General features: G+C 41.2%; 1 protein-coding gene and 2 pseudogenes across 1 annotated transcript; all 3 read left to right on the plus strand.

Moving 5' to 3' along the window:
• The first annotated feature begins 46990 nt into the window (after positions 1-46990).
• On the plus strand, positions 46991-47998 carry LOC147435800 (uncharacterized). Its single transcript, XM_086487788.1, has 3 exons — positions 46991-47243; positions 47326-47442; positions 47601-47998. The coding sequence occupies exons 1-3, from the start codon at positions 46991-46993 to the stop codon at positions 47996-47998; spliced, it is 768 nt and encodes a 255-aa protein (XP_086343914.1).
• A 20678-nt stretch (positions 47999-68676) lies between these two features.
• Positions 68677-69159, plus strand: LOC147435801 (uncharacterized; annotated as a pseudogene).
• Positions 69160-71367: 2208 nt separating this feature from the next.
• On the plus strand, positions 71368-71754 carry LOC147435802 (tubulin beta-3 chain pseudogene; annotated as a pseudogene).
• The last annotated feature ends 335 nt before the right edge of the window (positions 71755-72089 follow it).

Raw genomic sequence — 72089 nt, forward strand, 5'->3', positions numbered from 1 at the left:
TAGCTAGTCACTGGACTAGTTGAGCCAAAAAAATAAAAAATATAAGTGTATTATGGCCCATTTGTCTGTAAATATTTCATTGTATATAGGGCCTAAATAAAAGGATTTTTTCAAAATTATTTTGGTATTTATTTAAATATTTCTACCTATGGTGTGTTATTTATGCTATGTACATTGACTCACCATTACCATATTTTTTCTTACCATTTTGCATACTCTTATTCCATATAAAAATAATTTCATGCAAGATTCTCTTATTTTTGGTGTAACTCCATCCCAACAAAAATCCAGAAAAACTAGTTCTATTTATGTGTATATTTTTTCACTATTGTGATTTTTTCCTTCCTACATCTATTCTCTATTACTCTCATAAATTAGACCAGCAAAAATATTCATCTGTTTATGGTAGACTTATAATGAGAGAGATTTATTTTGACCTCTTTGTATTTTTTCCACCTATATTATTTATATTTGACATGTACATATTTTTTTAGACCCTTCAATATTTGATTTTGTTAGTTGTATTATTCACTTATATCATTATATCAACAATATTTTCAATTATAGACCTACCAAATAAGGTCAAGGATATGTGGAATGCATGCATGCACCATGGGGAGCTCACTCTTGGAGGTATTCAAAAGAATCATCCAAAGAAGGACCTCACAAGGACCTTGTGCAGTGGAAAAAAAGTTGGTTTTGCTGAATTTTTAAAGATCACATGCTCCCCGAATTTGGAAAGGTGATACAAACAAAAGTTTTAGCTCGTGAGCTGAAATTTCACCTCAAATTTTTTCATATTTTTTTGAGCTACGAGCTGTGAGCTATGATTTTATTGGTGGACCCCAGTTTGCCCATGCTATGCAGCCACACTCCCTGTTTCACTTTATCATTTTCCTCTTTCACACACAGTCCTCCCTCTCCTTCCCACTCCCAAACCTGCAACTCCCATGTCCTAATTCACCCTTTTCACCATTGCCACATCTCTCACACCTCCATAGCCTTCATCCTCCATTTCTACACCCTATGTGTCCCCCTTTCTCTCTACATATATGTCCATATTACCATACTCTCTTAAGCTTTGTAAAGAACTTCAAAAAAATTAGCAAAAATCCAAGGATAACCTCTGCAAATGAAGTCTTTTATCATGAATTTTTCAAGGTTTGAAAATAACATAGCTTCATCGACACGCGCTGCTTCCCCGTGCTGACTGCTTCTTCTACCGGTGCTGTAAATAGGTGAATGTCAACTTCTCCAAGCTTCAACCTCTCTTTACAAGCTCATCCCTTCTCTAACTTTTCTCATCATATATCTCACCATTTGGTGAATGATTTTGTAAATATTTTTTAGTGATAATTACTAACTACTAACCAGTAACCTTATTGTAAAATGCACCCTCTACTAGAGTAGGCACTCCCAAATTATTCACTCAATCCTATCTCCTTTCATCCTCAATAATTATCTTCCCTTGAGCCCACATCCATGTGACTCAAAGGACAAGACAGACCCACCCTCATTAAAAATAAAAATAAAAATATGCATAATCTTTTATTTCTTCAAATAAACTTGATTAGATCTAATCCTAATCGGGGGTTCTAAAACCTATAAATAGAGCCCTTCTTTTCCTTGTAAATCCTTACATGATCACACTACACCACACCATTCTGAACACGTAACACACCACTCTTCAAGCCTAGTTGTGTAGAGTGTGTGCATCGTGAGTGCTCTATTCCATCATTACACATAGGTGCATGGAGAAGCTTGAAGTTAGTTATGCCATCTAGAGGAGTGGAGTGATACTATACTCTTCACCACACTTGTAGCCTACTCTTGTGCATAAATAAGATTTATAGTTTTGGGTGCAATTGTATGCTGCAACTACGACTCTTCTCTCCAAATTGACTTGATAAGTGGCTCATCAGGTGGTTGAAGGTATATTGTCCTTGAAGTTTGTTGTACCATTTCATGCTTGATGGTTTGAGGGCTTGTTGAATTGTTTTCCTAAAAGGTAAACTGTAAGAGGGTGCTCGGTGAGAGGGCTCCCATGACCCTAAGACAATTTGTGTATTGGCAACAAGGTCAAGTTTTGTGTTGTCCCTCTATTTCTCATCAAGATTTGTGTGCATCTAGTCTTTAAGGATAAGACTGAGTTGCTCAAGTTGATTTGTGCTCTTTACCTCTCTCTGGCGTGGTGAATGTTTGTGTTTGGTGTGTGTGGCTATCTTGCGTTCCCCTCTCTTTGTGCGTTTGAGTACAAGGAGATATCACATGCATCCTAGTTCGCATCTACAACTAGGTGGTGCCCCTTTCCTTGTTTGGTTTCTCGATGTGGGTTGTTGTTGTCTCTGATTTTGCTTGCCCCATTCCCAATTGAGCAGCACCGGAGCCTCGAAGGGTGTTTAAAGGCCGCTCTTCTTGTTGCCCGCCCCGGACCGCCTCAAATTGGTGCCCCCACTGCGGAACGGCTTGTGTATGTTTTGTGTAGGCTCAACCTTTAGCATAATCAAGTAGCTTGCATGAATCACAAGAATTTGTATGATCCCTTCATTCCCATTGCAAGGCAAAAGGTACATATAATTGTTAGTACTAAGTTCCAATTTCAACGTGTAATTTGTAGAATTTTAGGTCCTCTTAGGTTGGCAGAGATAAACGCATCAGTAAATCCTTTTATTTTGCCTCTCATTAGGTAGGACCTTAGTTTACACGTCTATATTTTTGTTTTGTTTTAAGCATAAGATCATGCATAGACAATGGATAATGGCCCAAGAATAGAGGTTTTCCCCTTTCATTTCACTCCACACATTAGAATAAACATTGCAATTAGTAGAAAAATCCATTTTCAACAACGTATGGTGTTCATGTTTGGTGCCCAAAGAGTAGGAGAAATTCTCGCATCACCAAACCCTGTCATCCTGCCTCTTATTGATTATCATAGGTCATTTGATGTGAATATTTTTATTTTGTTGTAGAATAGATTGCAATTTAGAAAATATTATTTTGTAAATCTTTTAAAGAAAGAAATAACAAAAACGCGTCACTTTGAAATAAATTCAATGGAGAGCCAACGTCAAATGTCTGGTTATCCTCTTTTCTTTGGAAAGCCTGGAGAGGATGCAGAATTATTTTTAGCAAATTTCAAGATGTCTTGTCGTATCAAGAGGATAATAACTGATCAAGAACGCGTAGAGATGTTTGAAGTGGTCCTTAGGAAAGATGCTAGCACTTGGTTTGACTCGTTTCCTAAGGAAGTTAAAGGGAATTATACGGAAGTTGTGAATTATTTCAAGAGATACTTCTTTGATCCCCAAAACACTCAAAAAGTATGGCAAGACATTGTTTTTTATAAGCAAAAAGACTTAGATGACTACTACTTGTACAAGCAAGAGTTTCTACGTCTTTGGGCTCTATGGATACGAAATGTTGCTAGCCCTGGTGATGGTGCAGAATTTCTAAAGAAGGAGAGGTTCATAGCCGGACTCTTTCCTGACCTTAAGGTAAAAGTTGAGGCGGGTGCACCTGCTACCTTTGATGCAGCTGAAACTAGGGCTGCTGAGAAATATAGGAAACTCAAGTGCTTAAGGGGGGAGGTTCCAATAGAAGGTCTTAGACCCAAAGGTAAGTCACAAGCATCAACATCTAAGGAGCTTCCTGGGGTAACGGTGGAAGTGATTGAGAAGTTAAATGAATCTTTAAGCAACTTGTCATTTCACCTTGCACAAGCTGTAGGTCCAAAGGGACAAGCAAAGAAGTCTGAAGAGCGAGATTCACGACCTAGGAGAGTCTTGCAATGTTGGAATTGTGGTGAGTCAGGACATGGGATGTATAATTGTCCTTGGCCCCGTGGGGAGCCAGGGAGACCTAACTTGAATTACCCAGTGATGAATGCAGGTGAAGGAACTAGTCAGCAACCACGGCTTCTACAAAGGCCAAATGCAGCAAGACCACCTCCACAAGGAGTGGAAGGAGTTCCACCTTTTCCAGACGCAAATGTGCATGTGGTAGAGGTTAAAAATTCAAAAGAGGTTGACATGGAAGCAAATGGCATTAAGCGTGGCCGTGGAAAAGGGAAGGAGAAAGAAGGTGTCACATCACAAAGTGATCATGGATGAGAAAAGAAGGCAAAGGACACCAAGGAAACTAAGAGGACTCGACGTCGTATCAATATCCAAGACTTCCCTCTTGGACATGATATGGCTCCATACAACCTATTGGAAGACATGAGAGGTAAGGGTCCTGATATCTCATGGCCTCGGTTTCTTGCATTATGCCCACAAGTTAGAAGGGATTTAACAAAGGCAGTTAGCACTAGGAGAAAGGTAAAAGAGAGTGTGGCTGTTTTAAAAATTGCACATGCTGAAATGAATGAGGATATTACACTTGTGCTAGATTGTTACATCAAAGGAAGATTGTATAGGAAAGGTCTAGTGGATGGGGGTGCACAATTTGCATCATGACAGAGGGACTCATGCAAAAACTAGGCATGCACATCCATGAGACACCTGAAATTAAAGTCAAAATGACAAACAATAGCAAGTCTAGGTGCGTAGGCAGTTGTAAAAATGTCTCTGTGGAGGACTTTTGCAGTAAGAAGGCGGTGGATTTTTATGTTATGTCGACCAAGGGAAATGGTTAGCCATTTATCCTAGGGAGACCATGGCTAATGAAAATGCGAGCTTTGCAGGAGTGGGAGAGTGGAAAGCTAATTTGCAGAAATGACAATCATAAGAAGGTTGTCTTTGACATGAAGGAGCAACGCCAAGAGGAGCTCCATGAAGAATCATCTCAAAGTGAGACGGAGGAAGGCTGGACGGATAGCACTTCGAAAGGAGAAAGTAGCGGCAGCATTACTGAAGAGGAGTCTTCCATCAAAGTCATGGGGGTAAGGTTTAAGCCAAACAACCAAGAGACCTCTTGCCTAGGTTTGGAAGAGCTAGGTTCCCAAGGAAACCAAAAAGTGTAAGATGAAAGAATGCTAGAAGGTATGTTATCTACAACAGTTACAAAGGATGAAAAAGAGGAGCTCAAAGGTGTGTTAAGGAAATTTCCTAGGCTTTTCGCTAAAGACTACACCGATGTGCGTGGAGTAGATGCTGTTCAACACAAAATTGAGTTGAAGCCAGAGGCCACACCTAAGGCTCAAAAGCTACGAAGGCTAGGAGTCATTAAGGAGCAGGCTTTACTCAAGGAGGTAAGAAAGCTTCTAGCAGCAGGTTTCATTTATCCAGTGGAGAATTCAGAGTGGGTCTCTCCCGTTGTTGTGACTCCTAAGAAAAATGGCAAGTGGAGGGTGTGTGTGGATTACCGTCCACTCAATGAGGAAACAAAAAGAGATCACTTTCCCCTCCCATTTCAAGATGAGATACTAAATGAGGTAACTGGTCATCAGAAGTACACTGTGTGTGATGGCTACTCGGGTTACTTTCAAATAGGTATTGAATTGGAAGATCACGTAAAAACAACCTTCATCACTCCTTGGGGTTGTTATGCTTTTAGAGTTATGCCATTTGGTCTGACAAATGGTCCTTCAACATTCCAACGTTTCATGAATATGGTGTTTCAAGCATTCTTTGGAAAGTCAATTAGGGTGTTCATTGATGATTTTTGCATTTATAGCTCAAAATCATTGCATCTACAAAGGGTAGAAGAAGGTTTAAAGAAGCTCTACGACATGGGAGGTCAACTCAACCCCGACAAGTGTCACATAGGTGAGGATGAAGTGATCTTGCTTGGTCACAAGGTTTCCTATAAAAGCATTGAGGTGGATCCTTCAAAGGCAAAGGCTCTTATTGAGCTCCCATCACCCAAGAATCTCAAAGAGGTCGTCTCATTCATTCAAAAGGTGAAGTATATGTCACGCTTTATTCACTTAGCTTCGGAGTTGCTTCATCCTTTGCAAAAGTTGACACAACAAGTAGAATTTGTATGGTCTTATGAGCTTGAAGAGTAATTTTGTAACATTAAAGTCATTTTGTCAGAGCTACCAATACTCATGCCTCCTTGTTGGGAGTACACATTCTTTGTTAGCTCTAGTGTTGGGAAGGAAACAATTGGTGCAGTTTTATTACAACAAGATCGCCATAGTACCCGAATGCGGCCCATCTACTTTGCTAGTAGGGTCATGAATGCTTTGGAGAGAGGCTACACGCAGGCAGAACTCATGATGCTTTCTCTCATGTTTGCGGTGAGAAAGTTTAGATCCTACTTGCTACCAAAACCTTTTGTAATTCTCACTGCAGAAATTGTTTTTCCTTGGGTGTCATCTCAAATGAATCTTAGCACTAGGATCTCAAAGTGGATTATGGAATTGCAAGAGTTCCAATACTCTTTCAAGGTAGAAGATAGTGTGCGTGCACAATTGGCAGGGATCCTTACTTATAGGGTACATGAGAAGGAGATTAAGGTGCCTGAAGTAAAGACCCTACCATTGCCACCACCTAAAAGTATTCCTAATGCTTTTACCTTGTTCTTTGATGGAGCTTTTCGACGAGCCACAGGAAAAGCAGGGGGAGGGCTAGTATTGCTCAACCCAAGTGGAGAAGTGGTCATGAAAGAGAAGGTCAATCTACCAGGTTCAACTAGCAACAATGAAGCAGAATACGACACACTACTTCATGGTTTAAAGATATGCATTGGCCAAGGTATACAACGTCTCATGGTAAAAGGGGATGCACTTCTTATTGTGAAGCAAATTTTAGGCATTTGGGCATGCAAGAATGAAAGCTTAAGGACAAAAGTTCATGCCATTCATAGATTGTTTAATCAATTTGAAGAAGTGCAACTATATCATATTCCTAGGAAACAGAATGAAGATGCCGATTTACTTGCACAACAAGCAGTTACATGTGTTGAGAAAGAAGTGCAGGTCATCATGGTGGCAGCAGCTGTCAAGCAACCGAGATACCAGGGATTGGAGTCATTGACTCCCATTATTAGCTACATTTTGGAGGGTGAGTTTCAACAAGACTTCACGAAGGCTCAAAAGAGGAGACTCATGAAAAATGCAAGCGCGTATCTCTTTCTAGAAGGATCCCTTTATCAAAGAGTGAAGGATCAAGTGTGCAGAAGAGTACCAACTATTGAGGAAATCCCAGCCATTTTAAAATGTTTGCATGATGAGGAAGGTGTGGTGGTCATTTTGCACAGGAACTCACTGCAAAAAAGATTTTTCTTGCCAGATATGTTTGGCCAAGCTTGCACATTGATGTTCAACATTGGTGTAAAAGCTATCACAACTTTCAGATTAATGGAAACAAGCGTCTGTTACATGGTCCACGTCAGTTAGTCCTTGCAAATGGTCCATTTGAAAAATGGGGCATTGATGCTATGGGTCCATTGCCTAGGACTAAAAATGGGAAATCGTATATCTTGGTGGCCATAGACTACATGACGAGATGGGTAGAAGCACAAAGTGTGGAGAAGGTAAATGAGAGGACAGTGAGCAAATTTGTCTACACTCACATTTGTTGTAGATTTGGCACACCTTTGGAGATTGTTTCTGATAATGGTCCAGGGTTTAGAAAGGGCTTGCTCACAGAAGTCTATGAAGAACTTCACATTCTACATCATCATAGTACACCCTACTATCCCCAATCCAATGGTCTGGTAGAAAAAGCTAATGGTGTCATTGCAGACATCATTAGAAAGATGGTGAGAAACAAGACAAAGTTGTGGGATGACTTGTTGGATGGTGCCTTGTGGGCGTAACGAACCACATATAGGGAAGCCACGGAGTTCACACCATTTCACTTGGTCTATGGTCAAGAGGCTTTACAACCAATTGAGCTCAACATTCCAACAATGCGACTTCATGGCAAAGCAGCACAAGATGATCAAGAAGCATGGATGGATCGACTTCTTACCCTAGCTGAGCTTGAGTGGAAAAGAGAAGCAGCATACGAGTGCTACAAGAGGAAAGCCACACAGACGAAGGAAAAGCTTGACAAGAAACTGAAGGACAAAGGCATCAATGAAGGAGATCTTGTGCTAAGGTATGACAATCGACTCGATAATCGTTTTGATGCCAAATTTGAAACTAGATGGCAGGGGCCATACATAGTCAAAAAGGCTTTCAACTCAAGTTATTATCAGCTTACGAACTTGAATGGGAAAGAGCACTCCATGAAGGTAAACGGGTATCGCTTGAAGCCTTATTTGAGTCGCGTTCTACCAAAGGATCTACCAAAGATCTGTCAAAAGGCAGCTATCTCATGTAGGTATTGTTCCGTGAAGCATGAGTGTAACTCAAACCAAAATTCTGAGGGGCCAAACAATGAAGACCTCGTCAAGGACTCTGAAGCACTCTCGTTGGAAAAGATGCTCTATGATGGTACATGAATATACCATCATCTTGGGGGAGGGCTAATGATAGTTGTTTTTCGGCTTTCCATCATTGCCATAGTAAGCTACCTCACCCCATCAAATCACTCAAACATTTTGGTTATCCCTACCATTTCAATGTATATAGGTGTGTGTGAGTTAGGGGACTTTTTCCATATCTTCTTAAAAACCCTTAATTAGCTAGTCACTGGGTTAGTTGAGCCAAAAAAATAAAAAATATAAGTATATTATGGCCCATTTGTGTATAAATATTTTATTGTATATAGGGCCTAAATAAAAGGATTTTTCATAATTATTTTGGTATTTATTTATATATTTCTACCTATGGTGTGTTATTTATGCTATGTACATTGACTCACCATTACCATATTTTTTCTTACCATTTTGCATACTCTTTATTCCATATAAAAATAATTTTATGCAAGCTTCTCTTATTTTTGGTGTAACTCCATCCCAACAAAAATCCAAAAAAACTAGTTCTATTTATGTGTATATTTTTTTACTATTGTGATTTTTTCCTTCCTACATCTATTCTCTATTACTCTCATAAATTAGACCAACAAAAATATTCATCTGTTTATGGTAGACTTATAATGAGAGAGATTTATTTTGACCCCTTTATATTTTTTCCACCTATATTATTTATGTTTGACATGTACATATTTTTTTAGACCCCTCAATATTTGATTTTCTTAGTTGTATTATTCACTTATATCATGATCTCAAAAATATCTTCAATTATAGACCTACCAAATAAGGCCAAGGGTATGTGGAATGCATGCATGCACCATGGGGAGCTCACTCTTGGAGGTATTCAAAAGAATCATCCAAAGAAGGACCTCACAAGGACGTTGTGTAGTGGAAAAAAAAGTCGGTTTTGCTGAATTTTTAAAGATCACATGCTCCCTGAATTTGGAAAGGTGACACAAACAAAAGTTTTAGCTCGTGAGATGAAATTTCATCTCAAATTTTTTCATATTTTTTTGAGCTACGAGCTGTGAGCTATGATTTTATTGGTGGACCCCAGTTTGCCCATGCTATGCAGCCACACTCCCTCTTCCACTTTATCATTTTCCTCTTTCACACACAGTCCTCCCTCTCCTTCCCACTCCCAAACGTGCAACTCCCATGTCCTAATTCACCCTTTTCACCATTGCCACATCTCTCACACCTCCATAGCCTTCATCCTCCATTTCTACACCCTATGTGTCCCCCTTTCTCTCTACATATATGTCCATATTACCATACTCTCTTAAGCTTTGTAAAGAACTTCAAAAAAATCAGAAAAAATCCAAGGATAACCTCTGCAAATGAAGGCTTTTATCATGAATTTTTCAAGGTTTGAAGATAACATAGCTTTGTCGACACGCGCTGCTTCGCCGTGCTGACTGCTTCTTCTACCGGTGCTGTAAATAGGTGAATGTCAACTTCTCCAAGCTTCAACCTCTCTTTACAAGCTCATCCCTTCTCTAACTTTTCTCATCATATATCTCACCATTTGGTGAATGATTTTGTAAATATTTTTTAGTGATAATTACTAACTACTAACCACTAACCTTATTGTAAAATGCACCCTCTACTAGAGTAGGCACTCCCAAATTATTCACTCAATCCTCTCTCCTTTCATCCTCAATAATTATCTTCCCTTGAGCCCACATCCATGTGACTCAAAGGAAAAGAGAGACCCACCCTCATTAAAAATAAAAATAAAAATATACATAATCTTTTATTCCTTCAAATAAACTTGATTAGGCGTAATCCTAATCGGGGGTTCTAAAACCTATAAATAGAGCCCTTCTCTCCCTTGTAAATCATCACATGATCACACTACACCACACCATTCTCAACACGTAACACAACACTCTTCAAGACTAGTTGTGTAGAGTGTGTGCATCGTGAGTGCTCTATTCCATCATTACGCGTAGGTGCATGCAGAAGCTTGAAGTTAGTTATGCCATCTAGAGGAGTGGAGTTATACTATACTCTTCACCACACTTGTAGCCTACTCTTGTGCATAAATAAGATTTATAGTTTTGGGTGCAATTGTATGCTGCAACTATGACTCTTCTCTCCAAATTGACTTGATAAGTGGCTCATCAGGTGGTTGAAGGTATATTGTCCTTGAAGTTTGTTGTGCCATTTCATGCTTGATGGTTTGAGGGCTTGTTGAATTGTTTTCCTAAAAGGTAAATTGTAAGAGGGTGCTCGGTGAGAGGGCTCCCGTGACCCTAAGACAATTTGTGTATTGGCAACAAGGTCAAGTTTTGTGTTGTCCCTCTATTTCTCATCAAGCTTTGTGTGCATTTAGTCTTTAAGGCTAAGACTTAGTTGCTCAAGTTGATTTGTGCTCTTTACCTCCCTCTGGCGTGGTGAATATTTGTGTTTGGTGTGTATGGATATCTTGCGTTCCCCTCTCTTTGTGCGTTTGAGTACAAGGACATATCACGTTGTCCTAGTTCGCATCTACAACTAGGTGGTTCCCCTTTTCTTGTTTGGTTTCTCGCTGTGGGTTGTTTTTGTCTCTGATTTTGCTTGCCCTAGCCCCAATTGAGCAGCACGGGAGCCTCGAAGCGTGTTTAGAGGCCTCTCTTCTTGTTGCCCGCTCCGGACCGCCTCAAATTGGTGCCCCCACCAAGGAATGGCTTGTGTATGTTTTGTGTAGGCTCAACCTTTAGCATAATCAAGTAGGTTGTATGAATCACAAGAATTTGTATGATCCCTTCATTCCCATTGCAAGGCAAAAGGTACATATAATTGTTAGTACTAAGTTACAATTTCAACGTGTAATTCATAGAACTTTAGGTCCTCTTAGGTTGGCAGAGATAAATGCATCAGTAAATCCTTTTATTTTGCCTCTCATTAGGTACGACCTTAGTTTGGACGTCTATATTTTTGTTTTGTTTTAAGCATAAGGTCATGCATAGACAATGGATAATGGCCCAAGAATAGAGGTTTTCCCCTTTCATTTCACTCCACACATTAGAATAAACATTGCAATTAGTAGAAAAATCCATTTTCAACACTGTATGGTGTTCATGTTTGGTGCCCAAAGAGTAGAAGAAATTCTCCCATCACCAAACCCTGTCTCCTGACTCCTAATGATTATCATAGGTCATTTGATGTGAATATTTTTATTTTGTTGTAGAATAGATTGCAATTTAGAAAATATTATTGTGTAAATCTTTTAAAGAAAGAAATAACAAAAACGTGTCACTTTGAAATCAATTCAATGGAGAGCCAACGCCAAATGTCTGGATATCCTCTTTTCTTTGGAGAGCATGGAGAGGATGCATAATTATTTTTAGCAAATTTCAAGATGTCTTGTCGTATCAAGAGGATAGTAACTGATCAAGAACGCGTAGAGATGTTTGAAGTGGTCCTTAGGAAAGATGCTAGCACTTGCTTTGACTCGTTGCCTGAGGAAGTTAAAGGGAATTACACGGAAGTTGTGAATCATTTCAAGAGATACTTCTTTGATCCCCAAAACACTCAAAAACTATGGCAAGACATTGTTTCTCATAAGCAAAAAGACTTAGATGACTACTACTTGTACAAGCAAGAGTTTCTACTTCTTTGGGCTCTATGGATACGAAATGTTGCTAACCCTGGTGATGGTGCATAATTTTTAAAGAAGGAGAGGTTCATAGCCGGACTCTTTCCTGACCTTAAGGTAAAAGTTGAGGCAGGTGCACCTGCTACCTTTGATGCAGCTGAAACTAGGGCTGCTGAGAAATATAGGAAACTCAAGTGCATAAGGGGGGAGGTTCCAATAGAAGGTCTTAGACCCAAAGGTAAGTCACAAGCATCAACATCTAAGGAGCCTGAGGTAACGGTGGAAGTGATTGAGAAGTTAAATGAATCTTTAAGCAGCTTGTCAATTCACCTTGCACAAGCTATAGGTCCAAAGGGACAAGCAAAGAAGTCTGAAGAGTGAGATTCACGACCTAGGAGAGTCTTGCAATGTTGGAATTGCGGTGAGTCATGACATGGGATGCATAATTTTCCTTGGCCCCGTGGGGAGCCAGGGAGACCTAACTTGAATTACCCAGTGATGAATGCAGGTGAAAGAACTAGTCAGCAACCACGGCTTCTACAAAGGCCAAAAGGAGCAAGACCACCTCCACAAGGAGTGGAAGCAGTTCCACCTTTGCCAAACCCAAATGTGCATGTGGTAGAGGTGACAGATTAAAAAGAGGTTGACATGGAAGCAAATGGCATTAAGCGTGGCCGTGGAAAAGGGAAGGAGAAAGTAGGTGTCACATCACAAAGTGATCATGGATGAGAAAAGAAGGCAAAGGAGACCAAGGAAACTAAGAGGACTCGACGTCGTATCAATATCCAAGACTTCCCTCGTGGACATGGTATGGCTCCATACAACCTATTGGAAGACATGAGAGGTAAGGGTCCTTATATCTGAGGGCCTCAGTTTCTTGCATTATACCCACAAGTTAGGAGGGATTTAACAAAGGCAGTTAGCACTAGGAGAAAGGTAAAAGAGAGTGTGGCTGTTGTAAAAATTGCACATGTTGAAATGAATGAGGATATTACACCTGTGCTAGATTGTTACATCAAAGGAAGATTGGTTAGGAAAGGTCTAGTGGATGGGGGTGCACAAATTGGCATCATGACAGAGGGACCCATGCAAAAACTTGAAAGTAACCCGAGTAGCCATCACACAGAGTGTACTTCTCATGACCAGCTACCTCATTTAGTATCTCATCTTGAAATGGGAGGGGAAAGTGATCTCTTTTTTTTGCCTCATTGAGTGGACGGTAATCCACACACACCCTCCACTTGCCATTTTTCTTAGGAGTGACAACAATGGGAGAGACCCACTCTGAATCCTCCACTGGATAAATGAAACCTGCTGCTAGAAGCTTTCTTACCTCCTTGAGTAAAGCCTGCTCCTTGATGACTCCTAGCCTTCGTATCTTTTGAGCCTTAGGTATGGCCTCTGGCTTCAACTCAATTTTGTGTTGAACAGCATCTACTCCACGCACATCGGTGTAGTCTTTAGCGAAAAGCCTAGGAAATTTTCTTAACACACCTTTGAGCTCCTCTCTTTCATCCTTTGTAAGTGTTGTAGATAACATACCTTCTAGCATTCTTTCATCTTCCACTTTTTGGTTTTCTTGGGAACCTACCTCTTCCAAACCTGGGCAAGAGGTCTTCATGTTGTTTGGCTTAAACCTTACCCCCATGACTTCGATGGAAGACTCCTCTTCAGTAATGCTGCCGCTACTTTCTCCTTCTGAAGTGCTATCGGTCCAGCCTTCCTCCGTCTCACTTTGAGATGATTCTTCATGGAGCTTCTCTTGGCGTTGCTCCTTCATGTCAAAGACAACCTTCTTATGATTGTCATTCCTGCAAATTAGCTTTCCACTCTCCCAATCCTGCAAAGCTCGCATTTTCATTAGCCATGGTCTCCCTAGGATAAATGGGTAACCATTTCCCTTGGTCCACATAACATAAAAATCCACCTCCTTCTTAATGCCAAACGCCTCCACAGAGACATTTTTACAAATTCCTACGCACCTAGACTTGCTATTGTTTGTCATTTTGACTTTAATTTCAGGTGTCTCATGGATGTGCATATCGCATTGGAAGATCAGTTAAAAACAACCTTCATCACTCCTTGGGGTTGTTATGCTTTTTGAGTCATGCCATTTGGTCTGACAAATCCTCCTGCAACATTCCAACGTTTCATGAACATGGTGTTTCAAGCATTCTTTGGAAAGTCAATTAGGGTGTTCATTGATGATTTTTGCATTTATAGCTCAAAATCATTGCATCTACAAAGGGTAGAAGAAGGTTTAAAGAAGCTCTACGACATGGGAGGTCAACTCAACCCCGACAAGTGTCACATATGTGAGGATGAAGTGATCTTGCTTGGTCACAAGGTTTCCTATAAAGGCATTGAGGTGGATCCTTCAAAGGCAAAGGCTCTTATTGAGCTCCCATCACCCAAGAATCTCAAAGAGGTCATCTCATTCATTCAAAAGGTGAAGTATATGTCACGCTTTATTCACTTAGCTTCAAAGTTGCTTCATCCTTTGCAAAAGCTGACACAACAAGTAGAATTTGCATGGTCGTATGAGCTTGAAGAGTACTTTTGTAACATTAAATTCATTTTGTCAGAGCTACCAATACTCATGCCTCCTTGTTGGGAGTACACATTCTTTGTTAGCTCTAGTGTTGGGAAGGAACAATTGGTGCAGTTTTATTACAACAAGATCCCCATAGTATCCGGATGCGACCCATCTACTTTGCTAGTAGGGTCATGAATGCTTTGGAGACAGGCTACACGCAGGCAGAACTCATGATGCTTTCTCTCATGTTTGCGGTGAGAAAGTTTAGATCCTACTTGCGACCAAAACCTTTTGTAATTCTCACTGCAGAAAATTTGTTTCCTTGGGTGTCATCTCAAATGAATCTTAGCACTAGGATCTCAAAGTGGATTATGGAATTGCAAGAGTTCCAATACTCTTTCAAGGTAGAAGATAGTGTGCGTGCACAATTGGCAGGGATCCTTACTTATAGGGTACATGAGAAGGAGATTAAGGTGCCTGAAGTAAATACCCTACCATTGCCACCACCTAAAAGTATTCCTAATGCTTTTACCTTGTTCTTTGATGGAGCTTTTCGACGAGCCACAGGAAAAGCAGGGGGAGGGCTAGTATTGGTCAACCCAAGTGGAGAAGTGGTCATGAAAGAGAAGGTCAATCTACCAGGTTCAACTAGCAACAATGAAGCAGAATACGAAACACTACTTCATGGTGTATAGATATGCATTGGCCAAGGTATACAACGTCTCATGGTAAAAGGGGATGCACTTCTCATTGTGAAGCAAATTTTAGGCATTTGGGCATGCAAGAATGAAAGCTTATGGACAAAAGTTCATGCCATTCGTAGATTGTTTAATCAATTTGAAGAAGTGCAACTATATCATATTCCTAGGAAACAGAATGAAGATGCCGATTTACTTGCACAACAAGCAGTTACATGTGTTGAGAGAGAAGTGCAGGTCATCATGGTGGCAGCAACAGTGAAGCAACCGAGATACCAGGGATTGGAGTCATTGACTCCCATTATTAGCTACATTTTGGAGGGTGAGTTTCAACAAGACTTCACGAAGGCTCAAAAGAGGAGACTCATGAAAAAGGCAAGCGCGTATCTCTTTCTAGAAGGATCCCTTTATCAAAGAGTGAAGGATCAAGTGTGCAGAAGAGTACCAACTATTGAGGAAATCCCAGCCATTTTAAAATGTTTGCATGATGAGGAAGGTGTGGTGGTCATTTTGCACAGGAACTCACTGCAAAAAAGATTTTTCTTGCCAGATATGTTTGGTCAAGCTTGCACATTGATGTTCAACATTGGTGTAAAAGCTGTCACAACTTTCAGATTAATGGAAACAAGCGTCTGTTACATGGTCCACGTCAGTTAGTCCTTGCAAATGGTCCATTTGAAAAATGGGGCATTGATGCTATGGGTCCATTGCCTAGGACTAAAAATGGGAAATCGTATATCTTGGTGGCCATAGACTACATGACGAGATGGGTAGAAGCACAAAGTGTGGAGAAGGTAAATGAGAGGACAGTGAGGAAATTTGTCTACACTCACATTTGTTGTAGATTTGGCACACCTTTGGAGATTGTTTCTGATAATGGTCCAGGGTTTAGAAAGGGCTTGCTCACAGAAGTCTATGAAGAACTTCACATTCTACATCATCATAGTACACCCTACTATCCCCAATCCAATGGTCTGGTAGAAAAAGCTAATGGTGTCATTGCAGACATCATTAGAAAGATGGTGAGAAACAAGACAAAGTTGTGGGATGACTTGTTGGATGGTGCCTTGTGGGCGTAACGAACCACATATAGGGAAGCCACGGAGTTCACACCATTTCACTTGGTCTATGGTCAAGAGGCTTTACAACCAATTGAGCTCAACATTCCAACAATGCGACTTCATGGCAAAGCAGCACAAGATGATCAAGAAGCATGGATGGATCGACTTCTTACCCTAGCTGAGCTTGAGTGGAAAAGAGAAGCAGCATACGAGTGCTACAAGAGGAAAGCCACACAGACGAAGGAAAAGCTTGACAAGAAACTGAAGGACAAAGGCATCAATGAAGGAGATCTTGTGCTAAGGTATGACAATCGACTCGATAATCGTTTTGATGCCAAATTTGAAACTAGATGGCAGGGGCCATACATAGTCAAAAAGTCTTTCAACTCAAGTTATTATCAGCTTACGAACTTGAATGGGAAAGAGCACTCCAGGAAGGTAAACGGGTATCGCTTGAAGCCTTATTTGAGGCGCCTTCTACCAAAGGATCTACCAAAGATCTGTCAAAAGGCAGCTATCTCATGTAGGTATTGTTCCGTGAAGCATGAGTGTAACTCAAACCAAAATTCTGAGGGGCCAAACAATGAAGACCTCGTCAAGGACTCTGAAGCACTCTCGTTGGAAAAGATGCTCTATGATGGTACATGAATATACCATCATCTTGGGGGAGGGCTAATGATAGCCGTTTTTTGGCTTTCCATCATTGCCATAGTAAGCTACCTCACCCCATCAAATCACTCAAACATTTTGGTTATCCCTACCATTTCAATGTATATAGGTGTGTGTGAGTTAGGGGACTTTTTCCATATCTTCTTAAAAACCCTTAATTAGCTAGTCACTGGGCTAGTTGAGCAAAAAAAATAAAAGATATAAGTATATTATGGCCCATTTGTGTGTAAATATTTCATTGTATATAGGGCCTAAATAAAAGGATTTTTCATAATTATTTTGGTATTTATTTAAATATTTCTACCTATGGTGTGTTATTTATGCTACGTACATTGACTCACCATTACCATATTTTTTCTTACCATTTTGCATACTCTTTATTCCATATAAAAATAATTTCATGCAAGCTTCTCTTATTTTTGTTGTAACTCCATGCCAACAAAAATCCAAAAAAACTAGTTCTATTTATGTGTATATTTTTTCACTATTGTGATTTTTTCCTTCCTACATCTATTCTCTATTACTCTCATAAATTAGACCACCAAAAATATTCATCTTCTTATGGTAGACTTATAATGAGAGAGATTTATTTTGACCGCTTTATATTTTTTCCACCTATATTATTTATATTTGACATGTATATATTTTTTTAGACCCCTCAATATTTGATTTTCTTAGTTGTATTATTCACTTATATCATGATATCAACAATATCTTCAATTATAGACCTACCAAATAAGGTCAAGGGTATGTGGAATGCATGAATGCACCATGGGGAGCTCACTCTTGGAGGTATTCAAAAGAATCATCCAAAGAAGGACCTCACAAGGAACTTGTGTAGTGGAAAAACAAGTCGGTTTTGCTGAATTTTTAAAGATCACATGCTCCCCGAATTTGGAAAGGTGATACATACAAAAGTTGTAGCTGGTGAGCTGTACTTTCACCTCAAATTTTTTCATATTTTTTTGATCTACGAGCTGTGAGCTATGATTTTATTGGTGGACCCCAGTTTGCCCATGCTATGCAGCCACACTCCCTCTTCCACTTTATCATTTTCCTCTTTCACACACACTCCTCCCTCTCCTTCCCACTCCCAAACGTGCAACTCCCATGTCCTAATTCACCCTTTTCACCATTGCCACATCTCTCACACCTCCATAGCCTTCATCCTCCATTTCTACACCCTATGTGTCCCCCTTTCTCTCTACATATATGTCCATATTACCATACTCTCTTAAGCTTTGTAAAGAACTTCAAAAAAATCAGAAAAAATCCAAGGATAACCTCTGCAAATGAAGGCTTTTATCATGAATTTTTCAAGGTTTGAAGATAACATAGCTTCATCGACACGCGCTGCTTCGCCGTGCTGACTGCTTCTTTTACCTGTGCTGTAAAGAGGTGAATGTCAACTTCTTCAAGCTTCAACCTCTCTTTACAAGCTCATCCCTTCTCTAACTTTTCTGATCATATAGCTCACCATTTGGTGAATGATTTTGTAAATATTTTTTAGTGATAATTACTAAGTACTAACCACTAACCTTATTGTAAAATGCACCCTCTACTAGAGTAGGCACTCCCAAATTATTCACTCAATCCTCTCTCCTTTCATCCTCAATAATTATCTTCCCTTGAGCCCACATCCATGTGACTCAAAGGACAAGAGAGACCCACCCTCATTAAAAATAAAAATAGAAACATGCATAATCTTTTATTCCTTCAAATAAACTTGATTAGGCCTAATCCTAATCGGGGTTTCTAAAACCTATAAATAGAGCCCTTCTCTCCCTTGTAAATCATCACATGATCACACTGCACCACACCATTCTCAACACATAACACACCACTCTTCAAGCCTAGTTGTGTAGAGTGTGTGCATCATGAGTGCTCTATTCCATCATTACGCATAGGTGAAGCTTGAAGTTAGTTATGCTATCTAGAGGAGTGGAGTGATACTATACTCTTCACCACACTTGTAGCCTACTCTTGTGCATAAATAAGATTTATAGTTTTGGGTGCAATTGTATGCTGCAACTACGACTCTTCTCTCCAAATTGACTTGATAAGTGGCTCATCAGGTGGTTGAAGGTATATTGTCCTTGAAGTTTGTTGTGCCATTTCATGCTTGATGGTTTGAGGGCTTGTTGAATTGTTTTCCTAAAAGGTAAATTGTAAGAGGGTGCTCGGTGAGAGGGCTCCCGTGACCCTAAGACAATTTGTGTATTGGCAACAAGGTCAAGTTTTGTGTTGTCCCTCTATTTCTCATCAAGATTTGTGTGCATTTAGTCTTTAAGTTTAAGACTGAGTTGCTCAAGTTGATTTGTGCTCTTTACCTCTCTCTGGCGTGGTGAATGTTTGTGTTTGGTGTGTGTGGCTATCTTGTGTTCCCCACTATTTGTGCGTTTGAGTACAAGGAGATATCACGTGCGTCCTAGTTCGCATCTACAACTAGGTGGTGCCCCTTTTCTTGTTTGGTTTCCAGCTGTGGGTTGTTGTTGTCTCTGATTTTTCTTGCCTTAGCCCCAATTGAGTAGCACGGGAGCCTCGAAGGGTGTTTAGAGGCCGCTCTTCTTGTTGCCCGCCCCGGACCGCCTCAACGTCTGTCAGTCCTCGATGTAATTTTGTCTCCCACATTGCACCATAAAATCCAATTAGCTCTCTTGATTTACATTTTTTAATGCCTTGTTCATGGTTTTTGTTTATCTGTGCTATTTCGTTAGGACTGCAACATTCTCACATTTCCATTTTCGCAGGACTACGGCTAACTTTTAATTTGTGTTCTATCTTCAGTTAATTTATTTTTCGATGGTTGAATCAAAGTGCTACCAATGTTTGTTCTAAATATGTGATCTCACACTAATGTTGAATCAAATTTTCAACAGACGACATAGTCTTTTATTTTATTTCAAATTACTAACACAAAATTAACATATTTTGGAATTGATATTTATACTATCGTGCAAGTTTGATAGTTGCAGTTCTTCTGAGCTTTTACCAATATGTTTGACACGCCTCAGATGCAAGATACGATCATATCTCTCTCCCTAAACACACTGGCTCATATAATTTTAATGCAGTGTACTCTTATGGTATGTACATTAACCTCACTCCCCTTTTCATAATTGCTTTACTGACAATCTTTTATAGATTAGGCAACCCAACATCTCTCATGTCATCACTAGTACTTATAAAATGGAATCTCAAATACATCACTCCTATTTTAAATTTCATTTCTCTACATTATGTGTTCACTGAATACTCCATCAAATGCTCCGATCATGGCTTCTACTTGTACTACAAATACTTTTTGTAAAGATGATTTGTTAATAAGCCCTGCAGCTACTCATGTGAGCCACAATGCTTTGGGATGGTGCCCAATAATTTGTAAGTGCCTTGATATATTGCACTGCATATAATTTCTATTGAGAGGATTTGATATTCAACTATGCAGCTACTCATATGAGCTCACGTCTCACGTCTACTCCAATGTGGTGTCACATAGGTAGTAAACGTTTGTCTTTTTATGTCTTGTCTAGTCCATTGGTCACATGCAGACGGATCCGCCGATTTAGGTAGTGTATAAACGCTCACCCTGGTGTAGATTCGCCGATTTAGGCAACACCAGTTATCTGTGCAGATCTGCCGATTTAGGCAGCACACTGACAACTTGCAAATTCACAATGGTAAATGCAGATCCGCGGATTTAGGCAGCATTAGTGCAGATTCGCTGATTTAGGCAGCACATTTTATTGGTGTAGACTCGCCGGATGAGGCAACACCGATCACAAAATCATGCTGCAGTGGCTGGCCACCACTGCAACTGGTATGATTTTGTTACCCGGGGTACATAATGAAAGTGATTTGGATTTGGATTTATATTGTGGAATTGGAATTGGAATTGGATTGGGAATTGGTATCTGGTGATTTTTACAGCAGTATTTATGTGATGAAATTGACATTATGAGATTGATGATGAGTGTGACCAATGATATCCTGATTCATCGGGGTATGACATATACTGCTTATTCTAGTGGTATAGGACACTAGAATAGGTAGTATGTGGATGACGGAATGCATAAGCTAATGGTGTGTAGTTTCATAAATTTTTCTTTTATTATGTGATGTTTTTGACACAACATACTAATCACTGTTTTTGACAAGTACTGTTTGTAGATTTTCATCTTCGCAACTGAGGACAGTTGCTTTCCAACAGAGAGGTATTTTATAGAATGATACTTTATGATTTATTGCAGCTGATAGGTGGAAAAGACTAGACCCAGCTTGGCCTATGCAAATGTATTTGTATATCATGTACATTTTATTATTCAAGTGCTCTTTTATGAGCTTTGGCCAATTATGACCGGCTGGCCCGTTTGTAACCAATTTGACCATTCAAGAAATCTATAAAACAAATACGTGCAAGAGGGAAATGGTCACTCTTGCACGGGGGGAGATTGTACCCAGTGCTTGTGTCTTGTTCTCTCCTCTCCTTCCTTCTCTCTTGCCGTGCCAGTGTAGCACTCCGCTCTAGGAGGTGCGTCTACATGCGTTCTTTCACTCTTTCCCGCTCTCTATCTCTCTCTGTTCGCGTATATCGTCAATTATGTGCTCGTGGATTCGCCAGGTATGGAGATTAGTTCATTTTATGGTTTGTAGCATATGGTTTTTGGTATTTTGCAGGGCAGCCACACCTCCGACTGTAGCATGTTGTTGACGGCTCGGAGTCTCGTCCCACTGGGGATTCCCACAATAGGTACACCCACCTTCAAGATGACGAATATCTCAAATCGTGTGTCAATTGGGATGCGGCTAATGTCAAGGCAATGTCGGCTATTGCAAAATCTCTTACAAAGGACCTTTCTATAGCTATTCAAACCTTGAAGACTGTCAACTAAATGTGGTTCAAGCTCGTAGGTATATTCGATCGGGATTCTACAATGCGAGCAGTCACCTTTCTTGGACAGTTGTTTGCCATCCACTTTCTCTGAGGAAGTTCCATGCCATCTTTCTTATGAAGACTAAAGTTATTCATGATCGATTATATACTATAAAGAGTGCGCTGACGAGTACCCAGTTAGTTGATTTGGTTCTCACGTAGTTTCCTTAAGAGTATGAAATAGTGGCTAGGACACTACGGCTACAAGTCACGAAGGAAAAGCTGAAATTTGATGATCTCAACTCTTTTCTCATTGAGGAGGAAGCCGTGTTGGTAATTCAAGGCAAAATTCAGATTTCGGAGATAGTGGAAGCACATGGTGAAGCACTTGCTGCTTCGGATTTCAGAAAGAGGACAAAGTACTGTTGTTACAAAATGTCGAAAGTGTGGTCATTTGGCCAAGGATTGCAAATCCAAAGGCAAAGATAGAGATTCTACAAAGGACAAAGGGAAAAAAGCAAGCAACATGAAGAAAGTAGTGATATCGACTCAGGGAAGGACAGCAAGGAGGCTGCTAGTGTGGTGGTGACTACACTGGCACGGACTCCCGCCTTCTAGTCACATGAAGATCGGTGTCACCAATAGCTTTAGCCAAAGAGAGGCTTGTGAGTGGCAAAGAGGGGCAAGCAATGATCTCTTGTAAAGAATGAGGATGCAAGAGAGCTACACAAGACAAGCACAAAGCACACAGAGATGGAAAGATTCTTCTTCTTCACAGAAAAGAGAGTACAAAATGACTAAGTGCTAAAGCTGAAAAGTAGCACATATGTACATGCGGTCACTAAGTGTGAACTCGCTAGAAGCGTACTAGGCTGGCACTATAAGTGTAGTCCAGCTGTAGAATCACTGGCAGAGATCCTCCATGTCGGTCACCTAACGCGCCAGTGAGTAAATGTCGTAAGCGGCTAAGACCCGTAGTGGATGCCAGCTCAAGGTGTAGAGCTCGACATCTCAACACTCCCCCTCGAGCTCTGCATGTCGCAGAGTCCAAGCATAGTTCGGAAACGTCGAAGCTTCTCAGATCCGAGGGCCTTGGTAAAGATATCCGCTATCTGCTCCTCTGTGCTGACGTAGACTAAGTCGATGTCGCCCGCCAACACTCGCTCTCGAACGTAGTGGTAATGGACCTCTATGTGTTTGGTCTGGCATGGAACACTGGGTTCCTAGCCAACTGCATGCTGCTGAGGTTGTCACAATGGATGAAAATCTGTTGGTCCACCTGCACTCCCAAGTCCTCAAGTAATGTGCGTAGCCAAGCTACCTCGCACGCCGCAACTGCTGCACCTCTGTACTCGGCCTCTGTGTTTGATAAAGCAACCGTAGGCTACTTTTTGCTGCTCCAAGTAACAGCAGCACTCCCAAAAAAGAACATGAAGCCACTCGTAGATCTCCTATCAACAATGCTACCTGCCCAATCTGCATCTGTATACCCATACAATGCTAATGGTGCATCTGCTGCATAGAACAATGCGTAGTCAAGAGTACCTTGCACATACCTAAGTGTGTGTCGTACACCATCCAAATGTGGCTTCCTCGGAAGCTGCATGAACTGACTCTCCAAGCCTACTATGTAGCTCAAGTCTGGCCTAGTGATAGTCAAGTAGATTAGACTACCCACAATCTTCCTGTACATGTTGACACCCTCAACAACGTCACCCTTCTCTGCACTCAGCTTTGCATTCACATCCAAGGGAATAGAAATTGGCTTACAATCAGCCATACCATACTTTGACAACATGTCCAAAGCATACTGTCTCTGTGATAGCCATACACCCTCTGGAGTCCTGATCACCTCAATGCCAAGAAAGTAGCCAACTCGCCTAAATCTTTCATTTCAAACTCCTGTTTGAGAAGACCCTTCACATGGTCAATCTCCATAGCATTGTCACCAACAATAACAAGGTCATCTACATGTATGGTAATGACCACAATCCCCACATCACTCTCACGTACATAGAGTGAATGATCAACATGAGCTCTCCTAAAACCAATACTGACAAGATACTTGGTAATCCTGTCATACCATGCTCTAGAGCCTTGCTTCAAACCATACAAAGCTTTGAGAAGTCTGCATACATAATCTGGGTAACCTGGATCGACATAACCAGGTGGATGATCCATATACACTTCCTCTTGCAACTCACCATTCAAGAAGGCATTCTTTACATCCATTTGATGCATAATCCATCCTCTAGATACAGCCATTGCTATGATAGCTCTCACAATCGTCATCTTTGCCACTGGAGCAAAGGTCTCCTCATAGTCTATGCCATACGTATGTGCATAACCCTTTGCGACCAGCCTTGCCTTGTGACGCTCAATGTTACCATCAGCCTTATGCTTGGTTTTATACACCCATTTACAGCCAATAGCTTTCTTGCCACTTGGCAATGGCACCAACTCCCATGTGTTGTTTGCTTCCAATGCAGCCATCTCTTCATTCATTGCATCATCCCAATGCACATTTCCAACTGCATCCTCAAAACATGTGGGCTCCACATCCTGTATCACCTTAGCCATGTAGGCTTGGTGATGCGCTAGATACCCATCATAAGTCAATTTCTGAACTGGATTTCTGACTCTATTAGATCTGCGCGGTCCTGGGTCACTCCTTTTCCCTCTAGCATCTTCTTGTACTTTCCTTACACCAGGTGTCCTGACAACCGGAATTCCAAATTCCTCATCAAGACTTTGTTCAGAACCATCTGAATCCATGTATACATGTGAAAAACCTGATGATGCATCAGCCATAAAGGGAGGTTCATCAACCTTTTCCTTTCCGTTTCGTGATACATTTCCTGTACCTGTTGGTGGAGTAACCTGCGTACGTACGTAGTCTACCATTCCATGGTTTCTCAATAGAGCCACGAGAAGAGGACTCTTGTGGTCCACTCAAAACCTGTGACTGTGGCCTCACATTTTGTACAACCACATAATCTTTTACATCAACCCCAATAGTGCCATGTGAATTACTGTACCAGCTGCTCATCTCATCAAAGACTACATCTCTGCTCACTCGTAATTCTCGTGTAGTAGGATTGTAGCACCTGTACCCCTTTTGTTCAAGGGAATATCCCACAAGAATATATTTCTCTGCTTTAGGATCCAATTTCCTATGCAACTCATCTGGTACATGCACGTAAGCTATGCATCCAAACACTTTCAAGTGTGCCAAATCAGGCTTTGTACCTGTAAACTTTTCCTCAGGTGTTACATCATGCACCGCAGCTGTAGGTGTCCTGTTCATAATGTACACAGCTGTATTTACAGCTTCAGCCCAGAAATGATGAGGCATGTTCTTCTCATTCATCAATGCACGTGCAACCTCTGCAATGTGCCTGCTTTTCCTTTCTGTGACCCCATTCTGTTGTGGAGTATATTTGCATGTAAATTGCCTACGTATACCATGCATTCACAGAAAATCTGAAAAATCATTGGAGAAGTACTCTCCCCCTCCATCTGACCTCAATGTCTTGATTTGCATATCTGTCTCCTTCTCAATCATGACTTTGAAGTCTTGAAAGTGACCAAACACTTCACTTTTGTTACGCATGAAGTAGACCCATACTTTCCTTGTATGGTCATCAATGAAAGAGACATAATACCTGCAACCATGTATACTTGCAGTATCGGTTGGACCCCAAACATCTGTGTGCACCACCTCAAGTGGCTTTTTACATACATTGCGCTCATGTGGAAATGAGCCCTTTGACTGTTTTCCAAACTGGCATGCTGCACACACTTTATGCATACCATCCACCTTGAATTTTGGCAAACCTTTTACAATCTGTTTTGATTGCATGCTGCACAATATCTGCTCATTGACATGGCCAATGCGTTTGTGCCAAATGTCAACATCAGCCACAACACCTGTACCCTGTGCAAAAATGCAGCTTTTACCTCAAGCATGTCTACATTCAGCGTAAACATTCTGCCCACACATTTGCCCTCTGTGATCAGCTTACAGCCATTCTGGAAATCTTCTACATAACAGCCATTTGGATTGAAGCGAACCTGCAAACCCTGCTCAACCATTTGTCCAACAGAAACAAGATTCTTTGTAATGTTTGGGACATGAAGTACATCTGCTAAGTACTTTGATTTCCCACTCTTTGTATTTAGAGGTATGTCCCCTACATGAGCAATGGGGTGAGCTGTGTCATCTCCTGTCTGCACATAGCCTGACACATCTGGTTTGCGTATATCTCTAAACCACTCTCCACGAGACATATAGAGGCACCTGAATCCACATACCAAACATCATCTTGGGTGGAATTCTCTGCAGTCATTGTATTCATTACATGCTGCATAACAAACATGCGCTCGTTTTTGTTGTCATCTGCATCTTTGCTAGTAGATGCATAGTTGCCCTGTTCTCTCTTTCCACTTGATTTTCCCTTTGGACAGTCACGTGACATGTGACCTCTTTCACCACAAGTCCAACATTCTCTGCTATCTGGAGTATGTTGCTGCCTGCTTGATCCTGCACCACGACCTCTTTGACTCCCCCTACCTTGAGACTGGTTTCCCCTGCCACCTGTATTGTTTTGATTTGATTGACCTTCCAGAAATTGGCCCCTGCAACCCCTTGGGACTCGACCACGACCTCTACCTCTACCTCTGTTGGAGTTAGAATAGAAGGCCTGTTCAGAATTATTTCTGCCATGAGAAGAAGATGTGTCAAGGTTCTTCTCCTCAAGAATAAGCATAGAAATCAAAGCTTGGAACATGGGGATGTCGTCTCTTGTATTCATGGAAGACCTAAAATGTACATACTCATCTCCTAGACCATCCAAGCATGCACGGACAATGTGATCGTCTTCCACTAAGACTTTAATAGATCCAAGAGCCTCAATGATACTCTTGATCTTCAAGGCATAATCATTGATTGAGCTGATTTAGCTCCTCTTAACCTGATTTAGCTCCGAATTTAGTTGAAGATTCCTGGCCTTGGTGTTCACCTCGAACGCTCTGCCTAAGTTTCTCCATGCAATGGCGGGGGTTTCAGCATCCTGTAGATAGCCCATCATGCCATCTGTGATACTCATAGAAAGCCAATACATCACTTTGCTCTGGCCTTGTTGCCAGTCCCTCAAAGCTTACCTTTGTTCTGCTGTAGCATTTGCCTCGGGAATCTCTGGTTCCTTTTCATTGTCTCCTTCTACATAGTCCCAATAACCTTTTCCTTTTAGGAAATTTGTTATTCTGAACTTCCATGCAGGGTAGTTATTTTTCTCAAACTTCTCAGTAACAATCTGACTGAAACCGTCAGACATCTTGAAGCACTAAGACAAAATAGTTGCAATCTGCAAAAACCTGCAAATCTGCTGAACCTGCTATCGTGGACCTGTAACGCTTTCTACACTCAATGAGTGTCCACAATCAAGCGTACATACAACCACTGTACTTGTACAGTAAATCTTTGTATACTGCACTTTGGAGACCTGTTCAAAAACTTGTCGTGGATTGCGAACGAAGGGATTGTGATGCTCTTGCTCTCTTAGCCTCTCTTGCCTGCACCAGGCTCTGATACCATGTAAAGAATGAGGATGCAAGAGAGCTACACAAGACAAGCACAAAGCACATAGAGATGGAAAGCTTCTTCTTCTTCACAGAAAAGAGAGTACAAAATGACTAAGTGTTAAAGCTGAAAAGTAGCACATATGTACATGCGGTCACTAAGTGTGAACTCGCTAGAAGCGTACTAGGCTGGCACTATAAGTGTAGTCCTGCTGTAGAATCACTGGCAGAGATCCTCAGTGTCGGTCACCTAACACGCGAGTGAGTAAATGCCGTAAGCGGCCAAGACCCATAGTGGATGCCAGCTCAAGGTGTAGAGCTCGACATCTCAACATCTCTATCATTAATTTGGACCCTTGTGTTGGAGTTCAAGTTATTGATGTTTGGACCCATAGGTCGAAGTTCAATGCACATGCATCTGGCAGGGAACCAGTCATACATTTAAAACACTATGGAGGGGCTAGCCAATTCATTGTTGTTGGTCAGATTATGAACATGATGTGTTCCAACAGTTCATTATCTTGGAGTTTTATATTTTGGATGTGATGTGTTCACAGTTCACGAATGGGGATTATTGGACGTAGTATGGTCTACAGTTCAAAGTTTCTACAAAGGAAACCGATGCTCAAGATGGCATTACTTTCAGGTACAAAGTTGAGGAGAGCAACACCGAGGTGTGTCTAGTATCTTGGCCGGTGCTGAGTGTCCATGGTAGCTTCTACATCGACTTGGTCTCAGTATTGATGTCCACTATGAGATGCAAAGAGGGTGTTAAAGTTTAGGCATCTCAAGTGAACTGTCCAATGTGATCCCATTATTTAGTTTGGCTTTTAGATCTTTATTTTACTTATTTGTCAAAGTCTTGCCATAGGCAATTTACTGGGCTTGCTATATAAGCAACCCCTTGCCTCCATTGTATACACATTCAATTATTCATTGCCAAGGTTGATTGGTTCAGGAGACTCTCTCTCTCTCTCTCTCTCTCTCTCTCTCTCTCTCTCTCTCTCTCTCTCTCTCTCTCGTGCTCACTCCCCTTGGTCTCTACACTTCCGCATCGTCGACTTTGACAAGTACATCATGTACATCTGTATTAGTAATACGCTGAACTGTAACATTTTTAGAAACCCCCATAGGCTGTATATTTGCCTCATTCGAATTTACATTCAAATTTTCACCATTGAAAAGACGCAACAAACTGTCATAAATGTCCTGTGATCTTACATTATTATCTCTAGTACATGACAACAAGGACTGAACAGAATCTTCCACAAACACAACATCCCATGAAACCAAGACACGCTTAGTTTCAGGACGGTACAACCTGTAACCTTTGTTTTCAAGACTATAACCAAGAAAAATGCATTTGGCAGCCTTATCATCCAATTTTTTACGCTCTGTTTATGGTAGTAGGGATTTAATATTTAGGTAATTAAATAAAATTTTGTCTGATCACAAGGGCTTATTAACATATTAACATCATCACACCACGGGGAATTCACTAGTAGTATTAGGGGGACGCCACCTGCGTGCAACAAAATTGCCTTTTTGACCCCTATATACGGGACCCTCCTATGTAAAATCTATCCATTTGGCCTTCTAAAACCCCCCTATTGTACACTCGCGTGATACCATACGGTAACCCTTAGTGAATACCCCGTGTATCACACCTAACATAATCACAAACAAACTGGTTAAGGGCAACCTGGTAACCCACAAAAATCCCACCAGGCTTCTTCATTTTTCTTGCAGACCCACCAAAAAAATGAAGAAGCTCGATGGGTCCGTAACTAAATATATAGATGGACTTGATCGGGTATGTAGGGTGTTATTTTTTGAGCCACATATCTATCTATCTATCTATCTATCTATATATATATATATATATATATATATATATATATATATATATATATATATAGAGAGAGAGAGAGAGAGAGAGAGAGAGAGAGAGAGAGAGAGAGAGAGAGAGAGAGAGAAGACCTCCTGGGTTTAAGCATGTATTGGTGGTATCACTATTTCACTTTTTGGGGTACCACCAAGAGACTACTTTGGAAAGGAATTTGTGATAAATTCAAAAAAGAAAAGGGGAATTTTAAAATGTTAATGGCCTCAGTAGTTGGATGGGGCCATTGATTGTAGGGAGGGGCGTCTCAGTCATCATTGATCCAAGGTATGCGTGATGTGACTTGTCATAGGACGACGTAGATGTCAACTTTTTCCCGCGTGCGAGGTGATCTCCCTGAGCTTCGACACAAACGCTCATCTCATTCACTATCACCTCTTTTCTGCTGGACTGAGAAGGTAAACCCTACTGCTGAGGTTGGCAGACATCTCATTCACTCTCGCCTCTACTCTGGCGGACTGAGAAGGTTAACCTATTTCCATTTTGAATTGTCGAGGTTTCCATGTTTGCATGTGTCATTTTTTTGCTGCTTTTGAAGTGAAGCTTTGCATGCATCATGAATACTGTAGCACTTGGAGCTACAGGTATGCATGCATTAGTCTTTCTTCTGTGCTCATCAGACATGCATCCTTTTCGCAAACAGAGGCCGCCAATTGTGCTCCTAAAATAGTTTGCATGTCTTGTTTTGCCTCTCTGCTTTACCGAAGTCAAGCTTTGCATGCATCATACTGTAGCACTTGGATCTGTAGGCATTAGTCTTTCTCTGCGTGCTCATAAGCTCATCCTCTTTATTGTACAGTCAAGATGTAGGCTGCAAGATGAAGTCACCTGCACGCAGTTTACCAAGGCACAAGACCAAGAAGGGCACAATGTCTGAACTTGAACTTCAAGATCAAACCCCTCCAACCAATGAGCTCACGCGACGCGAAGTAGTCCATCAAAAGTGGGGGTAAAGGCTCTACCTGGCACTCTGGAATGCGTTGCATCCAACTCGAAGTTGTTAATGAAGTCATCGAAAGGTATGCATGTGTATGTTTTGCATTGTTTTTTTCCATTGCTTAAGTGTTTGCAAAGCTTGGCTTTCAACAAGCTCCATTTTCTGGTGCTTGCAACAATGGAGTACCCGCGGCTATCAAGATTTTTCTTCTCGTCCGAGGAAGTGCATGAGGAGTACGAACTCAGCCTAGAGGGCAAGCTGCCTAACGAGCTCACATATAAAGATATCCTCGATGAGGAGTGGCTGAGTGCCTTCAAGTGTCTGCACAAGAAAAGCACAAAGCTATTTCTCAACCATGTGAGGGATGATTTCGTTGACGAATGCCGGCTTTTTCACCAGAAGGTATATCAAGCAACCCCATCCAATGGTGAGCTGATAGCAAAATTTGCACGAGGTTTCGTGTATGAGAGGTGTCCAGTAGCAGCGAGTGATCCGACTGGACATCGGATGGCATGGGCAAGGTTTGGTGGCAGTGTCCTTAAAAACTGCAAGATGCAAAAAGGGGGTTTGAAGCGGAAGATCAACAAGTTCCATACCGATTATCGCTTGAGAGGTGTCATTCAAATAGAAGCATCTATCTGACGGTGCCTTGTCATCAATACCGACAATGTCGGCAAGCAAGCTGCAACCATTTCAGGCAGTAGAGATGCCAATGTATATTCAATTGGTGCTTAACATGGCGGAGGGACTTAGTGGCTAGGAGAATGAGCAAAAAAGGCTGCTGGGCGAGGTGAAAGTGCAACTGCAGCAAAAGAGGGACTTGTGGCTTAGAAATGAAGGGTATTTTTATGCTTTCAGTGACTTCTATAGGGAATTGGACAAACTAAACAAGGAGTTGGAGGTGCTCAAGACCTCACCTAATTCAGATCCATGGGAGCTAGACCGCAAAGAGGTAGAGGTCATAGCTATAACCAAGATGTTGTCCAAGGTAGGTGTCAATACTTATTCAGGGCAGCTTAAAGAAGATTTGGACTCCTTGCAGGTCAGCTTGCTGCTAAAAGTGCCTAGAAGTGCTTTGTGATAAATTCAAATTTCTCAATGGATAAGGAGAATGTGTTGATCAAGTGGTTGGAGTTAAGACTAGATATGATTCATGTTATGAAGTGCTTTGAGATAGGTCTAAATTGCTTACTTGAAGTAGGAATTGCTGATTGAGTGGTTAGAAAAGGCTTCATAGTGCTCACAAGTGCCTAGAAAGTGCTAATAAATGCCTTAAAAGCACCTAAAGTGCTTTGAAGTGCTCAATAGTGCCTACGATATGCTTGAAAATGATTGATAGGTGGTAAGAAAGTGTTTCAAAAGGGTGAAAGGGTCCTTCAAAGTACTTTGAAGTGCTTTGATATAGCTTTATACTGCTTTCTAGGTGGTTATGAAGTTTTGACCAAGTGGTAAGTTTTGCTTTATGGTGCAAAGAAAGTGGTAGCCAGGTGGTTAGAAAGTGCTCCACAATACTGAATGGTACTTAGAAAGTACTTCAAAGTTCTTTCAAGTAACCAATCTGCAATCTAAAGCACTTTAATTGCTCATAAGTAGTAAAAGCGGTGGCTAGGTGGTAAGAAAGTGCTTTGAAGTGCTTATTGTTGATCAATAGGTGGTTAGAAAAAGATTTGAAATGATTTTTAGCTAAGAAAGTGATAACCAAGTGCTTTGAAAGTTCTCTGACGAAAGTGCTTTGAATTGCTTACTGTTGATCAATAAGTGGTCAGGAAGTGATTTGAAATGCTTTTTGGTACCAAGAAAGTGGTAAGCACGTGCTTTGAAAGTGCTTTGAAGGTGCTTTGAAAGTGGTAGCTAGGTGCTTAGAAAGTGGTGTGACCAGGTGGTTAGAAAGTGCTCTAAAGTGCTCAATAGGTGGTTAAAAAGTGCTAAACAAGTTGTTAGAAAGCGCTATGAAATGGCTAGAAAGAGTTTTGATACGATTTGTCAAGCATTTTTTTATTTGATTTGAATTCTTTAGAAGTTGAATAGAAGCATTCAAGCTTGTGCACTTTAGTCCATTCAAGCATGAAACGATCTTACTCTCCGTTGTTGTTTATGCTATGGTTGGCAAGAAAGGAATATGGCTTTGGAATTTGAATTAGAAGCCTTGACGTCTCGAAGAGCATTTATGGATACAACCATAAAATATATCCAGGAAAAGGGTAGAGGCATCATTGTCCCCTCACCACCGAGTAAAGCCATTAGGAGAAATGAGGACCTTGCATGGGCCTTGTAAGGAATCCTAATTTTTAGGGATTAAGGCTAATGTTGTGTGGGGTTAAGGGGGTAAGGGCATTGAAGAAGATAGTTTTGAGTAGGCTTTTCTAGCCTTTTTTTAAGACAAATGTAGGATGTGGACCTAAGGGGTTACTTTCTCTCTCTAGCTTTTTTAAAGTGAAGGAAGCATAGGGGTGTGACCACATCAGCAAAAACGATGGTCACTAAGAGTCAAAATTTGACTTTGTTTAAAAAAAATCATTTTTACTTATTTTTTACTTAAATCTCCCTCCCAACATATATACATATCCAAAAATCTTTTTTTGACCCATTTTTTAACCCACAAGCTTAGAAAGTCCAATTTTTCAAAAATCTTTTCCCCCAAAAAGTAAAAAACACTTTGTTCTCTCCTCCTCCTCCTCCTCCTCCCTCCTCTCTCCCTCCCTGCCCCTACCTTCCTCCTCCTCTCCAATCTCTCCCTCCTCCCCTCCCTCCTTCTCTACTCCCATCTTCCTCAATCTCCCTACCCCTCCCCCTCTATCTTTCATCCTTTGCTTCCACACGCAACAGCTTCCATGGTGCTCACGGACATAACAAATGGTTTTCTTCCACCACCACGTACTCCGCACACCAAAAGCATACATATTTTCTTACCCACGGCATTTGCACCGAAGACCGCATGTGAGGGTGATCAAAGGTCATCACAGGAACGTCGCGCCGCTTGTGAGACCAATATTGACATTTGGGTGGACGGCCATTTGTACCCTTATGATCCTAAAAGCCGCTTCCATCCATCCTTTAATAGACTTTTGACATTTCCTCAATTTCTTGGGAGGGGACAAGCAAGCTTGTTAGGCTATAGCAAGCGGTTGTGTATGGATGCAGGTGCTTCTTTGCATATGTGGATGCACGAATGTCAAGCTCTTCATCTCAAGACGACGACATTACAAGAGAATGTTACCTCTTCAAAGAGGGTGGTTGGAACTCTTCAACAACAAATGCAAGAAAAGGAATCCCACATTATGAAGCTTGCCAACACCATCACATACTTGAAAGAAACACCCCTTGGTGCAAGGGAACACAAATGCACGTATTCTTCAACAACAAATGCAAGAAAAGGAATCCCACATTATGAAGCTTGCCAACACCATCACATACTTGAAAGAAACACCCCTTGGTGCAAGGGAACGCAAATGCACGTATTCATCCATTGAAACTCTTGCACATTCGAGAGAAGCATGCAAATGCCGAGTGACAGCCACAAGGTGATTTGGTATTTACTTGCATGATGCATTCTTACTTCACACTATTTTCGAACATTTATTTTAATTGGTTGCTAGAAACTTCATCCAGGAGGCATGCAGTGGAACAAGCCAAGATGATCGAGTCAACCTTCTCACTAGTTGTCTCAATACCCATGATGTGATTTCTATCTTACAATCACCTGGAGGTGGGCACATTAAGGATGCAGTCACTAAGGACCTTATGTGTAAATTGAGAAATTTGGTTTGCGATGATGACGTGCAAAAATCTTGTGATGAAGTTGGAATCAATACCAAAGCATGTCAGGCTATTTTCCAACTCCTAAAGGATGCCCTCAAAGAGCATGGCATTGTGGAAAGCTTATTTCCCATTCCTCACAAGGTCAACCTCGCAAGGAAGGCCACAAACAAAGATGTTCTCCTGCATTGGGACATACCTACACATTGAGGACACAATGCCAAATTCCCTTTATGCTTCGTGCACAACAAAGACAAGGGGAAAAGGTAAGAAACAATCCATAAGACCTTCGGAGAAGGGCTTCCCTTACACAATGTGGAACAATAGTTTTGTGGACCTTAGAAGATTTCAACAAGCCATGGTTAGATTTTACCAGTTACCTAAAGAAGGTGACACACTATACTTTTTTCTTTTGGTTTTGTTCTTATCATAGACTTTGGAGTATAAGGTCTTGGCACTATTTATTTTGTAGTGCTTGGCACAAAGGTCTCTTTTGTGCTGAAACTCGATGAGTGTCAAATAATGAAAGGTCGAAGGTTAGAGACGCTAAGTGTCACTCTAATGAATGAGGCCCTTTTGCAAAGCAAGCGAAGGGATTCAGTCGAGCCATCTCCCACCCCGTCTTTTAGTGTGCAATCAAAGAAAGACATTTGGTGGTTGGGTGCTATTGAGGTGCCCAAAGAGACCAATGGAGTACTTTCATGGATTTTTGAGAGAACTCCATGGATCACAGAAGTAATACACTCCCAAATTGCAAGTCAAAAGTGGCAGGTTGAGGGTTTTGGTAGCTATGATGTGGAGTGGCACTTAGGTGGGACCATAAAGTGTTTGCTTGGATACAAACAAGGGGCTTCTTCTCTCATGCCTTGTCCATTTTGCACTCGAGGGAACAAAAAGGACAAAAATCACACAAGAGCACTACAAAGGTCCATTCCATGCTTCCGTGGCAAGGGCATGGAAAACAAGAGTTGGATTGTCATGATGTCGGAGATGAAGGTAGAGAATGGGAAGCGTCTATTTTGAGATGTCCCATACTCAATGACCCAGACCATGATCAAAAGGACCACGCTTGGAATCCAATCTTTCCATTTCCTCTATCGAATGTACATTTTTGTACATTACATGCATTCATGCGCATTTTATGTCATAATAATCAATATCTAATTCTCCTAAATGATTTTCTCATATTAAACTGATCATTTAATGTGGGGAAGTGCCAGGGAAGAAAAAGCTAGAATATTGGTTAAGCTAGCAGACCGACCACAGTAGGGATCGAAAGGAGGGAAAATAGGGATCCAAAAGGGGGGCCATCTGCAAAAGAGCCATGTGCAACAATGGGCTAAAAAGACCCTAAGGTTCAGCCCATTAAGACTTCCAAAATGCTAAGGTTCCAAAATTCAAAGGTTATGTCCAAAGGTCAATCCTAGGGGAATTGGATGCTTTGTGTGTGTAAAAAAAAGTCTTTGCATATCCCTACATGGGAGGGGGCGAGTGAGAGAAAAAGCCACACACACACACACAAGATCCCTTTACACAAAGGGAATGAGGGACACATGTCAGCTCCCTAGGCCAGATGCCCACAAGGTGTACCCAATTCCTATTGGATGGCCTTAGAGGTGGACCAATGAGAATGAGGCTAGAGTAAATCTAGTTTAATCAATTTAAAAACACTTAATAAAAAGAACCAATGAAAATTAAGTCTCGTGGATGATTATTGGACAGCCCGTGAAGGGGTCCAATAGGAATTGAGTAGCCCAATGGGCTACTTAGTTCCTATTGGTCAGAATGGGGAAAGGTCCAATGGGAATTTAATTCATTTAAATCAATTAATTTTAATTGATTAAGCTCTCAAAAAAGGGGAAAGGGGGACACATGTCAGAAGGCTATCACTTATGCTGCTTAATAGCCATTGGCTTGACTTGGGGAGGTCCAATGGGGAGCCTGCAAGAGTAAATAGCAAGAGGGCTTGCCCAAGAGAGAGAGGGGGCTGATTTTTGGAAGGAATTATCACACACACACTCACACAATCTCATGTGTGAAGAAAGAGAATACTATCTCTTCCCAAGCTTTAATGGAGAGCTCATCACCTACTCCAAGCTTGTGAGATAGAAGCCTACATCAACACACTCTTGGCATGTGGATGCAAATCCAACCAAGAGCCAAGCTTCAATGCATGATCATCTCCTCTACCAAGCTAATTACTAAGCTAAGCTATGCTAATATGAGTGATTATGTGAGGAGATGTACATCTTTCTCGTAAGATACTCCTTCTTCCTCTCAATCTACTCTCATACACTGCTAGCTCTCACCATCTTCGAAGGTGTGTGAGGTCTTGGGTCTGAGAACGGGGATAATTAAAGTTGTGTTTGCTAAGTGTTTTGCTTAGTGCATGAAGCTTTCATCTTCATTGCACTAGCTAGTCTTTAAGGAACACAAAGAATTGTATTGTACAATGTCTCTCTTGATGGGAGAAACCATAGTACAAAGCCTTTTGGAGGGGGGACCAACTCCATGGAAATCCGGTCCTCAACTGTTGTCAATAGCTTAATTTCTCTCTCTTTTGAAAGTATTGTTGATGCTATCTAACTAGGTGTTATGCTTTTTGTTGCTCTCTCCACCCAAGCACTCTTGTAATTCTCATTAGGAATCTATTCTTATGAAATGCCCACTATGTTCATGCTAATTTCCGCTACACATAAGTTTTTAGACCATTAAATGTTACATTGGCATCAGAGCACAAGGTTTCTCTTTTCTTGCTCAAGAAGGGAGGTCCTCAAGCTAGCTATAAATGGTTGGTATTATTAATTGCCTGTGAGTAAGTAGAATAGGGATTTTTCAGCCTTGCAGTGCGCCTGCCTTTGTGCAGTTAACGGGGCATCACCGTCAAGAGCTATGGTCTTAATAGTGGAGTCCTACGGGGCTTGCCTACGGCTTAACCACTATTGAGCTATTAGAAGCTTGACAGGAGCCGGTGCTGTTTTGGTGTCGAAAGACCCTCTCTTCTATTCCTTGTAATTAATGGTATTCGAGCCGCGGGTACAGTAGCTTGAGTGTTTTTTCTAAAGGAGTAAAGAGGAGTAGCAACTAGGGCTTGAAGTGCCAAAGTACACCTAAAAAGTTTACACCTAAAAGTTGCTGGAATGGCTGACAATAGTAAAGAGAGTGAAATTAATGTTGATAACTTTGATTTTGCTCATGAGCAAGCCACTAATGATGCTTCAATGCTTGTTAACTATCTTGTTTCTAGGCTTCAACAAGCCATGGGCAGTCCAAAGTGCAACGGCAGCTCCGTGCTCACGGTATTCTCCAAGCTCATCACCATGACGAGAGAACACCTAGGAAGCCTCCTTGTGAGACTACCAAAAGAGGTCTCTCTCCGATTCGGGAAGAAGAAGAGAATCCCTACGAAGGGCTCAAGAATTTACTTCTTGATGATGCATCTCCTTCCCAAAGGAGAACTCAAGAGTCTCCACCGAAGGAACGAGAAAGAAGTGAGTCTCCCACCACCTCGGCGGAGATGGCTCCACGAAGACGGTGGGCTAAACGCTCTCCATCACCACCAAAGTGGAGAAGACCATCACACTCTTCTCCACGCCATAATTCAAAGAGGGATGATAAAAAGCAAGAGAAGAAAAAGGCGAGAAAGTGGACACTCTCTTCTCCATCTTCTTCATCCTCTTCCTCTTATGAAAGTGATGGTGAAGACAACGAAGATCAAGACAAGAAAAAGGCGAGAAAGAGGTCACCCTCTTCTCCACCTTCAAATTCTTCACCTTCTGAAGAACGTGATGGTGCAACCTTTGAACCATAAAAAAGAAGAGGCCATAGGAAATCCTATGCCGCATGGAAGAGGTCATCCAAGCTAAAGAAATTCACAGAGGGAGGGAAGAGCATCTCTTCCCTTACCTATGATGGTACCTTTGGTGCTATGGAAAAGGTCTTAGCCTTTATCCAGCAATTCAATGCGGCGTTTGGAGATGAGGGCTTCACGGAGTCCTCTAAGCTACGCCATGTAGCTATGCACTTTCAAATGTCCACTAGGCAATGGTGGTCTAGCCTAGGAGCCAACAGTAAAGCTCCACGAACATGGAAAGCTTTAAGAGCTTCCATTATGAAGCAGTTTTTGGCCACCGATGCCAAAGACAAAGTACTCACCGAATGGCGAAGCTTAAAGCTCTCTCCCTATGAATCCATCCACAAATATGTAGACAAGTTTTGGGACCTACAACTCAAAGCCACTGTCTTAAAAAAGTTGGATTTTGGAGAACAAAAGCAATAATTTTGTGCGGGCTTAACCGAAGAAATGGCGGAGTATGTCAACTCCCAAAGTCCATGTACCATATCGGCGGTAATACACCATACTATGGTGGCCTCTCAAATCAATTTCCAAATGGGGGCTAAAAGAAATATTAAGCCCACGGAAAACAAGGGTTCCAACGAGCCTAAGGGGAAGGACAATGTCCAAAAGTCTCCTAAGGGCAACTCCAACAAAGCTAAAGAGAAGGAAGTTTACAAAGGTAAGAACAAACTCTCTCCTGAAGAGCTTGAGCGATATCGCAAGGATAACCGGTGTTTCAAGTGCGGCAAACAAGGGCATGCACACCGCGCTTGTCCCCAAAAGAACAACCGTCAAGATCCTCCTAGAGCTTCCTTGGTTGAAATCCAAGAGGAGGAGACTCACCAAACTCACCACAAAGGATCTCCTCTATGCCATGCTTGGGGAAAGGTAAGAGAACATGATGCTTTTATTCTCTTTGACCCTGGTTCTACTCACAATTTTATATCTATAGAGTTGGCCACCAAGCTAGGCATACAATCCTACGAGATGGGATATGTCCTACCCGCAGACAGTGCCTTCAAGGGGCAAGAAGCTTCAGTCACTCCCTTAATCGGGAAATTGAGGCTTCATGTCCAAGGCTATGTGGACAAAGAGGACTTCTTTATATCTCCTCTCAAGCATGAGGATGTAATCCTAGGGGCACCATGGTTTGATCGTCTGGCTGCCGATGTTAAATTTCCTGAAAGGAGAATCTCCTTTAAGCTCAGGGAAAAAGACATGTATATAGATGCTAAGGAAATGGGTAACACTATTCCCATTTTACATAGACTAGCTTTCAACAAGTCAATAAAGAGCTCTATTTCCGTGTACATGATTTTTGTTAAAGATTCTCAAAATGAACCTAATGCTTTAGCAAAAGAAAATAAAAGAAACCAAAAGGAATTAGAGTTATCCAATTTTCTCAAGGGGTTTCAAGATGTTTTTATTGACGACATCCCTTGTGATCTACCTCCTAAACTAGGTAATGATGACCATGCAATTGAACTTCTTCCAGGAAGTTTACCGCCTAACAAACCTCCTTATAGAGTTTCTCAAGCTCAACAAGAGGAGATTATGCGGCAAGTGCATTAGTTAGTTGAGAAGGGCATGGTTAGGCCTAGCTCATCTCCATTTTTCTCAACCACCTTTAATCGCGGAAGAACAAGTGATACTAGGACAAGAAGAGGTCCACACAAGTCTCACACCTACCAAGATACTAGTGTGGGTGCAAAAAAACATCGTAGAGTCAGACCAATAGATTTCCAAAAATGGGTCAAAAAATATAGCACATCAGGGGATCCGTATGACCTCAACTTTAGAAGGCAAAGATTTGACTCGGTTCCATACCATACCTCCTAGATCAATAACTGATCTACCGACTTTGGCTATGAGATTTGTGGTAATCAAGCATAGTATCGTGGCACAAGTCTATAGCCTCAAGCAAAGACAAGGAGAAACCATAAGAGATTGTGTGAGTCAATAGGTTTCCCGTTCCACGGGTAGAAGACATATTTGATAAGCTACAAGGTTCGACCTACTTCAGTAAGATTGACCTAAAAAGTGGCTATCATCAAATAAGGATAGTTGATCAAGACATTGTAAAGACCTCCTTTCACACCACATTTGGTCTTTATGAGTACATTGTCATGCCTTTTGGCTTGACCAATGCACCAGCCACATTCAACCGCTTTATGGAGAAGCTGTTCAGGCCTCATCGAACCTTCACTGGAGTGTTCTTTGATGATATTATCATCTACTCTAATTCATTAGACGAACACAAGAAACACCTCCAGGTAATGTTTCAAGTTTTGAAAGAGAATAAACTTTATGTTAATCGAAAGAAAAGTGAATTTTTCTTGCAAGAGATTCAGTATTTAGGTCACATTATCTCTCAAGATGGCATCCAAATGGATCCATCAAAGTTAGAGGTAATAAAAGGATGGCCTAACAAGGAATCTTCATGAACTAAGAAGCTTTATAGGTATGTGTGCATACTATAGACGCTTCATAGAAAAGTTCTCACAAATTGCGGGACCACTATATGACCTAACAAAGAAAAGCGTTAGGTATACATGGTCAGCTTATCTCTCAACCTGTGCTTACACTATCGGATCTCTCAAAACCATTTGAGGTCCAATGTGATGCTTGTGGTGATTGCCTTGGAGCTGTTTTGCTCCAAGAAGGGAACGCCATAGGCTATGAGAGTCGAAGGCTCGACCCTGTTGAGAAAGCTCTAGGCATATATGAAAAGGAACTCCTTGCAGTTCTACATGCCTTAGACTCATGAAAGCACTATTTATTGGGGACTCCTTTCATTCTTCGAATGGATCACCAAAGTCTTAAGTACTTCATGACGCAGACCAAGCTCTCCAACAAACAAATGAGGTGGGCAAATTTCCTTTTGCAATTTCATTTTCATATTGCTCACATTGCTGGCAAGCATAACCAAGTAGATGATGCACTCTCAAGACGGCCGAGAGTGAATGCGGTTTCCATAGAAACTCACAATGATCTATCTTCAATGATAGATGAGTACGCTATTGATCATGATTTTAGAGATGTGATTTCAGCCCTTGCATTAGGGAAGAAAGAAGAACCATTTACTTTACAAGATGATTATCTTCTCTATGGCAATAGACTATGCGTTACTAACTCACTACGTGAGAAAATAATGTATGAATATCATGCTCCACCTTATGCGGGGCATAGAGGGATTCAGTCTACCTTAAAGGGAATTGAAACATATTTCTATTGGCCTACCATGAAAGTGAACATACAAGAGTATGTTTCTAAATGTGTAGTGTGCCAAAAGACAAAATTTGATAGAGGGAAGCAACTTGGATTGCTTCAACCCTTGCCAATCCCTAATTCACCATGGGAGAGCATATCCATGGATTTTATCTTTGGATTGCCTAAGTCTCTCCATGGGAATACGGGAATATGGACGATAATAGACAGGTTCAGTAAACAAGCTCATTTTATACCTGTCAAAAAGACTATCAAAGCCCATCAAATGGCAACCCTCTTCATTTCACAAATTTTCAAGTACCATGGCTTGCCAATGTCTATAGTGTCGGATAGAGATCCTAGAATGACCAGTAATTTCTGGAAGGGTCTCTTTGAGAATTTAGGAACAAGGCTAAACTTCTCTTCGGCCTATCATCCACAAACGGATGGCCAAAGTGAAATAGCTAACCTAACAATTCTCGATCTACTAAAAGCCTATGTACGGAAGTAGATCAAAGATCCCAATGGAAGAAGTACTTACCCTTAGTGGAGTATGCTTACAATAACACTGTACATACTTCCACGGGAAAAGCACCTTTCGAGGTAATTGAGGGAAGATAAAAAAGTCCCTTGCTACTTAAGGTACATGGGAAGATCTTCGCTGCAGATGAGTATAGCCGAGACCTACAAGAATCTTTTCAAAAGATTAAGGATGCTATCTCTATCTCACAGCAAAGGCAAAAGGCTGCTGCTGACAAGCACAGAAGAGCCCAAGCCTTTAAAGAAAACGATTGGGTCTTGTTAAAGTTTCCCAAGGCTCGATTAAGGCACACGACGGGCAAGAATCCTATGGGCCACCAAAAGTACTATGCTAAACTAGCAAAAAGGTACTATGGTCCCTTCCAGATTCTTAGGCCAATCAATGAGATGGCCTATCAACTCAAGTTGCCCAATCATTGGCTCATACACAATGATTTCCATGTGAGCCTATTAAAGCCTTACAAAGGAGAGCCACCTCAAGAACCAACTATTGAAGACCCACCGGAGATTGAGGACCAAGAGGAGGTGCTGCAGCCCGAGTCCATTCTCCGACATGAAGACAAGGTATTAAGAGGCGGTAAGACTATCCGACGATATCTTATTAAGTTTAAGAATTATCCTTTTGAAGATGCTAGACGGATGCAAGGCATACAATTAAAGGATAACCTAAACCTTGTCAATGCTTACAATGCTTCCCAAGAGTAAACAAATGTACAAAATGTTAAAAATGAACAAATTTTTTTTGTCGTCTTATAAGACTCTCTTTTTCTTTATTGTGCACAAAAATGAAGTAGTATGCATGCTTAGATCAAGTTTGCGGAGACGACGTCTCCAAAACACCAAGTAGAGCTTGTCACTCTACTATGGAAGATTGATAGGACTAATGTGCAGACATGCTTGCGGCAGCCTGAGGCACTCAAGCGCCAAATGGACTAGTCATCCATTGTGGAATGATGTCGTAGGGTAACATAGGGATCCTCTACCCGCTAAGAAAAGGACTCATGAATATGATTTATCTTCTCTACACCATAGTCGAGGACGACTATGATTTCAAGAGAGAGGTAATGTCATAATAATCAATATCTAATTCTCCTAAATGATTTTCTCATATTAAACTGATCATTTAACGTGGGGAAGTGCCAGGGGAGAAAAATCTAGAATATTGGTTAAGCTAGCAGACCGGCCACAGTAGGGATCCAAAAGGGGGGCCATCTACAAAAGAGCCATGTGCAACAATCGGCTAAAAAGACCCTAAGGTTCAGCCCATTAAGACTTCCAAAATGCTAAGGTTCCAAAATTCAATGGTTATGTCCAAAGGTCAACCTTAGGGGAATTGGATGCTTTGTGTGTGTAAAAAAAAGTCTTTGCATATCCCTACATGGGAGGGGGCGAGCCTTTCTTCTAGGGGATGAGAGAGAAATCCACACACACACACACAAGCTCCCTTTACACAAAGGGAATGAGGGACACATGTCAGCTCCCTAGGCCAGATGCCCACAAGGTGTACCCAATTCCTATTGGATGGCCTTAGAGGTGGACCAATGAGAATTAGGCTAGAGTAAATCTAGTTTAATCAATTTAAAAACACTTAATAAAAAGAACCAATGAAAATTAAGTCTCCTGGATGATTATTGGACAGCCCGTGAAGGGTCCAATAGGAATTGAGCAGCCCAATGGGCTACTTAATTCCTATTGGTCAGAATGGGGAAAGGTTCAATGGGGATTTAGTTCATTTAAATCAATTAAGTTTAATTGATTAAGCTCTCACAAAAGGGGAAAGGGGGACACATGTCAGAAAGCTATCACTTATGCTGCTTAATAGCCATTGGCTTGACTGGGGGAGGTCCAATGGGGAGCCTGCAAGAGTAAATAGCAAGAGGGCTCGCCCAAGAGAGAGAGGGGGCTGATTTTTGGAAGGCATTATCACACACACACTCACACAATCTCATGTGTGAAGAAAGAGAATACTATCTCTTCCCAAGATTTAATGGAGAGCTCATCACCTACTCCAAGCTTGTGAGATAGAAGCCTACATCAATACACTCTTGGCATGTGGATGCAAATCCAGCCAAGAGCCAATCTTCAATGCATGCTCATCTCCTCTACCAAGCTAATTACTAAGCTAAGCTATGCTAATATGAGTGATTATGTGAGGAGCTGTACATCTTTCTCGTAAGATACTCCTTCTTCCTCTCAATCTACTCTCATACACTACTAGCTCTCACCATCTTTGAAGGTGTGTGAGGTCTTGGGTCTGAGACGGGGATAATTAAAGTTGTGTTTGCTAAGTGTTTTGCTTAGTGCATGAAGCTTTCATCTTCATTGAACTAGCCAGTCTTTAAGGAACACAAAGAATTGTATTGTACAATGTCTCTCTTGATGGGAGAAACCATAATACAAAGCCTTTTGGAGGGGGGACCAACTCCATGGAAATCCGGTCCTCAACTGTTTTCAATAGCTTAATTTCTCTCTCTTTTGAAAGTATTGTTGATGCTATCTAACTAGGTGTTATGCTTTTTGTTGCTCTCTCCACCCAAGCACTCTTGTAATTCTCATTAGGAATCTATTCTAATGAAATGCCCACTATGTTCATGCTAATTTCCACTACACATAAGTTTTTAGACCATTAAATGTTACATTGGTATCAGAGCACAAGGTTTCTCTTTTCTTGCTCAAGAAGGGAGGTCCTCAAGCTAGCTATAAATGGTTGGTATTATTAATTGCCTGTGAGTAAGTAGAATAGGTATTTTTCAGCCTTGCAGTGCGCCTGCCTTTGTGCAGTTAACGGGGCATCACCGTCGAGAGCTATGGTCTTAATAGTGGAGTCCTACGGGGCTTGTCTACGGCTTAACCACTATTGAGCTATTAGAAGCTTGACAGGAGCTGGTGCTGTTTTGGTGTCGAAAGACCCTCTCTTCTATTCCTTGCAATTAATGGTATTCGAGCCGCGGGTACAGTAGCTTGAGTGTTTTTTCTAAAGGGGTAAAGAGGAGTAGCAACTAGGGCTTGAAGTGCCAAAGTACACCTAAAAAGTTTACACCTAAAAGTTGCTGGAATGGCTGACAATAGTAAAGAGAGTGAAATTAATGTTGATAACTTTGATTTTGCTCATGATCAAGCCACTAATGATGCTTCAATGCTTGTTAACTATCTTGTTTCTAGGCTTCAACAAGCCATGGGCAGTCCATCTCTCCAAAGCAAAGTGCAACGGCAGCTCCGTGCTCACGGGATTCTCCAAGCTCATCACCATGAGGAGAGAACACCTAGGAAGCCTCCTTGTGAGACTACCAAAAGAGGTCTCTCTCCGATTCGGGAAGAAGAAGAGAATCCCTACGAAGGGCTCAAGAATTTACTTCTTGATGATGCATCTCCTTCCCAAAGGAGAACTCAAGAGCCTCCACCGAAGGAACGAGAAAGAAGTGAGTCTCCCGCCACCTCGGCGGAGATGGCTCCACGAAGACGGCGGGCTAAACGCTCTCCATCACCACCAAAGCGGAGAAGACCATCACACTCTTCTCCATGCCATAATTCAAAGAGGGATGATAAAATAAGCCCACGGAAAACAAGGATTCCAACAAGCCTAAGGGGAAGGACAATGTCCAAAAGTCTCCTAAGGGCAACTCCAACAAAGCTAAAGAGAAGGGAGTTTACAAAGGTAAGAACAAACTCTCTCCTGAAGAGCTTGAGCGTTATCGCAAGGATAACCGGTGTTTCAAGTGCGGTGAACAAGGGCATGCGTACCGCGCTTCTCCCCAAAAGAACAACGGTCAAGATCCTCATAGAGCTTTCTTGGTTGAAATCCAAGAGGAGGAGACTCACCAAACTCACCACAAAGGATCTCCTCTATGCCATGCTTGGGGAAAGGTAAGAGAACATGATGCTTTTATTCTCTTTGACCCTGGTTCTACTCACAATTTTATATCTATAGAGTTGGCCACAAAGCTAGGCATACAATCCTATGAGATGGGAGATGTCCTACCCGCAGACAATTCCTTCAAGGGGCAAGAAGCTTCAGTCACTCCCTTAATCGGGAAATTGAGGCTTCATGTCCAAGGCTATGTGGACAAAGAGGACTTCTTTATATCTCCTCTCAAGCATGAGGATGTAATCCTAGGGGCACCATGGTTTGATCGTCTGGCTGCCGATGTTAAATTTCCTGAAAGGAGAATCTCCTTTAAGCTCAGGGAAAAAGACATGTATATAGATGCTAAGGAAATGGGTAACACTATTCCCATTTTACATAGACTAGCTTTCAACAAGTCAATAAAGAGCTCTATTTCCGTGTACATGATTTTTGTTAAAGATTCTCAAAATGAACCTAATGCTTTAGCAAAAGAAAATAAAAGCAACCAAAAGGAATTAGAGTTATCCAATTTTCTCAAGGGGTTTCAAGATGTTTTTATTGACGACATCCCTTGTGAGCTACCTCCTAAACTAGGTAATGATGACCATGCAATTGAACTTCTTCCAGGAAGTTCACCGCCTAACAAACCTCCTTATAGAGTTTCTCAAGATCAACAAGAGGAGATTATGCGGCAAGTGCATGAGTTAGTTGAGAAGGGCATGGTTAGGCCTAGCTCATCTCCATTTTTCTCACCTGTGCTATTAGTGCAAAAGAAAGACGGCACATATCGTATGTGTGTCGACTATAGAGCACGTAATAGGATCACTATCAAAAATAGTTTTCCCGTTCCACGGGTAGAAGACATATTTGATAAGCTACAAGGTTCGACCTACTTCAATAGGATTGACCTAAAAAGTGGTTATCATCAAATAAGGATAGTTGATCAAGACATTGTAAAGACCGCCTTTCACACCACATTTGGTCTTTATGAGTACATTGTCATGCCTTTTGGCTTGACCAATGCACCAGCCACATTCAACCGCTTTATGGAGAAGTTGTTCAGGCCTCATCGAACCTTCACTGGAGTGTTCTTTGATGATATTATCATCTACTCTAATTCATTAGACGAACACAAGCAACACCTCCAGGTAATGTTTCAAGTTTTGAAAGAGAATAAACTTTATGTTAATCGAAAGAAAAGTGAATTTTTCTTGCAAGAGATTCAGTATTTAGGTCACATTATCTCTCAAGATGGCATCCAAATGGATCCATCAAAGTTAGAGGTAACAAAAGGATGGCCTAAACCAAGGAATCTTCATGAACTAAGAAGCTTTATAGGTATGTGTGCATACTATAGACGCTTCATAGAAAAGTTCTCACAAATTGCGGGACCACTGTATATTGGGGGTGACTGTGTTGCATATGGGAAACCCCTCTCAGCTAATCACATGGCATTGTTTTTCTCGTTGGAATGGAATATCACCCATTTTCCTTTGCAATTCTATGCATCACTATGGCAGAGTGCACTCACCCATTGTGCACAGTAAAGATTCTAGAAATTGCCAAGTGCTCGGCACTCAAAATTGAGTAGCTAGAGCCGGAGGGCTGGTTCACTATACTCAGCTTCAATCCACTTGTCATGAGATAAGTCCCTTAACATGATTTTTTTCTTCGTAGAAACCAATGCTGACAAAAGTTCTCGTTTGCTTGAGCTTAACGAGAACAATATAGAACTGTCTGAACTTGACAAGAACAACATAAAACTATCTGCGGGTTTTCAACATGGCAAGGTTGTTGTAAAAAGTGGGGATAGAGTGGAGCACCCTGAGGCTGAACCCTTCGTGGTTGAGAACCATGGCAAGGAAACCATTGGGCATGACTCCAGGAAGGTCTCAACGGACAACCAGGAAGGTAATGAGGTGCATATATGTAGTGTTTTATTTTTGTTCGAGCAGATTTAGGTTTTTTTCCCTAAACCTTATTGTGATCCCAGAGGATAAAGTGGAGGACGTAGAGGATGTGGAGACATTACTAGTAATTGCAGATACCCTGAGGAAGAAACGCAAGCAAAATCAAGAGGAAGGAGTGCATCATCCAAATCCAAAGAAAAGTACTAATCAAGACCCCCCAAAACCCGCGCACATCGGAAATTGTAAGTTCCATGTGCTTTTTGTGCTATTTACATATTTTGAATATAAGATAAATTTTTTGTCTCATGGTGTCAATCTTCACTACAATTTACTGGTTGTGGATTTTTGGGCACTGTAGTAAAAATACAAGTGATTGGTAATGGTGGGCACCAGCATTGTGCTCAAGAAGACCTGGGGCAGTTTGATCGGGAGACACCCCTAGTAACTCAGTTTCGTGTCCCTCACCTTTCGGAGGATAATAGGCTTGCCTTGATCATTAATATTAATGATCTGCTTATTGTCACTCACGACAAGAGAGAGGGACCAAACCCGCCTAACGTGGACATGCTGCACTTTTGGAAGGTGAAGCAGGACAACAATCTAAACCACTATGTGCACCATTTTGCAGAGTGGTTTGTTCTTGGGGCTACACAGATTGTTGAAGTGTACGGCTGGAACACAAGCCCTTATCGAGACCTGGAAAAGAGGTTAGAATTGTGCTTGCCTCAATGGGTGGATTGTGAAGGAGGCCTGTAGTAGAAGCTCATGGCTTGACGAGCAAGGGGATTAGATGCTCTTTCTAGTCTTGGGAACTTTTTGGAATGAGTTTCCACAATTCAACAAAGATAACACCCTCCTGCTAGATGACAAATATCCCAGGTGTTGCTTGAACGATGAAGAATCCTATGTTATCCTGCCTTATCTAGAGGACCAGATGAAAGACCAATGGGAGAGGTTTATGCATCATAAAGTTTTTCCATTTGTCTATGAGTGGAAGAAAACAGATAATCGATCGGAGTTGATCACTGCTTGTAAACTGGATGGTAGAAGAAGAGGGTGGCAGGCTCTTTGAAAAGTTTAATCTGAGGGAAAAATTATCAAGCGGCAAAGGTAAAGTGCTACCTCCACCACCTCCACGAACACGTTATAAAAGGCCGCATTCTGATCTCCGATCTCAATAGAAATCTTAAGAGTTGTGTACATGTGATCATTTATGTAAATACCCATAATGAATTTCATAGTCTAACTCATGATGAGGACTTCTTTTTGGAAATTGGGGAAAAAACCGACATTGTGTTGCGGAATTCAATATTGATTTCTAATGTAGAAACATGATTTGCTATTCAATCGACCATTTTTTTTTGTGCCTTGCAAGATGTCTTATTATAAGTTGATTTTAAATTGTTTTAGCAGTTTTTCTTAGGGCTTTATAGAAGATAAATATGAGCGGTTAGTGGGCAAAAGTGCAAGCTATACCACTTATGAATTGTGGACCACATGCAAGTGGTTGACAACTATTTTCATTTTATAAACTGGTAGCCACAAGCAAGTGGTAAAGAACCACTTGAAAGTGGTTCTGAACCACCTAAAAATGACTCCTAGACCACTTGCAGTAGTTCTGAACCTTTTGATAGTGGTTAAGATAGCTCTTTCCAGTGGTTAAGAACCTCTTGCCAGTGGTTCAGAACCACTTCCAGTGGTTAAGATAGCCTTTTGCAAGTGGTTAAGGCAGCACTTGCTACTGGTCCAGAACCACTTGTTAGTGGTTTAGATAGCACTTGCAGGTGGTTCTGAACCACTTGTCAGTGGTTAGGAACCACTTGCCAGTGGTGAAGATAACACTTGCTAGTGGTTTAACATAGCACTTGATAGTGGTTCAGAACCACTTGCTAGTGGTTTAGATAGCACTTGCAGGTGGTCTATGAGATCGACACTACGTATTCAACCAAGTGGTTCTAAAGCACTTGTATAGGCCTTCTAGGTCACTTGCTAGGTCTTCTCCTCCACTTGCAAGTGATTTGGAAAAGGTTTTGAACCACTTGATAGTGGTTTAGTGAGCACTTGTAGGTGGTCAATGATATCGAAACTACATATATAAGGGTGTCTTGACAACTTTTGGGTGGCTTAAATGGCTTTAAATTTTTGTAAAATTTGGTTGAAGGTAGTTTAAAGCACTTGCAAGTGGATGGCAAGTTGTAAGCTACATGTACTCAAAGAATAAAAAAGTTTCAGAAAAGATTCAGCTTTTGGATCAGGAACATAAGCTTTTGAGGAACAGATACAAGAAAGCGGTACCCAATTATACTTTATGAGGTCAATGTGTTTTAAATCGGCTTGCTATCAAAGGGCGTGCTATTGTAGGTATGCTCATACATGGTATCACTCAAAGTGTAGACATTAGGCTCATTTCTCTCAAGATACAAGGGGAACTTAAGGCATCGAACTAGGTGTGAGTACATGGAAGCGGGAGGCCTACCATGTAATAATACATATCAATCGGAGCGTCCCTCGACCTTATCGTAAAAGTGACCATCAACATAAAAGGAGTTCTTCTTTATCTGATTGTGCCACGCATCCTTCTAAGTTGTTGTGGATAGCCTCTTCTCCGTGCAACACCTCAATATATAAAAATCAGATTCTTCCTCCTCAGCGTTGACTGCAAAGTTATCTCCAACTCGTAAGGCATCACTCAAATCATCGTGATGGCCAGCATACATAGTTGCATCAATCTCGTCGTCACATCTTCATCTATGTCAGCCTCTGTTGGTATTATCCTCAAGTACTTCCATGCTTCTACATGAGCTTTCATCTAGAGAGACCTCTACGCAGAAATCACTAGAGAGCAAAGCTCTAGTTGGTTAATCAATGGTAATTAGCACCAACCTTTCTTAATTAGTAAAGCTAGGTTAACCTATTTACAAATTTCTTAATTAATTGAAGATTAAACCTATGTATACTCTAAAACTCTCTCCCAATTCAAAATTCTTTGCTGATTATTGTGATTAAGCTTAGGGATACCAAGCTAATTAATTCTTATATCATATTAGAACTGAAATTACTCATTTTAAACATAAATTAATCATAATGATACTAATTAAGTTTAAATTAATATGAGATAATTATCAAAGTTGTGTTAGACTATCATTATGCTAGGAAAATTAATTTTTTGAGTAATTTTCATAATTAATTAAGCAAAATTACACTTTTTTTAAGGGGAAAATAGCAAACTAATCCAAAATGCTTTGAGATAATTGTCAAAGGTAAACCACATCTTATGGAACCGATGATAATTATCTTAATCTCAAATAATTAGTTTAACTAATTGTCTCAATAGAATTACACTGTTTTTAGGAGAAAATAGAGAACTAATCCAAACTGCTTTTAGATAATTATTAGAGGAAAAATACATTTTATGGAACCCATGATGACTATCTTAATCTCAAATAATTAGTCTAACCAATTATCTCAACAGAATTACATTGTTTTTTTAGGGACAAATAAAAGGGAGAAAAGAGCAAACTAATCCAAAATATGATGAGATATTTGTCAGAGGTAAACCATATTCTATGAAACTCGTGATAATTATATTAATTTTAGATAATTAGTTTAACTAATTATCTCAGTAAAAATCACTATTTTTAAGAAAAAAAAAGGGAAAAAATAACAAACTAATCCAAAAACCTAATTATTTTAGTTGAAAACATTATTTTTAAGGATAAATTAAAGGGGGAAATTAGCAAATCATGATATATGATTACATACTATTTATCAAAGTTATATTACATGACAAAAATCTTGTGATAATTATGTCAAGGTTAGAAACTTAGTATAGATATTTATCTAAGTCAAATTATACTAATTTTAGCTAAAAACTAAAGGGGGAAAATTAGTAATCCATGTGATATGATTACATGCTATTTATCAAAGTTAGATTCCATAATAAAGAAGCCGTGATAATTATTTCAAGGTTAGAAAATTAGTATAGATATTTATCTAAGTCAAATTATACAAATTTTAGCTGAAAATTGAAGATGGAAATTAGATAGTTGAGTTGAAAAACCAAGAGAAAATTACCAGAGGTCACAAACATCCTTACCTACTTGTGATAATTATACCATAGTAAATTAGTGAGTTTAAGAAATTATAATTGACCAAAAGTCCTATTTTTAGCAAAGGATTAATTTAAATAATTAGACTTTGCGATCAAAAGTTTTTAAGAAAATCATACTAAGTATAAACCTGTGATATAAAGCTGAGGAAATGAAATTTTTAAGATAAATAAATAGAATAAATATTAAGCTCAAAATAAGCAGATTCCAAGCTTAAAATTCGATGGAAAAATTAAGAAAAAGATATACAAAATTATAAGAAAATTAGGATAGCTTAGAAAACCTTTAGGAAAGCTGTGAAAAAAGTTATCATGCCTATATAGGTAGATAAAAAATTACTAGGTAAAGAATCTACCAATTAAGACTACAAATTTAACCTAGATTTGGGTAAAATTGGATGCAAAGATTAAGTCTAGCTTTGATAATATTTACCTAATGATTAGATGTCCTTTTTATAAGGACAAGAAGTTATAGCACCTAAAAGGAACCGAGCAAATCCTACATTTGATGATGAGGACGTAGCTTCAAAACGAACTAGAGCGTTGCACGACGACGAAGCCGGGCCTAGTAGTAGGCCTACGGAGGAGAGTCTTCAGGCGCCTGTGCAGCAACAGATGGACAATCAATCCCAGGTGGGTTTCCCATTATTCAATTAAGTCTTTAAATAGTTTAAGTTCTTTTATAAGTTAGCATTGCATACGTAAGGAGTGAGTAAGAATATGAAAATAATAATTGACAAAAAACGGAGGGTAACTTCCAATGTGCATTGTTTATAATGTAGGAAAGAATTGTTTGGGTTAAAATTGGTTGAATTAGGAAAGATATGATTGATCATCCTTAAGACAGCTTGTCTCAAGACACCTCCGACTCCTTGGTATATTTTGATGATAATGATGGCTTTCCAGCCACGGATAAGTCGGTTATCCCCATGAACGTTGAGTTTTTACTCCGTGTCATGTCTTGATGTTGCTACATAAGTTAGGATACCGTTTTTTATCTTAGGGGAGCCGCCCGATTGTATGGGCAACTGGTTTGGTGTATGGGTACCCGGAACCTTGGGTGGGGGTTTATCCACTCCGGATTGTGAATAAGGAATGGGTGCCGTTTTTTTTTCACCCTTAGGTGATCTTGAGACAAGAAGAGTACTGGTCATGGTTATTAGGGACAATGTTTTGATTGACAGTACCCTGTCTTCAGTTTAAAGATGTATGTTTTCTAAAAGAATGCTTTCAATGTTGTCTTCAAGGAATTACTGTGACGGAACATTAAAAGAAACCATTATTTTAAATGTTAAAACAATGTGATAGTAAGATAAATGAATCATGTGTGAGTGCGGGGTGGTAAGTGGGGATTGACTAAGGTTGTCAATCATGAATGAGTGGACTTGATTAGTTAGGTAAATATCCATCCCCGCGCACTAAAAACATTTGGAAAACATCTTCACTTGGAAGAGGAGTCCACCAGCGGCTATGCCCTCACATATGTTAGGGGGAAAAAAGCGTCGGTTGGGGATACCTTAGCCCAATTTGTGGAAGTTATAGGGCCGAAATATTTTTTTGGAATTTTAATACGTTGTCCCATTTCCGCTGTGAGACAGGACTAGGTCTTCTTCTAAAGCTATAGACCCAAGCCATTGTGAATGGTAAAGGTATAGTCCTTGGATTTTTCTTGCTTAGAGACTCTGATTTTTATCAGACCTAGAGACCTGTCAAGGATCCCATCCCGATCTTGGTATTGGTGGGTTGGGGACCTCACAACAAAGAAGAAAGGCCGTTCTACTTTGAATTGTGATGATGCACCATTAGACCATACCCAACGTCGCTTTAAACAAAAACCCTGGTCCTTCAACCACCGATCATGCAAAAGAAAGCAGTGTTGAACAAACAATGTGTCATGCACATTGTCATTGGATATATAAAAATTCCCATGATGTTGCCCATTGTCGAGCGCACATAGCAGATGTGGACCAAAATGCTCACCTGACTAGAATACTAGTGCATGGATTGGATCTCATTCTGAATTTTAAAACTGTAATTTTCTACAAAGTCCATGACAAAGACAACGACATCACTTGGAAAACTCTGTAGACACTCGTTGGCTTGCCATCTGTAGATGTAGTTATGTTTGATAAACTTGGTCAGCTTGTCTTTCATGAATGAAATGAAAGTGGAGCACCCAATCTTTTGAATAACAAGATCTTTCCTTCTGTGGTGCTGGCCATCTTCATGTATAGATTGTGTCTCCACACCAACAAAAACCTTTGTAGCCACCTGAAAGTTGTCGTTGTGTACTTCAAGAGGACAACATTTGAGTTGTTTGGCACCGCACTGATCGCATTTTCCCATCAAGCAGATGTGTAAATGAAACATGGAATTTTCTGGTTTAGGACACAAAAAGGACTCCTATAGTGTTGTGAGGCTCTCAAATGTTGACTTTGCAGCCACACATATACTGCCACTCACTGTAGGGTCACAAACATCACAAGCACAACGACAAGATTCTCTATGTACTCCAAACCTACCTTGGCGCATTTGGTTGAAAGAATCTTTCAAGTAGGGCAGCTTGCACATGATATTTGCAGCAGTAGCAGGTATTGCGGTCCCGCAATTTTTGAGCAAAAAAGGGCTTTAAATTCTCAAAGCATCTCAGCGAAATGTGCACCGTCGAATGCATTTCCTGAACTGCCTGTAAAATTCCACCTGCACAAAAAAGCAGGCAATAAAGAGATAATGGACAACAAATAACCAAAATGTTTGGTACCATCACCTACAAGTTATAATACCCACTTTCGTGTTTGTGAAAGCACATAGGAGAAACATTTACCCTCGGGGGGTTCACTATATGTAAACCATCTATACAACGTGCGTTCAAAGGGTATTTAAAAAACCCCTTATCTGTGAATCTTGAACTAATAAAACAACCCCTCTTTCTTTATGAACTTATGCTTTTTTTCCAAAATGCTATAAAAAAACCCCTTAGTTAAATATATTTATGTAAATTTACCCAAAATTTTTGAATTAAAAAACCCCTCCTGTTGAACTCTCATCGTATACTTAAATACATAGAGGTGGACCCCTCGAGCATTTACCACTAAGAAGTTTTGCATGTCTGAAAGGGGCTTAAAACTTCTTGAAACCATCTGAAGCACTCTAAACCACTTGGAGGTGATTGAAAAATGTCGTCAAACCACTTTCAACTGGTTTGTTTACCACTTTCAATCACCTTCAGGTGGTTTGAAATCTTCCAAGTGCTTACATAGGTTCTCACTCAAGCTCTTTAAACCACCTATAGGTGATTGAAAGTGGTTATTTAACCACTTTCAAGTAGTTTGTTTTCCACTTTTAGTCACCTTCAATTGGATAACACCCAAATCTCGGGGTTTTAAAAGCACTCAAGAGGAACATTAACCACTTAGAAGTGGTTACACATGTTTGAAAGTGGCTTTGGACTACTTGAAGCACTTCAAACCACCTAACGGTGATTGAAATAGTTTATCAAACCACTTTCAAGTGGTTGGATGACTACATTTAGGTGGTTTTAAGTGCTTACATAGGTTTTCACTTGAGCACTTGGCAGATTTCAAACCACTTGAAACACTTCAAACCACTTAAATGTGATTGAAAAGGTTCATCAAACTACTTTCAATCATCTTCAAGTGGTTTGAAATCTTTAAGGTTCTCACCCAAGCACTTAGCACATTTCAAACCACCTGAAGCACTTAAAACCACCTAAAAAGATTGAAAGTGGTCATTAAGTGGTTTATTTTTCAGTTTCTATCACCTTCATGTGGTTTGAAAACTTCCAAGCGCTTACGTACGTGCTCACCTAAGCACTTGGCGGACTGCAAGTGGTTTTTTAAATACTTTAAAGTGGTGACGAACTATTGCAGCACTTTGCAAAGTACAAGCTTCCACACTTAGATGGTTGAAAGCAATATTTTAGGTACTTTAAATCACTATCAGTACTTTAACTACTTTGCAAAGTACTTGAAGGGGGATTCAATCACTTTTTGATTGTTTCCTCAGTTCTCAGAGTTTTTTTATAGTTTGAGAGTGGTTCATACAGCTTGAAAGTGGTGAACAGTGGTCACTATACTACTTGACAGTGGTTTTTTACAGTTTGATTGTGGTTGTGACAGCTTGACAATGGTGAACATTGGTCAATATACTACTTGGAAGTGGTTGATAATACCTGAGGTTGATCCAGCAAATGCAATGGTGGATGCATAAGAACAGCCTTTTTGTCGATACGCCTTTGGCATATGTCCTTCTTGTTCGGAGAGACTCGGGTCTCTGCTATCTAGAAACCAAACACAACCTCCTTAATGTCCTCTGTGATGTTTGTAGAATGATGAGCTTGCCAAATGGAGTCGTGCATTCACAAAACCGATGTTTCTTCTGTATATGCCCAACGACTTTGCAAGTGCTCTATCCGTAAAGGGATGTGCATCTACTTCGTCCCTCGAATTAATGCATGACATCATTGTTGCCCTCTTGAAAAGAATTTATGTGGTTGAGTGCGGGACCTTGACTTCTGACAAGGTGTTGCGAATGTTGGAAAAAACTGCTCTCTATATAGAATGTGTCGAGTTTTGCAGGTTGCAGAATACTGGTTGCTTGAGTAACTGTTCAAAAATCTCTCCTTGGATTTTGGTTGTCAATCCTTGTGTCTGCTCTTCCGAGCGCCTTGACACGACACAAAGAATCTTCCTTTTCTTCTTCTCATCGAGCTGGACATCCTTCCGCTTGTCAGCACAGAAATTCTGCTGCCTTTGCCTCTCTCTTTGCCGCCCAATAATCGCGTAAGCAGCCTGTCAACTGCCCGAGAAACTCTGCTCGACTGTGTACTGGTTGACACGGAGCCGGATCCAGAAAACTTGAAGAAAAAGAGTGCAATGCATGAGCATACATCATGAAGAGCCCAGGCATCAACAAGACCAAGCATGTCACAGACACTCACACACACCTAACTGGTGAGAAGGCTCCATCCTTAGAGAGAGAGAGAGAGAGAGAGAGAGAGAGAGAGATGGAGAACTAAGCACACACAGTAGAGAAACGTGCAGAGGAAAGAAAGGCAATGCCATGCAAAAACACCGCACAGAGAGGGAGAGAAAGACGCTCTGCTCTATGCAAAAACCGCGCACAAAAAATTCCCTAAACCTGTATGCTTTGTGCCCACGCAGATAAGGAGACACAAGGGGGTTCTCGTACGTCCAACACGTCCAAGAACTACAAGGGGCGATAAAAAATGCATACCCCTCTTTTTAAAAAAAATTCCCCCTATCTTCATTACTCATCATTGAGTAATGAAGCCCCAAAAACCAAATGTAGAAGTTTCCCAAAACTACTTTAAAAAGGAGCATCCAAGACAGGCCTTTTTGGACCACCTATACATGCTTTCACCCTCCTACACAGGTGCATTAAGAGGAGATAGGGGATCATGTGGGAGTGTACTCTACGTAGCAGTGCACGATAGTAGGAGAGTATCTAACCACACGACTCGAGTGTTTGTATTGTGTGTGCATTGTGTGGTAGCGTGCCTTTTGTTGTATTGTACGAAAGTAGTAAGGTATCTTACCACACAATGTGAGTGTGTACATAAGTTGTTCTACGGAACAATGCTTACCACGGGGGAATCACCTCAGTTACGCAGGGAATATGATGTCCTTGTCGTAAGTATTGGCTCACCGTTTGGGTACTGCGTCGGTAACACGGAGATATTGGTATCCTTATGGTGAATTGACTTCCCTTCCCCTTGCCAAAAAAACATATGGACATCGATCGATAACATAGCCATATAATGCTCGTATGCAAACTATTATTACTCTTTAGATTCGAGCAGCACTCAGTTGGTACTGCGGCTACAGAGTGTAGTTTGTTAGAAGCATTTGTTTTTGCATAAATGTGACATTCATGTCATTTTTTTGGTCTTATGAATGCCATATAATTTGTATGTGCATGTGCATCTCATGTTTTTTAAGTATTAAGTATATGCAATACTTGGACAGTAACATGGCGATGAAGAGTATTCACTTTTATACAACCTCAATAGTGTACTATGAAAATATCCAAGTGTTTACCGCGCTGCTTTACCGCATTTTGTAGAGAGAAGGTACAAATTTAGGTAGAGAAAGAAGAGAGAGGAGGACGAAGGTTTTTTTTGTGTTCAAAACATTGCCACAATAGTTTTCGCTATTATTACCACCTATATTACCGTTGTTGTTACCACTTTTATTTTTTACAACCAAATTTAGCGCCTAAACTTTCAAATTCTAGCTTAAAATAAACATCCTCCCCCCCCCCTCTTCAAATTTTGGTGTTTCCCTCCTCTCAATAAAAATTAAATAATATTGTATAAAATTTTCAAATTTTTTAAAAAAGAGAGAGAGAGAGAGAGAGAGAGAGAGAGAGAGAGAGAGGGGGGGGGGGGGGGGGGGGGGGGGGGGGAGGAGGGGGGGATAATGAGATTACACTTGGTTACAACTAAAATAATCACTGTCAATTAATTAACATAATTGAGCATATTCCCAAATCTAGAGAGAGAAAGAGGGGGGAGAGAGAGATGAATGGGTTACATGATCGAAAAACTTCATAACTGCAAAATGTTTATGAATCATCTTTCAAAAGATCTCTACATGAGGCATCATCCAATTCTAAGCCCATGGCTCCTAAATCAATAAAGAGAGAAACGGAATTGTCATTTGTGGATGCATTGCCTTCATCATCTTCGAGTTCGTCATCCTCCATCTCATCATCTTCATCATCATGACAATCATCCTCGCTAAGACTTGTTGTTGCCGGACTTGATTCATCGATCTCCCTCTCCTCTATTTCCACGTCATCCAAAGTCGGAGGTGGAAGAGGGTCAAACATAGTTTCCACTTCATCAGTGGAAAAAATGGTTCTTCCCGGAGCTAATTTTACGGAAATTACGAACCAAAGTTTTGGTTGGTATATTGCTGGGATATAGATGACCTATAAAATAGAATCTCAAAGTGAGTCACATTTGTATAACTAATGCTACAAGCAAATAAGAATAAAAAAGGTACATGTCACTCACTTGCTCACAATTGCGCAGTAAAACTAAATTGTCATACCTCCCTGTGTGATGCATACTAGAGTCCACCATGTAGAGGCAATTCTCATGTTGTATAGACACATTTGCAAACCACTTGCACTTGAAGATGAAGGTATGAAAGGTTCTAAAATTAACCTTTAGTATCCTTTCAATAGTTCCGTGCAGTATTTGGCTTTATCACCGTTTGTGTCAAAGTTGTCCATGATGGCACAATCCATGGTGGTTCTACGCTCGTCAATGTGGCACGTACAAAAGTGCCGACCCTTTGACCACATAGAGTTAAAGAAAAGGCACTACAAAATAGAAAAATATCTTAATTTATCAAATACATATTAAATATAATTTCAAAAAAAAAAAGATACGGTTTAGGTATATGATTACTCGACCTTTAATATGCAGCCTCGTGCATACTCCCATTCTTTGTTGGTGATGTCTTCTCCGTGCGCTTTTGCCTCGGTCATTCTCTCATGAATCCACTCTACACTAATGAGATCTGGGAAACATGCAAGGTGTCTAAGCACTGGGGGTGCCCTCCTTCCTCCATGTGCTTGTTTCCATGCTTCCCTCTCTTGTAAATGCCTTGCCTTTGCCACTGTCCACAAGTGCACCCACTTGGTCATAATCTTTGCATTGAGAATACAAAAGTTATTGACCACTTGGAATAGATTCATTTCCATGTTAAGTAGTTTCCCCTTTCCACTTGGTAAGTGTGAAGTCATCCTTGCATCTTCCTCATCAGACCACATGCGCGGCATTGAAGGATCAACTTGTGCCAAATACTCTGATATGTAAACAAATGCCCCTTGAATGATCCACCCTTCGGCCATACATGCCTCTGGTTGAGACCGTAGTCGCACAAAATCTTTGAAAGTTTTAAAAAACCTCTCTAAGAAGAACATCCATCCATCATGCGTGCACTACTCCACATATAGCGATCTCCTCCACCACGTGAACCAAGAGGTGAATTTGACTAAGGACCGATCAAGGAAATGCATCTTCAATGGCACACACAATTCTTGTTGCAAGTGTTTGAGCAGCAGGGATAGCATCTATTTCGTTTTCCTTGGAGCTCACAAATCTGCAAGAAAACACACAAGAATACACTAAGTGCTAGTTGAAATTATTGTGTACATAAAAAAGGTGTAGTTGAGTGGAGTCTTGTGGTGTACCTTACTAGCTCTCCTAGTTTGAAAATAGCATCCTTGACATTCTTGTCCCAACATATACACATACTCACTGGCAGAATGAACTACAATGTACATCAGAGGAAGGTAAAGTGAGTGATAGTCATACACACAAACTATAGATAGAATAGGGAGTATGACAATTACCTGAAGCATCTTGTGCCAATCAGGGGACTTCAACCCATACAATTGAATGCTTCCACTCTTCTTCACTTTTGTGAAAGCTCCCTTTAGCGACCTCATGTATCCTGTTGGTGTGCAAATAGAGGCAATGGTACCCTTCACCTTGTCTAATTCTTCTTTGGCTAGCATCCATGGTGCTTTAGGAAGCACAATCTCTCCATTTGGGGCACAACTTGGAGTAGCAGAGGTGGGGAAACGTTTTAAAAGCCTCAAATCCTCCCTCGCATCCAAAGAGTCCTTTCTGCCATTAATGTGGTTCCATAGTGTTTGGGCTACATTCTTGAATATGTGCATGGGTTCCAAGAGGTGTTGTATTTTTAAGTCCTTCCAATATGGAATCCTTAAAAATATGGAATACCTTGACATACCTTTTGGTGGAGGACACGAAACCGGATTTTTGTTGTGGTGTTCTTCCCAAATGGTTGCCCAATCTGCCATCGTGAGCTTTAGAGGGGTCTTCCCAGTTGTTGAAGCCTTGTGCTTGTTATGCCCTTGGGGTAAGAAACGATGGTTGTTTGGAAAGGTTACCTTGCGCAAGAAATCGGGCCTCTCCGTCACCAATGATGGCCCACAAGTAGGACATGCATTATGCCACGATGTGGACAACCCTGCATACATATCATATGGTTAGAGAGATGAGCGAACTAAAGGGAGAGAGGGAAATGAGGAAAGGGGGTTACCAAAATATCTCCAAGCCTTGGATAGTCATGCATAGTCCACATACGGATTCCCCTCACAATGGACTCTCTTCCTCCCTTTGCAAGTGAGACATCGACAACAGGAATGCCTCTCGATAACTCCTCCAACTCCTCAATGAGGGGCTTCAGGTAGACATCAATATTTGACACTTTGGACTTCCTTATAACAAGCAAGGAAAGAAGTATATTGCCCTTCTTGGTTGTTTCCCATGGTGGAATATTGTAGTTGACGATCACCACAGGCCAAGTGCTCCATGAAGTAGACTTAATGCCGAAGGGGTTGGCACCATCACTTTCTAACCCAAGCCTCAAGTGTTGAGGCTCCAACCCAAACTCTGACCATTGAGTTTCGATGTGCCTCCATGCAGGTGAATCGGTAGGGACACGCATCATTCCATCATTTGAGTGATGGTTCGCGTGCCACGTGAGAAGCTCCACGATAGACGTGCTTTTAAACACGTGTTGGATGCGAGGAATTAATGAAAAATGTCTCAATACCTTGCGGGGTAGGAGCACCTCGCTCACTCCGGTCTTGTATTGTGCCTCCCCACACACGGGACTTGAGGTAGCATGTGCATGCTCATTGCGGTATAGCATGCAATCGTTGATGCACGCATGGATGCGCTCATACTCCATTCCAAGTGCAATGACATACGATCTAGCTCGTTGATGATCTGGAGGCATGTGGTGATCTTCTGGCACTATTTTGCCAATCAAACTAGAACAAACATGCGTATTAGTATAATTGCTAGAATTTGGCATCATAAAGCGAGTGGAGAGTATATAAAAGCCACATTCCATACTTACAAAATAGTGCATCGATACTTGCATTACTCCAACCGAATTTTTCTTGCAAGTTGAGGACTTCCAACAATGCTAGGAGCATCGAGTACCGTGCACTGTCGTAAATTAAGAGGTGTTCGGGCACTCGTCATCAATCTATCCTCCATTTTGGCAGCCCGTTTAGTGCAGGGCTGATGATCCTCCTTGCACACGTCGCGCTCATGAGCTAGTAACTAATCACACGTGTCGAACATCTGCTCATCCTTTGCCTCATAGTGCAACGAAAACGCCATAGGAGCTGCCGAAGTAGAGCCAACGGGAGGATCACCATGCGGTGCATCCAAAACGCCCAATCGCTCTTGCCTCTGCCGTTCAGCCTTGCACATCGGTGCACCACCATCGAACACAGACCAATAGGGCACCTCCTCAAGCGATGGGTGAGTCACGCTCTCATCTCTCTGAGCACTTTTTTGAAGATGCCAAAGCCCTTCGTTCTCCACGTGCTCCAAGGCTATGCGCCTCAAGTGAGAGATTACCCTTTTGCACTTGGTGCAAGGACAAGGGGGGTTTTCCTTGAGCCAATGATTGTGTCAGGACCTCCAGGGGGACCACAATCATCCCAGCCGATGTCCTGCACACACAAAATATTGTTTATTGAGTCATGTGTCCTAAAAAATAAATAATTATAAAAGCCCTAAATTCCATTAATAAAGTTAAGTTCAAAGAGAATAAATGACAATGAGTGTTAAATTTATTTTTAACTAAAAGAGAACTTAAAAATACAATTAATAAACATTTTAAAGTACTACAAAATAAAATATTCATAAAAAATAAAAAATCTTCATCAAAAAACTCAAAAGGCTAAAAAATGGAATAATAGATAGCTAAGGGTAGAGGGGGTGGTTTGTACCCTCTCCCCTCCCCCCCCCCCCCCCCCCCCCCCCCCCCCCCTGCAACCTCCAATTCGCATGTATCCATTTGAAATGACCGGCCTTTGAAACGTGTGTGGTGGTTAATCTTGGCCACTATGTGTGTATGGAGTCGACAATGTGCGATCGAGTGGTGATTTTCTTGTGGCGATCTTGTATGTGTGTTGGTGTATGTGCAAACGGTGGTCTGCTAGTGTGTGTTGTATCTTTTGAAGGTGTTTTTAAGAGGAAAAGAGTGATGTGAATGCCCTGAGCCATAGAGAGGTCTTGTGTTTGTGTGTTGGGTGTGTTCCCCATTCCCCCTCTCCATCGTCTATCGACCTCCATATGAGCATGCCGCTGAGTGCACGCAGCACCGGTGTGCAGCAGTGATTTGGGGCATTTGTGGTTCTATTGAGCAGCTGACAGTTGACAATGGTGATTCTTGCTAGAAGTCGGTGGCGCCCATTGGGGTTTGATCACACGGTGGTGCCCATCGGCCCCACCTCCCATTCTTTTATTGAAGACAAAGGGAGCACTAGTGCTAGCACTATGCCCTCCCCCAGGCTCATGTGAGAGTACCACAAGACAGAGAAGAGGTGGAATTTTGACCAAAGGACATTGTCCTCTCCAAGAAATTTTAATTCGGTCGTACACATGGACCAATGAGCCAAAAGTTACTAAAAAAGTATAGGCACCTCTATAAAAGAGGGTTTTGTCTCATTTTTTGGGGTCTTTTGAGTTTTTTGCAAAATTGGGTCCTTGCTAAGCCAAGAAGTGGCTTTTTTTGAAACTTTTCATAGAAGTGTGTGACTGCAAAGCCATAAGGGGTCTTTTTTGGTTTCTAGATAGAGGAGTGTGCTTATCAAACCAAGGGGTGTTTTTCTTGGGAGCTAGCCATGGTTTTGGTGCTCGTGATTTTGTAAAGGGTTTTTTTGATGCAAGATCAAGTTGTGATTTACTTGCTCATATCTCCACTTTCCCCCTCTCTTTCTCCTGCTCTTGGTGTGTTTCACGGTGCTAGGAGTGTGCATGTGTGTGCCCCCCCCAACCGGTGGTGTTTGTGTAAAGAAAGTGAGATAGAGCCTTTGTGTGTGTTGAAAGGGTTGACACGAACCATGATGGTGCATGTGAGTGTGCGGTGATCTTGTCGAGCGTGTGTGTGTTCGAGTTTGTGTAAACGGAAGTTTGATAGTGTAATTTGGTTGTTCTGAAGGTGTTTTTGGATAGGGGTGTTGTGAATGCCCTAAGCTATAGAGAGGTAGTCTGTGTGTGTTCTAAATGTGCTCCCCATTCCCCCTCTCCAAAGTTGTTGGATACAGATTTGCACCAATTTTTGGTTCCAACAGGAGGTTTATGCGTCGATAGATACATATTTTTATCACCAAGGGTGTCATTGAGCTCTTTTCAGAGTGATATCCCTCTATGGCAAACAAACTTGGAACACATCATCACCATTGAATAGGAAGTGTTTGCAACCACTAGAGCTTGTCCATAGAGACATTTTCAATCCTATGTCCTGACCAAGTCTCTAGAGGAAGCTAGCTATTTTGTGAATTTCATAGAAAATTTGACTAGAAAGGTGTGGGTTTATCCTTTGTGACAAAACATCAAGTTTTTTCTACTTTCCAGAAATTCTTAACATTGGTAGAGAATCAATCTGGCAAAAGATCAAAAGCTTGAGGATTGATAATGGTGGATAGTACATCTCCATGGATTTTGAGGATTTTTGTAGCAAGAGAGGTATTAAGTGGCGACTTACTACACCTTACACACCCAATCAAAATGAATTTGGAAAGGATAAATTGAACAATTAAGGTGCAAGTCATAGCCATGCTTTCTATGGAAAATCTAACTCAAGCTTTTTGGGTAGAGACAATACTGACAGTGGTACATATCATCAACAAACCACCTATGCCATTGAACTTCTAAATTCAAAAAGATCCTTTGGAAAAAGCTAAAACCAGAGTCACACAAGTGTATTTTTATTGGTTATGGTGTAGATGGAGAGATGGGATATCATCTATGGCACCCAAAATCTTACAAAATAATTCGTAGTTCACATATTATCTTTAACAAATCAAAGATGCACAAGAAACCTATCAAATAGGTGGAGTACAAAAAAGTCACATTGGAGGACATTGCGTTGAAATCTATGAAAACTCTAAAGACTAATGATGTACCTTACACTAGAAGTGCTCTGATTGGTAGGTCAGAGAGCACTAGTAAGGCTTTGAGACAATCTAGTAGATCCTCACATCCACTAGAGCAATTTTAGATACGGTTGGATTATATCATTATGATAGATTCTGATGAGCCATATTGTTATAAAGAAGCTATGAGAGTGGATGACAAGGTCAAATGGGAGCCATGCAATCAGAGTACCACTTGATTGTCTCAACAATGAGACATGGGACTTGGTTGAATGTCCAGAAGGCAAGCACGCCTTAACTTGTAGTTGGGTTTACAAAGAGAATGATCCTAAGTCTAGATACAAGGCTAAATTGGTTGCTAAGGAGTTCAAGTAGCAAAAGGGAGTTGATTTTGACAAAATTTTCTCACTTGTGGTCAGGATGACTACACGCCGCATAGTGCTTACCCTAGTGTCCATTGAGGACATGGAACTTGTCCAAATGGATATGAAGATATCCTTTCTTCATGGGGATCTTGAAGAGGATGTTTACATGAAGAAACTTGAAGGTTTTGAACAGCCTAGCAGGAAGGAGCTTGGTGCAAACTCAAGAAAGGATTTAAGGCTTAAACCAGGGGTCAAGGTAGTGGTATCAAAAGTTTATACGTAGAAGTGAGATAGCCTTCCCAATAAATAATGTCTTAACTTTGTGGCACTGGACATCATGCCCAATGCATTCCTTTCAGTGGTAGAATAGCCTTGCTCAACCTTATTGAACCTTCTACTAGAAAAATATAATGGAAAATTGGTCCACCCATCTCATGGTTGAGCTAGAATAGCACCCATCACCATGCCCAAAGCATCAACATGTATGTGCAAAATAGCCTCCAAGTTTGGTTGTTGAAGAACTGGCTTGGTGCTTATAGCTGTTTTTAGATTTTGAAAGCCTAATTCACAATCAAGGGACCAAATGAACTTGACTCGTTTCTGGGTGAGTTCATATAATGAATGAGCCTTAGTTGTTGCAAACATATAAATGCACCTTTGATAAAAAATTGATGTAACTTAAATGAGCTAGGCTCAAACACAATTATCGGTGCTCTAGCATATTGGACACTTTGGATCTTGTCATCAACCATATCAATTCGATTTTTGGACACCACATGATCAAGTATTTGTCCCTTCAAGGCCATGAATATTGAGTTAGACATATCCTCATCTCTAGAACACCACCTCCAGGGATAGTAGATGCATCTCTTTAGATGAATAGATGGTGAACACAAATATGGCTTAAAAATTATGCAAGGACTCACTAAATATTTCCATCATGCATCTTTGGAATGTAGCTATCCAAGCATTAAATAAACCAGATGGCATAATTAAATACATGGATTCTCTCCATTTAGCGATAAAAGTTGTTTTAGTCCTATCTTCTGGTGCAATAGTCAACTCGTTGTCTCTATTGTATTCATCATGTCCAACTATTTCATTGAGCATCATGTCTGTGAAAGGTAATGGAAATGGGTCTTTGATTGTTTGAGCATTTAGCTTTTCTTTATCCATGCATACTCTGAGTTTGTCATTTTTCTTTGGGACCACCACCATGGAAAGTAGCCAATCGCTGTTCACCACCTCTGTGAACCGTGCCTTTAGAAGATTTTCTATCTCTTCTTTAAACTTCTTAGCATAGTCCGAGTACATCTTATATCTTTGCAATCTAGCTGGTCTAGCATTAGGCTTAAGCGGTACTCTATGCTGAAAAATCTTAAGCGGTACTCTATGTTGAAAAATCTCATAGTCGACTCCTTTCATATCTATATGCTCCCAAGTAAATACATCTTGATATTTTTGAAAAAATTATCTTTCCTTTTCTTTAATCTCTAGGCTCAGGTGTTCGTTAATCTTTATCATCTTTGGATGTGATCATCTAAATTTTTCGTGATGTATGGCTTCTTGTTTTCATCGTGTAGATTTTTCCTCATAGTTAGTATCTATCTCCCATCTCTTTGGTCTGACCTGGTAGTCCTCATCAATTTTTGTGTCTATGTTGGTTTCTACACCAGGTTTTGTATGTGATCCTAATCACCTATGCCTGCTTTTGGCCACCTTCACTAGTGTCAATATGAACCATGTGATAGAGAGCATCTTTTAGATCTTTTTGAATGGCATATGTGGGAATGCACTCAATATTTAGAGGTTTGACGTTCCTTATCACCTTTGATACCTAGATTTCCTTTGGTTTCCTCACCTCGAGAGTGCAACTTCTCATAATCCTACCCTTGTTGTGATTCTTTTGCCATTGTACTGATGTGGTCTTCTTCCTCGTGTTGAGTGTCATACAATCATTTTGAATGATTGATTGACTCTGAGTTCTAACTAGGAGATTGGTTTGTGTCAAGAGCCTTAGCTCACCATCGTGATTGCCAAAATGGAATGAGTTGGATTGCTCTGGCCTCCTTCATGGATGTGAAATTTGTTGAAGACATGAACCTACAAGGCTTCCTTCACTCTCCTCTGCTCTTATGCTGATAGAGTACTAATGGGTTGTGTGTGCAATAAACCAAAAGTTCTGGAAAACCATAGCCCTTGCCCGATCCCAAGCCCAATACTTGACATGTGTCTACCACATTTTTCTTCAAGCGTCCTTGAAGAGTTTCTATATTTCCAAAACTGGAAGAGATTGTGGGGTGGATGGAGGCTCTTGAAATACCTTCAAGATTTCTCATCCTCATTGCAAGAGTCAAAATCAAGGTAAGTCTTTTGGAGAGCTCGACTAGATCAATTGTAGTGCAAAGAGTTAGGGGTGGTGTTTGGGCTAGCTATGAGTGTAGTGGCGGTTCTAAAACTTATTGTTGTGTGTGGCATGGCTTTGCCAAGTAACCAGTGCTACCGGGAGAGGGAGAGAGAAAGAGAGAGAGAGAGAGAGAGAGAGAGAGAGAGAGAGAGAGAGAGAGAGAGAGAGAGAGAGAGAGAGAGAGAGAGAGAGAGAGAGAGAGAGAGAGAGAGAGAGAGAGAGAGAGAGAGAGAGAGAGAGAGAGTTTTGTTTTAGACTTTCTAGCAACAAAGAGCCGAGGGAAAGAGGGCGAGCATCGCTGAAAAGCATCAAAAAGGCTGGTTGCATGTGAGTAAGAGGAAGATTTATGGTCGATAATGCTACAAAAGTACTGGTACATGTGGAGTAGCAGTTTTTGGGTGAGGCATGCGGCATGAGGAAATGGTGGATGAAAGTTGAGAGAGACTGTGGGTGTGTGTGGTTGTGCTTTGGAGGCTCCAAATTTTCATGGCACCTATGGTGCATGTTGGTCTACTGGTCCTTTGCACGTTTAACCCCATAGGGTAGAGGACGACACAGCACCTCCCCGGCTGGCCAGTTGATTCTATCTATTTGACTCTCGCCCAGCTGCCACATCATGCAGTTATCGTAGAGGACGACATTGAGAAGCGGTTGAGGCATTGTAGGTGCTCATGGGTTGTCTCCTCTGATTGCGACCGCCATCACAAGTTTTGCACGTTCAACCCCATAGAGGGGCCAGTTGTGGTAGCGCCCCTAGTGAAAAGACACATGAACCCCTAATTTTAATATGTTTGGGGACCAAAAGAAGCACAAAAAAGTGGAGTTGAAATGGCTAGTTCATTCAAAATAAAGCCTTCTCATTGGCCAGGACTTGGGTTCAAGACGTTGTGGCTGCAGTTTACCTCTTTTGGCCCCCATTGGTGTTCTTATTCATGCCGATTTTTGATACACTTGATTCCGAAAATCACGCCGTGACTACCGACTCTCAAACCTCACCAATCCCAAATTATTTTTCCTAAAATCTTGTGAAAAGGCGTTTAAATTGAGCTACTCAACGCAAAAAAATGAGCTCGGAGGAGAGAGATTCAAGCTCCCCAAGTTACCCGTCCCCCTACTAGCTCCTCTACCCTATGCAGAGTGGCGCTACTTGCCATTCTTCCACGTTTTGTCATGATGAATATTGAAGTATGAAAATACATAAACTTCCACTATATTGTGGTGTGTGGTCGTGTAGGTAGAGTCCGGCCACCTAGTGTGGTCTGACATGTTATGGTTGTAACCAACTCTCTAGCATAATATAAGGAGGTTCCCTCTCAAGGTAGAGGGAGACTCATCTTGAGCCTAATCCCGTGTACACCACATTGGTGGAGTTAACGGGCAGTTAGGAACCCTTCTTTCTTTTCTTTAGTTTCTTGGGTTCCCCAATTCATGATGGAGTTCGCCATTGATACGGGATGAGAGAGAGTGAGAGAGTATTGTCTCTTTGCAGGGAGTTTTTCTGCAGCATCCTTGCACCTCCCACATTTCTGTTGCTCCCCTTATCACCGAGCCCTTCTCTTCTCAGACAATGAAGACAACTCTCAGCATCCTCGCTGCCTGTTCTGTAGAGTTTCACCATGGCAGGTTGTAGTAAGGCGCCCAGCAAGAAGAGCATGTGACACAGCCTACGAGCTTTTCTGATGTTTCTTCAGCTACAGCAGGTCGCCCATGCTTCTCTGCACCTGCTATGCGCCATTCAATTTTGGTTGCATCATGAGGAGCTTCTCTCTTACGGTGGGTCTGCATCAATGACCATACGCTACTGCTGTTTCACTCGTAGTAGAGGCGGTAGCTGCCACTCCAATCACTTATCCATCATGAGCATCATGATGATCACCTTGTACGTGAGCCTCTCGATTGTAACTGACGTGGTACAACTCCATTTCCTACATCAAGCGGCGCCCAATGCATACCTCTTCTTCACCTCATTTTGTCAAGGTATTGTTGGCGTCAACGCCTTGGTATTGCTCACGAGCCCAACATCTGTAGCTTTACTTTGTTTTTTTCATAGCTGCTTCTACGGTGATGCCTGGATAACCCATGCTTGGAATCTACTAATTTCCTCTCAGTTTGCTAACCATAGTCCATTGTCGACGACCTCCCCTAATCTTGCTAACCTCATGCGGTCCAGATGCAGAGTAGAATGCTACATGCTCGAATACTACATGCTCGTAACATGTCTTTCTGATTTACAATTGCTTGCTTTCATGGTCTGGCCGATTGAGTTGCTTGCACCATCAAGGTCATCTCTAATGATTTTCAGCAAGCATGTAGTTGTTCGCAAAGAGACAAGTTCACTCCGAAAAGTGGAAGTTCATCAAACTGCAAAGAGCAAACAGGGGAGCTTGCTCCTCCCAAGCCGATGGTTATTTATGGCCTCTATGCTGATGACCCCTATGATTCTTACCCTTACACGAAACTCAAATACTCCGCCTGGAGCATGTTTATAGTCGTCCATGATGCTGATACTCCCCCGTAGCCCATGCAACCTCCTCAGGGAAAATCAATGACGATGGTTTTAATGTAGCTCGACTTTCATGACTGTTTTGTTCAACAATCCACATTTAATTGCCCTGCACGACAGACATCAAGTTAAATTTGCACTTGGTTGGAGTTTTCTTGCTGACAAACGGAGTTACTGCAAGTTGGTTGCAAAGCCAACTTTCAGAGGTGCCTTTTGCTACTGATTTCAGTTCTTGGAATTTTCAGTTTTTGCTCAAATAAACTCACAATCACACCAAATCTCTTATGGAAATGAATGTATGTCACAAAAATTCCGCACCCAATCCTCAGTCAGTCCTTCCTCGTCTTGTCCATTTCATTGGGATAGCAACCTAATGTTTGCATAAGCAAGATGTATGATCTCCATGCGTTGTTGATGATTGGCATGATGACGAGTCTAGACCCCAAATTCAGTCCCTAGCTCCTAAACCGTTGTATGATCACTCCCCCTGCATGAGGCGTTGGAGTTGATTCCTTCTTGTCAAGTCCATTCTCAGCCCAAATTGTAAAAAAGATATCCATCTTTTTTCTCCCTAAGGGGGGAGGTGTGGTGCAGTGATAGGATTTGACGCCCATCTGCCCTTCTTAAGGCATTTTGCCGGTCGTATGAAGGCCAAAGTTTTTTTGAGTCTATGGCATTGGAAGGGCTTGTTCAAAAATTATCCTTCTATAGAGAAGGGTGAAAAATAGAATACATGTCAATGGAAGGGCTAATTAAAAAACATTTTATATATATTAATGCTCATTTACAATATCTATATGTATATTGGTTATACTCATTGACAGAATATAGTATCTTGCGTTGTAAATTATGCTAAATTTTCTCATTGGAAGGGCAAACTGAAAATAGACCCTTCTATAGGGAAGGGTGCATTTTTCTACAACCCATATTTTGAAAGAATAGGTTGCCATTCAAATCCTAACACTGGTGTGGTGTGTGGTCGTGTAGGTAGAGTCTGGCCACCTAGTGTGGTCGGACATGTTATGGTCATAACCAACTCTCTAGCATAATATAAGGAGGTGCCCTCTCAAGGTAGAGGGAGACTCAGCTTGAGCATAATCCCTTGTACATCACATTTATGGTGTGTGGGTCCTTTAGGTTGTGTGTCCGACCAATGTGGGAGGACACTTGGTAGTTCTTGATGCTAGCCAGCTTGGAATGTAACCCCGCCTTTTAGTATAAGAAGAGGTGCTCTCCTTTGAGAGAGGGCGCACTCATTGGGTCTCAATATTGCTCTACATTTGGGTACACCACATTGGTGGAGGTGACGGGCACGTAGGTAGTTAGAGGACCCTTCTTGATTCCACATTTCTCGCTCCCACTGCTTGCTGTATGCAGCATGACGTTCTTGTTTGATACTGGGTGAGAGAGGTGCTAAGAGGAGGGAAGCCATCAACTAGAGGGCTGCTGCTGAGGCATGTGGATGGGTAGCTGCAGAAGAACAAGAACGTGTTGCTGAGAAAGCAATAGCAGAAGCAAGGGAAAGAGCTGCAGTTGAACGAGTAGTTTCGGGTGCAAGCTGGGAGCAGCAGCGAAGGAGTGAAGGCTAATTCTCCGCCAGCTAGTTCACCAAGGCAGGCCTCCGAGCACACATGCCTTCACCACAGGTTTTTGCCTGCAGCCACATAGGCTTTCACCTATCTGTTTCTAGCCACCTACGAGCCATACAACCCCCCACTGTCCGTCCATTAGTTGGTGGAGGACGCAGATGAATCCATGGTTATTGACAATGAGGCCCTCTATGATATCTGCATCCGCACTCTGACGCTTGTTACCCCCACATTTGGTGACCTGAACCATCTCCTCTCTTCTACCATGAGTGGAGTGACCTGCTGCCTGCGATTTCCTGGACAGCTTAACTCAGATTTACACAAGCTTGCGGTCAATCTGATTCCTTTCCCTCGTCTGCATTTCTTTATGGAGGGATTTGCTCCATTGACTTCTCGTGGCTCTCAGCAGTATAGAGCCCTTATTGTGCAAGAGCTCACCCCGCAAATGTGGGATGCCAAGATATTGTGCAAGAAAGGACTTCGAATGATAGAGGTTGTGCAAGAAAGGGCTTCGAATGAGGCAATTCTGCCACATCAAAATTATGCTGCATAAAAACCAGGCTACGATGGAACAACAAGGGAGTTGCTGCAGCTTTGTTGCAGAGGTGCCCGTTCTTTCCGCTTTCATAGTCGTGATGCAAAGTTGGTTCTTCAGACATTTTTCTTCATAAAGTTCTAGTTTTTTTTTTAATCTTCTAGCAGAGTTTTTCCAGTTGTATTGAGCATCAAGTCAATTGAGCCCACCAAACCCCTTTTGGAAAAGATGTAAGACGTAAAAAGATCCCATACTGGTTATTATGATGCAGCCCTCAGTCCTTCCTCGTCTTCTCCATTACATCGGGATAGTGACCTGATGTTTGCATAAGCGAGACGTACGCATTCCATGCC

The sequence above is a fragment of the Adiantum capillus-veneris genome, chromosome 18 (assembly GCF_014529385.1).
Source record: "Adiantum capillus-veneris isolate H3 chromosome 18, ASM1452938v2, whole genome shotgun sequence".
Taxonomy (NCBI): Eukaryota; Viridiplantae; Streptophyta; class Polypodiopsida; order Polypodiales; family Pteridaceae; genus Adiantum; species Adiantum capillus-veneris.

What these genes read in the sequence shown, in the direction of transcription:
- LOC147435800 (XM_086487788.1), top strand. Translation starts at nt 46,991, where the DNA reads ATGATTTTTTTCTTCGTAGAAACCAATGCTGACAAAAGTTCTCGTTTG. An exon ending in CTCAACGGACAACCAGGAAG is followed by an intron (nt 47,244 to 47,325) that starts GTAATGAGGTGC and finishes TTGTGATCCCAG; the next exon opens with AGGATAAAGTGGAGGACGTA. An exon ending in TCATCCAAATCCAAAGAAAA is followed by an intron (nt 47,443 to 47,600) that starts GTACTAATCAAG and finishes TGGGCACTGTAG; the next exon opens with TAAAAATACAAGTGATTGGT.